General features: G+C 41.9%; 1 protein-coding gene and 1 pseudogene across 1 annotated transcript; both read left to right on the top strand.

Annotated features, from left to right (window-relative positions):
* The first annotated feature begins 19,135 nt into the window (after positions 1–19,135).
* Positions 19,136–21,171, top strand: LOC147459816 (UDP-glycosyltransferase 85A2-like). The gene is made up of 2 exons (XM_086511021.1): positions 19,136–19,698; positions 19,965–21,171. The coding sequence occupies exons 1-2, from the start codon at positions 19,173–19,175 to the stop codon at positions 20,900–20,902; spliced, it is 1,464 nt and encodes a 487-aa protein (XP_086367147.1). The 5' UTR covers positions 19,136–19,172; the 3' UTR covers positions 20,903–21,171.
* A 4,003-nt stretch (positions 21,172–25,174) lies between these two features.
* Positions 25,175–47,142, top strand: LOC147459815 (mogroside I-E synthase-like; annotated as a pseudogene).
* Positions 47,143–72,089: the final 24,947 nt, after the last annotated feature.

Below are 72,089 nucleotides of genomic sequence, written 5' to 3'. Positions count from 1 at the left end.
GTAGCCTTTTGATCCAATGTAAATGTCTTTTTCATGAGGTAGGCGATGCTCATTTAATATGACTTTCATCATCATTGAAATTTAAAAAAATCACAAAACTATCAATTGGTGTTGGACTTTGAATCTTTTGACACTGCCAATGCGTCTGAAACGTCCAAAAGCCTAAAAAATGCCTATCTATTTGCCTCAATCTGACACCCGGAGAGGGAGAAATCGCTAAAAAACCCCTAAAAAGGGGATTTTGGATCATATGGAGAATTCTAGATGACTCTTTGCACGCCGTGATCCAACTTTTTAATTTTTTGCCTCAGCACGTGGAGGGCCATTTGGAATTTTCCAGATGTCTCCCCCCCCCCCCCGTACGCCGTGAGGAAGAATCTCCTTTTTAGGGATATTTTGACAATTTCTCCCTCTCTGGGTGTCAAATTAGACGTTTTTTAAGTTTTTGGTCATTTTGGACGCATTGACAGTGTCAAAAACTTTAAATTCTGACACCATTTGATAATTTTGTGATTTTTTTAATTTCAATGATGACAAAAGCTATATTAAATAAGTGTCGTGTACTTCGAATGAAAAAGTGATCATTTTCAAAGATTTTTGAAAAGTTAGGTTCACTTTTGAGAGTGTCCAAATTTTTTTAGACGTATGCAACAAGTGCAAGTATATTTTAAAAACATTTTCTAGAGAGAGAAATAGAATTTCTTAAAAGGCCCTCCAAATGACCTCCGGAATCTCCTAATGTGGGCCATGCTTAAAAATCTATAAATTCCTTAAATTTTGGTAGATAAGGGTGTCAATCTAAAATCAACGAGAGAGAACACCCCAAATGAGTAGAAAGATTTCCCAGTTGATGGACCTTTTATCAATTCTTTGATATTTTGTTCTTTTTATTTTTAAGAGTTAACATGTGGGCCATGTTTAAAAATCTATAAATTCCTTTAATTTTGGCAGGCAAGGGTGCCAATCTAAAATGAGAGAGAGAGAGAGAGAGAGAGAGAGAGAGAGAGAGAGAAGGGAGGGAGGAGAGAGGACAATTTTTTAGTACCGTATTTAATGTGTTGAAATGAAAAGTTCAACAAATGACGCAAGAGGAGAGAGGAAGACATAACAAAATATTTGCGTGTAGGAACAATTTTTAATGCCATCGGAACAATCCCAAAAAACATATCTTACAACATGGGTAAGAATAAAGTTAATTTTGTTTCATCTTCTCTCTCTCTCTCTCTCTCTCTCTCTCTCTCTCTCTCTCTCTCTCTCTCACACAAACAGACACACACACACACACACACACGTCCTGATAAAAGGAGAATTTGAAATGTTATAGGAACATCCAATGAGATCTCAAAGATCTATTCGATGGTAGAGAGAGAGAGAGAGACAGAGAGAGAGAGAGAGAGAGAGAGAGAGAGAGAGAGAGACCAATTATAGCCATCTATACTTTTCTTTTAAAAAAAATAAGAAAAAGGAGTTCACTTTTCCTTTTAAATGTCCACCTGGGATCGTCACTTCAACTAAAGGGTTTTGGCAGGGGGGACGAGGGAGCATAGAAACTTTGAATGTCAAGATGTCTCAAGACCTATGTGACAAATCTTTCCTTCAGGCATATATATATATATATATACATATATATATGTATATATATATATATATACATACATATATATATACATATGTATATATATACATATATATATATATATATATATATGTATATATATACATATGTATATATATATATATGTGTATATATATATATATATATATATATATATATATATATATATGTATATATATATATATATATACATATATGTATATATATCTACACATATATATATGTATGTATATATATATATATGTGTGTGTGTGTGTGTGTGTGTGTGTGTGTGTGTGTGTGTGTGTGTGTATGTGCGCGCGCGTGCGTGCTATGTGTATATATAGACATAATTGGAACATATCAAGATGCCTCAAGACCTATGTGAAAAATCTTCGCTGCAAGCATATATATATGTATGTGTGTGTGTGTGTGTGTGTGTGTGTGTGTGTGTGTGTGTATTATGTGTACATATAGATATATATGTATACATACATCCATAGATATGTACAAGGATAGAAGCAAGTAAGAGAGTGGAGCAGAGACATTGAATCAATTGCGTTCCTATCATTGAAACCAATTCTAGAACCCACTCCATTTATAAAAAAAAGTTCTATTATTACATTGACTTCTCTTAGCTTTCATTTCTTCACACCACGCTAGCTTATCTAATCTCTATAATCAAGCTTGGTAGCATTGCTAGATCAAGGTAGAGCAAAAGGAGGAATCTCTCTCTCTCTCTCTCTCTCTCTCTCTCTCTCTCTCTCTCTCTCTTGCCTGATACACACACACACACACACCCGTTAATAGAATTAGAGCACTCCTAAGTTTGTTGAACAAGAGCTAGCACCTCATGAAAAATAATGTCTATGAGAAGATTCCAATTTTGGCAAAGAATGTTTTGCAACATCTATTAAGAGGTTGTGTCATACATCACTTTTATAAATGTGATGACTATACGTGTAGGAAGAGAGTATTGATAGTGTTCCACTTGAAAGAGAAGATAGCCCTATGAGAATAGAGGCAATGTTTCCTTGGCCGCAACAACTCGCGGGTCACATACTAGTTGACATAATAGAGGAGGATGTGCCTTTTTGTTTGTTGGTGGATTTTTTTCATCACCCAAAAGCAACGATGAGACTGAGTCCTCAATAGTCTTAAAAGATGGGATGGCTTTCTATTAAATTAACCAAGCCTAGTCCTACTTTTATTGTAGCTTCTTTACTTCTTTTAGGTCTCATGTTCCCCCCTCCTCGAGTCCTACTTTATTAACCTTTTTTTTTTAGCCTCTTTATTTTTTTATGTCTCACGTTCTCCCCTCCTCGAGTCGGCTCTACAAAAAATACACAAAGACCGCAAAAGAAATCTCTAGAAGGGAGACCCCTCAAAAAAAAAAAAGGCTAAAGTTAGTTGGAACTTTTGCATGCTGCCTAAAGAAAAAAGAAGACCTAGGTACTATAGATATCTCTATTGTTGCAGATAAGCTCATAGCTAAATGGATCATGAAGTCTTTCTTCACTTCTCATAGGGATGGGGTATAGCTCATCCATCGATAGCTCAACCACTTCTTTTGCAAGTAAGCTATGCCATGGAATCACCTCCCAACCTTAGCCATCTTTGCTTCACCCTTCCCTATTAAGTACAAAGACTGAGAGTTAGTCAGAGTCATGTGGCAAGCTTGGAACAAATACAAACCTTCACTCACTTTGGACAACATCCATCACAAAGCTCAATGGGACGAGATTAAATCCAACTGCCCATGGTGGTGAGCATTGAACATGCCCCCCCCCCGGGGCTCCCTCTTGATCCTCGAGATATTTGAAAAGCTCACAAGATGTTTAAAAAGGGCATCTCCAATTGGCAAGATATATGGGACAAAGAGAAAATACGATTTTGGTCAGCAGAGGAACTCACCAACTTTTTTGGCATATCTATTACTGAGGCCACCTTTCTCTGCTATCGCACCTCAATTAATGAGGCCACCTTTCTCTGCCACCGCACCTCACTATTTCCTAAGGGGAAAAACTAGAAAATAGGGTGTGGTAGCTCCCTAGACTTAAGGCACCTGCAATGGCCAAGATGGCAGCCCCTTGTGAAAATTCCCTGTCTCCACCAACCAATCTCGGTCCCATTACACGTCAAGTTAAATAACAGGTGGGCACTGGGTCCTCTAAAAAGATGTCAATCAGTGGAATTGGATTTTCTCGCAACTTTTGGTCATACCACTTACTCTAAAAAAATCAACACTGTTATGGCTTATTTTTCATAAAACTGTGTGGACAGGTGCTCAGGCCCATAAATTCGGACTAGGGGATGGGATTTTCCCAAGATGCAAAACCACGCTAGAAGATATTTTTCATCTGTTTATTAACTGCAAGGATAACAAAAGATTTGTTTGTTCTTAATCAAATTTGCGAAATGAGAGCTAAAGAAGCTTTGCTCTTTATTTTGGAATTAGAGGCACATATCAATCACATGTTAAAGTGTATTTCTTATCAATAGAATATTCAAAATGGATTGAAAATGAAAACTAGTATTCAATTCACATTTTCATACCACTCGTGCGGCCATTTACGTGGTCGCCCTTGTTTGTGGGACCTCCCTTAATATCCTTTTGTAAAACAGGTAAATATCTAAGCATGCTGCATCTTTTACATTAAACCTCTGTTGCTACATTCGGTGGGGCCAAGTTCCAACCTGATGGCTGAGAATGAAAGACTTATGTCAACTTTCAACACTCCAGAAGGATAAATGATTCACATAAATGGGAAAAATATCCATTGTCCTAGTGTATAGATTGAACTCCTTATGAACAAATTTAATGTGGACATCAAGGGAGGTACGCATGTCCTTGTGTTTTTTGGCCAAGAAGGCCATAGGGAAGTGGTAGAGAAAAACGTGCAATTCTTCACCATCAAATGGTCACCCTCATATTAACTTTTCTAAGTGACATTTCAAGTCATTTCATGCGTTACTATATTCATTTGAATAGTTTCATTATGAAAATGAGCATGTGTGTGTACACGTACATCTCTCTCTCTCTCTAATCTCTCTCCATTAAAGTGTTCAAGAAATATCATTTTTTTAGATATATAAAACTCTTTTTCTTGAATTTGCTAAGAGGAATTTTTTAAATTTTGATATATTTTTCAAGTTTTTATACTATTTTTCTCTATTTTGGGGCAAAAATTCTCTTTTTTCCCTTACTCTCAATGGACATTTCTGAAATTGAAAACGGCACAATATTAAGCTGAGACACATTTTTTATAAACACAAGGTCCATTAACATGTCAAATGTGTTCTAATAATCATTTATTAGAGGAAAAAATGATGCCTTCTTGAGGCCATCATGAAGTCTTCACCTTGTTTAAGTCTGCTCAAACGACGAAGGCCATCCTCAGGACTAAGTAACACCCATATTTAAGAGGGGGAGGCAATGGGATCAAAGCCAGAGAAGTTCACGCGCGAAAGCCGAAAAGATCGCAACTCCAAAAATCAAATCAAAAACTAAATCTGGACACACACTAAACTTGGACAGTCTGGGAAATGTATTTTATTTTATAATATAATGTTATAAGAACGGTTGTGAGTACACAATGCGTGCGCGGGTGCGGTGGTTAACCTATGTGACCCTAAACTCGGAATACCAAGTTTCGGGTTCAAATCGCCCCATCATGTCTCGTTTTTTTCACTGGCCATGTTTAATGTGCCTCGTTTTTTTGACGATGCGCCTTGTTTTTTTTGTTGGTCAGGTTTAGTGTGCCTCGAGATTCCACTCCGCAACCTTGACCGTCGATCTAGTTACTCCACCCCGCATTTAATATGGGTGTCACTTAGTTTCAAGGAAAGACCATAGAGTTGAGTTCCCTTTGATGCTGGCTCAAAATATTTTTGAAGACAAAAATTGAAAACTTGTGTGATTGGCTAATAGACAAAGTGGAGTCATCATTAAATGATAGACAAAGTGGAGTCATCATTAAAAGAAAGAGGGAATAAAAAGTAAGTTTTGAAAATTTCTGATTAACGTCATGAGGCAGTGGGCACTTATGAGGAGGTAAAGGTGTAATATTTTGGGTTTTCTTGATGCTAAGCCTGTTGCAAACACGACACTCTTTGTCACGATCTCTTCACTCAGACAGCTGAGAGCGTTCATATCATGGTAAGCCATGCACCTCTCTCATTATCAGCTCAAGCAAGCATTGACAGACAGCCTCCAAACATCTGCCAAATCTCTCTCTTCACGTAGTACCTCAAAAGCATTCTCTCTCTCTCTCTCTCTCTCTCTCTCTCTCTTTGTGTGTGTGTGTGTGTGTAGGGTGAAGGGTTGCAAAGTCTTATGGTCTCCATCTTGGTGGCAAAGGTAAACCTTTGAGCTTTCGATAGCATGATCCAATTCAACCATATCAACGGACTAGGTTCCATCTTTATCACCAAAACAGTAGTAGACCTTTTATCAATTTTTATGGGTGCATTTAATGTAGTAATGTTACTCCTCCTTACTGCGCTCATATTTCTTAATTGAATTGTGAGGGATTCTTCAAGTGGTCCATGGTTCTTGTTGATGCTTTTGTTGATGTGTGTGTGTGTGTGTGTGTGTGTGTGTGTGTGTGTGTAGGGTGAAGGGTTGCAAAGTCTTATGGTCTCCAACTTGGTGGCAAAGGTAAACCTTTGAGCTTTCGATAGCATGATCCAATTCAACCATATCAACGGACTAGGTTCCATCTTTATCGCCAAAACAGTAGTAGACCTTTTATCAATTTTTATGGGTGCATTTAATGTAGTAATGTTACTCCTCCTTATTGCGCTCATATTTCTTAATTGAATTGTGAGGGATTCTTGTTCAAGTGGTCCATGGTTCTTGTTGGTTCTTGTTGATGAAAGTACACACCTCTTCTTGAACTTCATGTGATATATTGTTGATGGGTGTCCCTAGTTTTTGGCCTAGAAATTTCAGAGGACTTGGCATTGCAAAACCCTTAGTGTTTTTGAGTTGGCATAGTATCGTCTCTCTTGATAAGCATGCAACTTCATCTGATGTTCATGTTGAGGTTACCTCCATCACTAGAGATCTTTGTCTCTAACTCCGACAAATAGATTGTGCGTAGAAGGAAAGGCATGAGAGGAGGATATCTTGCTGAAATAACCGCCTCCCAGGTAGCATTCTTTTCAAGCTGGGTCTCATGGCGAAACTCATTATCTGCAGCTCAATAGCACATTGTATAACACAATTCTTTTTGCACTAGGAAAGTGGAAGCATCCAATGTGGGTATATCTCTTTGCAATTCATTGAAGGGCACCATCCCATGGGAGAACTGATGGATGCATGCACTCTCCTCTTGCAAATAGTTGTCACCATTCCAATGCCAAATCGATCGAGACAAATTCTTTGAGTGGCACGGATGACACAATTGCCAATGGTACCTCTCACAAGGAACCATAAGGTGATTGGTGGATCACATTGGGAATGGTTTGATTGAGGATGTTGTGTGTTCTTATTGAGCCAACTAGTGGCAACACATGCATTGGGTTTGAATGAGCCGGCTCAAATGTAGGTGTAGGTGTAAGACTCTTGCACATGCCCAAGGTAAACTGAGTGACGGTGTTGGGTATCATGTAGAGGGCTAAGCTATAGGGACACACATAGATATTGATGATGTGCTCAACAATCTTCATGTTGACGGCTAATTAAGGGACAACTAGATATTGATGTGTGCTCAACAATCTTCATCTCGCATCATGCAATGGACACAAAGAAAACTACTAGTAAAAATCACGCACCATGTCATACTGCTATCCCCACACCATAGCAAAATGTTCTAGTCAAACTCTCTCTCTCTCTCTCTCTCTCTCTCTCTCTCTCTCTCTCACACACACACACACACACACACACACACACACAACCATGTTCTGCAATAGTTTCATGTACTTGACCTGTTTGTGATGAATTAGGTCTTCAATACATTCACGGTACTCTAAAGCAAAGGGGATCTACAAGATTGTAGATAATCTTTCTAGTTGGACACTCCCAAGTTGCAACTTGGAGAGTGTAAGATTACAACAAAATCTCCTACATGTAAAATACCATACCTCACTTACAATCACCTCGTTTGACAATTTGGCTCCAATCTTTCACACTCCACAAGAGCCAACATGATGGAGAATAAGAGGTTAATATGCTATATCAACATGACATGCTTTTATCTTTTGTGTGTCATCAAATGAGCGGAACCATGGATGATTAAACATCAATCTAGTTGCCCAATTGATTAAAATTGTAATGGAATTGGCCTATTTAACTTGAGAGTAACGGAAATTAATGAAAGTACTTTTGAGAAATGATTTTGTGAGCATAGCGGGTGAACAAAGTTGAAGATAGCAACATAATCATAGCAATTAGTTAACTTGGCATGAACAATACTTTTGCAAGAGAGAGAATTTAGAGAACATGACAACATTTGAGGACCGGATTTATGTGGAGCCGGTCCCCCCTCCAATAGGCATTTGTATTATGATTTCTCCCATTAAGAGAGACTTGTTACAATACAATCTTTGTGTTTCTTGTGACCTAGGTGATGCAATGAAGATGGAAAGCTTCATGCATCACATAACATAAACTTGAAGAAAGCTTTAACTATCCCAAGCCTCAGTCCCAAGACCTCAAACACCTTCGAAGGTGGAGAGAGCTAGCAGGGAATAAGGGTAGGGAAGAGGAAGAAGAAACATTTCGTAGGAGAAAGAATTAGTTCCTCACTTATCATAACTCTTGTTGCTAGCATACATAATAGCATAGTAATGAAGAAGAAGGAGATGGCAATCTTAAGCATTGAAGCATGGCTCTTGGTTGGATTTGCACTCCATATCCAAGAGTGTTGGTGTAGGCTCTCAACCTCTACTTGCTTGGAGAAGGAGAGGGAGCTCTTGCACTTTGCATAGCACACAATGAGAGTGTTTGTGAGTGTGTGTGGGTGAGTATACCCCCTAAGCAACCCCCTAGCTTTCTTGGGTCGACCCCCCCTTGTAGCTCATGCTTGAAGCTCATTGGACCCCTCCAGGCCTAGCCAATTACAAGCAGGAGGCATTACAAGCAGCAAGGGTAGCCTTGAGACAAGTGTCCCCCTTTCCCCTTTGAGAGAGAGGGCTACATAAATTCTAAATCAATTAATTAAATCTCCTAAATTATTATTGGACCCCTTGGGTGGCCAACCAATAGGCTTCAAGCACACCATGAGGGCAACATGAGGAAGAACTTGACAAGTGTCCCTTTTGCTTTCTTTGTACCATGCATGCCTTGTGTGAGTGTGTGGGTGTTCTCTATCATCCCCCCTCATGTAGGGCTCGCCCCCTCCTTGTAGGGATTGAATCTTTGACTTTTTGACACCTCAAGCCCCTCATGCATAGGTCTAGTTCCCACCACAAGCTTGGTCGTTAAGCACTTTAAGCTTGGGCTAGGTTCTCAGCTTAAGTGCAACCCTAGCATCTCAAGCATGTCAAGCACCTCAAGCATCTCAATAATTAAGCACCTCAAGCATCTCAAGCACCTCAATCATCAAGCACCCTAGTCATCAAGCATGACAAGCAGGACAAGCACCTCGAGCTGGGTTGGATTCCCGCGCCTCAAGCTAAGCCCTAGCTTACCTAAGGTCAAAGGCCTTTTACACACATTATTGGAGGTCTTCAATGAAGCTAACCCTAAGGTCTTATGCTCCATTTGTTAGCCTTTCTCTTTGATCGACCATCTCTCATTTGGGCCCCTTTACTATTGGCCCCGTGTTGAGATAGATCTATAAGCACATGTCTATATCTTAACACTTGTTCCCGTTTATTCTCCCACATTAAGTGATCAATTTAATATGAGAAAATAATTTGGGTTGGTTAGATATTAGATATTAGATTTTATGACATTACCTCTCTCTTGAAATCATAGTCGTCCTCGACTATGAGGTAGAAGAGATAAAGCCTTAGTCATTAGTCAATTTTACTTAGCCATAGTCGTCCTCAACTATGAGGTAGAAGAGATAAAGCCTTAGTCATTAGTCGATTTTACTTAGCGGGTAGAGGATCCCTTTTTACCCTATGACATCTTTCCAAGATGGATGACTAATCCATTTGGTGCTTGGGAGACATAGCTGCCGCAAGCATGTCTGCTCTTTAGTCCATTTCATTCTCCCAAAGTAGAGTGACAAATTCTACTTGGTGTTTGAGAGACGTCGTCATCACAAACATGATTCTAAGCATGCATACTTGTTAAATTTGTGCACAATTAAAAAGAGGACTATTCTTATAAGACAAAAACATGAGTCATTTAAAAGAAATTTGTACATTTTCTTACTCTAATGTAGCATTGTAAGCATTGACAAGGTTCATACTATCCTTAAGATGTATTCCTTGCATCCATCTAGCATCTTCAAAAGGATAATTTTTGAACTTAATAATAAACCGTCGGATAATCTTACCATGTCGCAGTACCTTGTCTTCATGCCGGAGGAGAGCTTTAGGTTGTAGCACCTCTTCTTGGTCTTCAACTTCGGGAGGGTCTTCAATAATTGGTTCAGTTGGTGGCTCTCCTTTGTACGGCTTAAGTAGGCTTACATGAAAGGAATTGTGTATGAGCCAATGGTTGGGCAACTTGAGTTGATAAGCCGTCTCATTGATGGGCTTCAAGATTTGGAAAGGACCATAGTATCTTTTTGCTAGTTTAGCATAATACTTTTGATGGCCCGTAGGATTTTCGCCCGTCGTTTGCCTTAATCGAGCCTTAGGAAACTTGAGTAAGACCCAATCATTTTCTTTGAACATTCAGGCTCTTTTGTGCTTATCAGCAGCAGCTTTTTGCCTTTGTTGAGAGATGGATATAGCCTCCCTAATCTTTTGAAAATATTCTTGTAGGTCACGGCTATACTCATCGGCGGCGAAGATCTTCCCATGTACTTTGAGTAGCAAGGGACTTTTAGGTCTTCCCTCAATGATCTCAAAAGGTGCTTTTCCCGTAGAAGTATGTACAGTATTATTGTAGGCATACTCTACAAGAGGTAAGTACTTTTCCCATTGTGAGCGTTGATCTACTTCGGTAACATAAGTCTTGAGTAGATCGAGTATCGTAAGATTGGCTATCTCACTTTGGCCATCCATTTGTGGGTGATAGGCCGAAGAGAAATTCAATCTTGTTCCTAGATTTTCAAAGAGACCTTTCCAGAAATTACTGGTCATTCTAGGATCTCTATCTGACACGATGGATGTGGGTAATCCATGGTGCTTGAAAATCTGAGATATGAAGAGAGTTGCCATTTGATGTGCCTTAATATTCTTTTTGACAGGAATAAAATGTGCTTGCTTGCTAAACCTTCAACTATTGTCCATATTCCTGTATTCCCATGGATAGACTTGGGTAATCCAAAGATGAAATCCATGGATATACTCTCCCATGGTGAATTTGGGATAGGCAATGGCTGGAGTAATCCAGGTTGCTTCCCTCTATCATACTTGGTCTTTTGGCATACTACACATTTTGAAACATACTCTTGTATGTCCACTTTCATGGTAGGCCAATAGAAGTATGTCTCTACTCCTCGGAGAGTAGGTTGAATACCTCTATGCCCCGCATATGGAGGAGCATGGGATTCATACATAACTTTCTGACGAAGGGAATGGATAACACATAGCCTATTGCCATGGAAAAGATAACCATCCTGCAAGGTGAATGGTTCCTCTTTCTTCCCCAAAGCAAGGGCTGACATTATGTCTCTACAGACAGGGTCAGTAGCATACTCATCCATCATAGAGGATAGATCATTGTGAGTAGCTATAGACACCACATTAACTTTGGGTCGTCGTGAAAGTGCATCGGCCACTTGATTGTGCTTACCAGCTATGTGAGCAATATGGAAATTAGATTGCGAAAGAAAATTTTCCCACCTCATTTGTTTGTTAGAAAGCTTGGTTTGCGTCATGAAATACTTGAGACTTTGGTGGTCGGTTCGTAGGATAAATGGAGTCCCCAATAGGTAGTGCTTCCATGTGTCCAGGGCATGTAGAACAACTAAAAGCTCTTTCTCATAAATGCCCAAGACTCGTGCATTAATATTGAGCCTTCGGCTCTCATATGCTATGGCATGCCCTTCTTGAAGCAAAACTGCTCCAAGGCAATCACCACAAGCATCACATTGGACCTCAAATGGCTTTGAGAGATCCGGAAGCATGAGGACTGGTTGGGAAGTAAGCTTCTCTTTGAGCTTTTCAAAAGCATTTTGCTCCTTAGCAGTCCATACAAACTTAACGTTCTTCTTAGTTAAGTCGTGTAGTGGTCCTTCTACTTGAGAGAATTTTGCTATGAAGCGTCTATAGTATGCGCACATACCAACAAAGCTTCTTAGCTCATGTAGATTTCTTGGGTTAGGCCATGCTTTTATTACCTCTAACTTTGATGGATCCATTCGGATACCATCTTTAGAGATAATATGACCTAGGTATTGAATCTCTTGAAGGAAGAATTCGCTTTTCTTTTGGTTGAGAAAAAGCTTGTTCTCCCTCAATGCTTGAAAAATCACTTGGAGATGTTGCTTATGTTCCTCCAAAGACTTGGAGTAGATGATGATATCATCAAAGAACACTCCAGTGAATTTGCGGTATGGTCTAAAATTTTCTCCATCAAGCGATTGAACGTAGCTGGTGCATTAGTCAAGCCAAAAGGCATGACTAGATATTCATAAAGACCAAACGTTGTGGGAAACGCAGTCTTTAAGATATCTTCATCCACTATCCTTATTTGATGTTAGCCACTCTTAAGGTCAATCCTACTGAAGTAGGTAGAGCCTTGTAGCTTATCAAACAGATCTTTTACCCGAGGTACGGAAAATGTTTTTGATAGTGATATGGTTTAGTGCTAGATATTCCACACACACATACAGTATGTACCATCTTTCTTTTGCACTAAAAGGATTGGAGAACAAAAGGGAGAGGAACTAGGCCTCACCATCCCTTTGTCTACCAGCTCTTGTACTTGCCTCATGATCTCCTCTTGTTGAGCTTGTGAGACTCGATAAGGAGGCTTGTTAGGTGGTGAGCTTCCAGGAAGGAGCTCAATGTGATGATCATCATCCCCTCGTTTTGGAGGTAAGTCCATAGGGATATCATCGATGAACACATCTTGGAATCCTTTTAGAAAATTAGACAAGTCTAACTCTTCTTGATTCCTACCATTTACATTTGATGAAACATTAGTATCTTTTACAGACTCTTTGACAAAAATCATGTACGCAGAAACTGAGCTCTTCATTGACTTATCAAAAGCAAGAGGATTTACAAGTAGGATAGTGCGACCATGCTCACTAGCATCTATATACATGTTCTTCCCCCTGTAGGTGAAGTAGATTCTCCTTTCAAGGAACTTCATGTTGGCAGCCATGCGATCAAACCATGGTGCCCCTAGGATAACATCCTCATGTTGGAGATGAGAGATGAAGAAATCTTCTTTGTCGACATAGATTTGGACATGAAGACTCAACTTCCCAATCAAGGGAGTAACGGAGGCTTGTTTTCCCTTGAAAGTTGCATCAGCCACTACTATATCTCCCATCTCAAAAGCTTGAATGCCCAACTTGGTGGCCAACTCCATTGATATGAAGTTAAGAGTAGACCCAGGGTCAAACAAGATGAAGGCATCATGCTCTCTTACCTTTCCCCAAGCATAGGAAAGTGATGATCCTTTGCAATGAGCATCCTCTTTTGGAGCTTCGATGGTGGAAGCCCTAGGAGTCTCATTGCGAGTATTCTTCTTGGGGCAAGAACGATAGCCATGTCCTTGCTCCCCACACTTGAAACACTTATGGTCCTTGCGAAAAGCTTCAAGCTCTTCAGGAGAGAGTTTGTTTTTACCTTTGTAAACTCCCTTCTCCTTGGACCGATTGTTGTTGTTGTTGGAATTGACTTGGGAAGTATTTTGAACATTGGTTTTCCCCTTTGCATCATTTTTGTCTTTGTTTTCCATGGGCTTGACATTACGTCTAGCCTCTTGATGAAAATTGATGCGTGAAGCAACCATCGTGTGATGGATTACTTCACTAATAGTACCAGGCCATTGAGATTTGATGTATTCGTCCATCTCTTCAGGTAATCCCACACCGAATTGTTGCCTTTGCTCGGCAAAGTCTATCTTTTGAAAGACAGTAGCCTTGAGATGTAAATCCCAAAACTTGTGTACATATTTGTGGATAGACTCATGGGAGAGGAGCTTCAAGTTGCGCTATTCGGTAAGCACTTTGTCCTTTGCATCGCTTGCAAGGAATTGCTTCATGATGGAAACCCATAGAGTTTTCCATGTCTTTGGGGCTTCACCATTTCCACGAAGGCTAGCCCACCATTGACAAGCTGATTTTTGGAAGTGCATAGCTACATGGCGTAGCTTAGAGGACTCTGTGAAGCCCTCATCTCCAAAGGCCGCATCGAATTGCTGGATGAAGGCCAACACTTTGTTGGTAGCACCGAAGGTGCCATCATAGGTGAGAAAAGAGATACTCTTTCCTCCCTCCTTGAACTTCTTTAGCTTTTGTGACCTTCGCCATGCAGGAAATGATTTGCGATGTCCTCCCCTCTTGTATTCTCTAGGAGAATAGCCATAACTTTCGTCGGAAGATGAGGAAGGTGAAGAAGAAGGAGAAGAGGGTGACCTCTTCCTAGCCCTTTTCTTCCTTTGTTTCCTCTCTTGCCTTTCAGAGTGATGAGGAGAAGGACTATGTGTTGATCTTTTCCTCTTGGGAGGAGTGGGCGATCGTCTAGACCGCTGTCTTCGTGGAGCCACATCTTCAGAGGAACTTAAACTTTCATTGCTTTCTTGCTCTTTGGATTCCTCCTCTTGAATGGGAGAGAGTCTTCTTTTGGGGGTCTCTTCAAGAGGCCTCCTAAGCTCTCTCTCCTCTTGGAGAGGAAGGGAAATTCCATAAGCACGAAGTTGTTGAGTAACTTCGGCTTGCAAAGCAGGGTTGCCCATAGCTTGTTGCAACCTAGTGACGAGATAATTCACAAACATGGGAGCATCATCATTAGCACCTTCATGTGCAAAATCAAAGCTATCAATGTTCATTCTACTCTCTTGATTATTGTCAGCCATGTTAACAAAATTTATGTATGTACTTAGTGTATTCTTTGGCAATTCAAAACCTTAGTTGCCACTCCTCTTAGCCTTTGAAAATCGGCACTTAAGTATCTACACCCACGGCTCGAAGTGGTTAATTATAGAGAGTATAGGATTAGGTCTAACATAGCAGAGTTGCCAAGGGCTAGCTCCTTTCAGACTTCTTATGGATCAATAATGGTAAAGCCGCAGGCAAGTCTAAAAAGACTCCATTATTAAGTCCAAAGCTCCCGAGGTGTGCACCATCCCCCACATAGTGGGCTCAACAAAACCGATAATAGATCCCAGTTCCACTTACCCTAATATAATTAACAACATCAACCATTTATAGGCTACTTAAGGACCTCTCTTGTTAAGCAAGAAAAGAGAAACCAAATGCTCTGATACCAATGTAATGGAATTAGCCTATTTAACTTGAGAGTAGCGGAAATCAATGAAAGTACTTTTGAGAAATGATTTTGTGAGCATAGCGGGTGAACATAGTTGAAGATAGCAACATAATCATAGCAGTTAGTTAACTTGGCATGAACAATACTTTTGAAAGAGAGAGAATTTAGAGAACATGACAACAGTTGATGACCGGATTTATGTGGAGCTGGTCTCCCCTCCAATAGGCATTTGTATTATGATTTCTCTCATTAAGAGAGACTTGTTACAATACAATCTTTGTGTTCCTTGTGACCTAGGTGATGCAATGAAGATGGAAAGCTTCATGCATCACATAACATAAACTTGAAGAAAGCTTTAACTATCCCAAGCCTCAGTCCCAAGACCTCAAACACCTTCGAAGGTGGAGAGAGCTAGCAGGGAATGAGGGTAGGGAAGAGGAAGAAGAAACATTTCGTAGGAGAAAGAATTAGTTCCTCACTTATCATAACTCTTGTTGCTAGCATACATAATAGCATAGTAATGAAGAAGAAGGAGATGGCAAGCTTAAGCATTGAAGCATGGCTCTTGGTTGGATTTGCACTCCATATCCAAGAGTGTTGGTGTCGGCTCTCAACCTCTACTTGCTTGGAGAAGGAGAGGGAGCTCTTGCACTTTTCATAGCACACAATGAGAGTGTTTGTAAGTGTGTGTGGGTGAGTATACCCCCTAAGCAACCCCCTAGCTTGCTTGGGTTGACCCCCCCTTGTAGATCATGCTTGAAGCTCATTCGACCCCTCTAGGCCTAGCCAATCACAAGCAGGAGGCATTACAAGCAGCAAGGGTAGCCTTGAGACAATTGTCCCCCTTTCCCCTTTGAGAGAGAGGGATAGATAAATGCTAAATCAATTAATTAAATCTCCTAAATTATTATTGGACCCCTTGGGTGGACAACCAATAGGCTTCAGGCACACCATGAGGACAACATGAGGAGGAACTTGATAAGTGTCCCTTTTGCTTTCTTTGTACCATGCATGCCTTGTGTGAGTGTGTGGGTGTTCTCTATCATCCCCCCTCATGTAGGGCTCGCCCCCTCCTTGTAGGGATTGAATCTTTGACTTTTTGACACCTCAAGCCCCTCATGCATAGGCCCAGTTCCCACCACAAGCTTGGCCGTTAAGCACTTTAAGCTTGGGCTAGGTTCTCAGCTTAAGTGCAACCCTAGCATCTCAAGCATGTCAAGCACCTCAAGCATCTCAATAATTAAGCACCTCAAGCATCTCAAGAACCTCAATCATCAAGCACTTCAAGCACCTTAGTCGTCAAGCATGACAAGCACCTCGAGCTAGGTCGGGTTCCCGCGCCTCAAGCTCAACCCTAGCTTACCTAAGGTCAAAGGCCTTTTACACACATTATTGGAGGTATTCAATGAAGCTAACCCTAAGGTCTTATGCTCCATTTGTTAGCCTTGCTCTTTGATAGACCATCTCTCATTTGGGCCCCTTTACTATTGGCCCCGTATTGAGATAGATCTATAAGCACATGTTTATATCTTAACACTTGTTCCCGTTTATTCTCCCACATTAAGTGATCAATTTAATATGAGAAAATAATTTGGGTTGGTTAGATATTAGATATTAGATTTTATGACAAAAATAGTTAGGAATGTTGAGTACTTGACTAGCTGAGGTCGCCAAGGACATGAAGCACTTGATTCAACGTCACTATAGTCTAAACTTTTGAATTGTTGGCCCAATACTTACCATACATGCCTTGGTAAGCTTGCCAGGATCTATGCATATAGTCGTCAACCTTGCTTGCCAGGATTTACGCATATAGTTGTCAACCTTGCTTGAGATTCTCTCACGGGTAGAGATAGTGTCTACCATAGTAATGGGATGTGAGAAACGCGCATGTGGCTTTTGTTAATCATCATTGTAGAGAAGTAAACGTAAAATAACTACCATCACAACACGTATGGAAATTTAGTATCTTAGTAGACCACTAATTTCATAAAGCGGTTTGCAAGAGTTATAAGATGGGTCTACAATTGTCATCAAGAAGTTGTTGCAATTCAATTATCAAGGAGATAGAGTTCACAGGAGAGATGGACACTCTGGGCAAGGTTTAGTTGTTCATTATGTGTGCGACCTTGGTATGGGTAGGCTTCATTATTTTCTCACTTGGCCTCACTCATCTCATTTGTCCTCTTATAGACACGCCTCGTGATTTTATCACTTGTTTTGTTCCAATCGCACAAATCATGTGTGAATCGCAGAAAACGTTTGTGAGTGCAACCAAGATTGCTTGGTTGCATTCGAACCCATCAACCATGTCATGGCGGTCGAGTGCTCAACTAGCCAAGCTGGCTCCTTTGGAGCATATGTAGTTGTGTTGATCTTGTGTGAATCAAATGATAACTAAATCTAAATTATGTCAATTTAGAGACGAGAAGCATGTAATAGCATGATAGTAAGATGTTGCTCTCAAAGTCGGCAAGACCTAGGCTCAAGCCTTCTCCAAAGGAGCTAGCTTGGTTGGTTGAGTCTTTGTTCTTCCATGACCAGGGTCATGGGTTCAGAGGCGGCCAAGCGACCTTTGCTCTCATAAGGAGGTTCGTATCGATTCGCACAAGATGTGTGCGATTTGCTACAAAAAAAAGACCTAGACTCAAGCCTCGTGGTTACTAATTGTTTTGATCTTTTGTTTCCCACTTGGAAACATTGAATGTGTACATGGTCCAATGAGAGTCATGGGTTGTTGACCCTTGCTAACATTCAGGGTATCACTTAGAGCCCCATCCTACCTCCTATCTCTTGCACGGGCTAGAGGAGAAGGAGTTAGTGGGAATTTATGGTCACACAAAGAATTGTTGCAGAGGTTGCAGGGGTTTGACAATGCCCTACAACCCCTCTAAGAATTTTGAAATTAGTAAAAGATTACAACGCTTATAAAGCTTCCCTTCCTCCGATTGTGTAGGGGTGCAGGGTTGCGGACCGATGCACATTATACTATTGTTTTTAGGGCGCTCCTCCCTTCACCGCCAACAACCCATGCAGGCATTTAGAAATTCTTTTGTTACAATACTTAGGTTGAAAGTGTTGTAACCCCTACAACCCCTTGGAGGGATGAGGCTCTTAGTCACATAAGACAACCACTCCGCTTTGTTTTTGGCTACCCCCTATTTTGATGTATGCAAGGTCTCTAATACATCGACAACATTACGATAGAAGTCATGTTGATAGCTACACTTGTGGATTTAGCTAACATGAGAACCCATGGTTGCCTTTTATAGCATGGGTAGTGTCCTGGAGGTGGTCAACCTGAATATGCAGAAATGTATGTGAGAGTTGCCATGTGTCGCATTTGGCACCGATGTAGTGGGCTTTTTGGCACTCTGCGTGGGTTCTATTAACATGTGAGCATTCATGTATGTACAGGGTACTTTAACATGAGCCTAGCCATAACCCAATGAGTGCATCATTGCATTTGATTATTAAGCCTAAGGCTATGGTCATACGAGGCTTAGTTATCAGTTAAAGATAACTACGCCAACTATGCTCAGACAGAGCATCAAATGAATAACTAAGCCTCTTGCATGGTCACACAAGCCTTGAACTTCACAACTATGCCAAAAGGCATAGTTACAAAGGGTAGGCATAGTTATTCATTTAATGCTCTCCCTTGTACGTGTGACCAAGAGTGAGGCTTAGTTATCAGTTCAAATAACCGATAACTAAGCCTCGCGTGACCATAGCCAAATCATGATGCTTTCATTTTAGTGGATTTTGAAATCGTTGGCAAAGTTCTCATTAGGCTACTCAGTCACTTTGGGAAAAGTTGAGAGTAGTAGCATGTGTGGTGAGTGTGAAACTGCTTCTATCCAAGTAGGCAAGGATGGAGTAGCACGTGTGACGTTTGTGGTTGTTATTGTGGCAGGGAGAGGCAAGGAACGCGAAAATTCATTCGACTTCAAATGCGCGTGAGGGGTGTGACGTCAGGCAGGGTGCGTAAGGGTTAAAAAGGACCAGACTGGGAGAGAGGGCGAAGAAGAAGGACGAAGAGAGAGAGAGAGAGAGAGAGAGAATGGGAGTAGAGGAGGAGGGGAATGGGGTGCTGCACATGCTGGTGGTGTCATTCCAGGCGGAAGGCCACCTGAATGCCATTTTGAGGCTGGCGCAGAATCTGGCAGCGAGGGAGGGAGTGATTGTCACATTCGCCTATCCAGCCCGCTTCCACCACCTAGCGCTTCAGCGCAACGGCCAACTGGCAGCCCTGCTCGCCTCGCCCGTCGTCCAACAGTCCAAGCTGCGCATCCGCGTCGTGGAGGATGGCCTCCCCCGCGAGGAAGCGCAGGGTCTCACGCCTCCCATCGTGCTGGCCTCCATCCCCATTTATCAGCACAATGTGAAGCTGCTATTGGACCAGCTGCTGGCTGAACGCCCTTATCCAGTTTGCCTCATTTCCGACACTTTCGTCCCCTGGACTCAAGACCTCGCCAACGCCGCTCACCTGCCACGCGTAGACTTCTGGACCTCCACCGCCGCCGTCTACTCCATGGGCTCCCAGCTCTCCCTCCTCGTCTCCAAAGGCATCCTTCCCCTGCATCACAGTGAGTATTTTCAAAGTCCACATGTCGACAAGCGATACGCGAGGTTTTTGAACGGCTGTCCGTCATTCAAGCTAACTTTCAGTTTTTATTAATAATTTGAGGAAATTCCCAAAATATTTTTAAGCCTTTTCAGTTTTTCTAATTTGAGGAAATTCCCAAAATTAATATTTAAAAGTATTTTGAGGAAATATCCCAAAATTAATATTTAAAAAACTTTTAAAAGTCATTTTCCCTTAAAAATATTAAAAAGGCTTTGGTTGGTGCAGGTTGTTGGGTGGATCCAGAAACCAAGTGGAGCGCGAACACACCCTTGATTGAAGGAGTGCCCGGGCTCCCTCCTTTTCCAGCGACGGATTTGCCTAAGGAGTTTTTAAGTGGAGAAGAGTTCGCTCTCCAATTCATGCTGGCCGCATTCGGTCGTGTGAGAGAGGCGCATACCATCTTGGTGCATTCTTTGTATGAGTTGGAGGCCTCTGTGTTCGATGCTCTTCGAGCCATGGACCTTCCAATTCACCCCGTTGGGCCCCTATCGGATGACTCCCCAACGCCCGCCCAACTGCCAGGTGTGGACGGGTCTCAACGACACGAGTGCCTCCATTGGCTAGACACACAACCAGTTGCCTCTGTCATCTACGTGGCCTTGGGCTCCATTGCCAAGCTCTCCCCTTCGGAGATGCATGCTTTGGCCTTGGCCCTTGAAGCCTGTAAGCGTCCATTCCTATGGGTCATCCGCATTGACTCCGTCTCCTCGCCCCTCGACGATGCCCTACCCCCCGGCTTCCTAAATCGCACCGTCGACCAAGGCTCCGGCCTCATCATCTCTTGGGCTCCCCAAACCCAGGTGCTCTCCCACCCCTCCGTTTGTGCTTTTTTCTCGCATTGTGGTTGGAACTCCACCCTTGAGTGCATGTGGGAGGGCATTCCCATGGTGGCTTGCCCTCGTGCCGCCGAGCAACGCTCGAATGCAAAGTGGATTGTGGGCACTTGGAAGATCGGAGTCCCGCTTGAGAGGGAACTGGATGGCAGCTTCACCCAAGAGGCAATAGAAAAAGCTCTACAAGAATTGCTCTCAAAAGACAAGTTTGACTATTACAAACGAAAGGCGCTTTGTGCAAAGGAGATGGCTCGACACGCTTTGCAAGAAAAGGGTTCTTCCAATGCCAATATACTTAACTTGCTTCAAAAGCTCCGCCATAACTCATGACCCAAGTTTTAGTTTATATGTATGCCAAATGTGGTGCTTGTACCTAAGATAAAAAAGGGTTTATGGATCTCTTTCCTGCGTGGAAGGGGACTCGGCAGAAGGCCTTGGTTCCTCCCTGTAGGGAATTCCTACATAGTGCATATTGGGTGCTACGTTGGTTGACGAAGATACTCAGGCAGGGTATAGTGGCATGTGTATGGCTGAATTGTGCTCTTGACTTATGAAAAATCCTTTAATTGAAATTGATGACCATTTGTAGGCTTAGAATATTTTTTTCCCTATTTCTCTATAATCTCTATTATCCTGAGTGATTAGCCCTCAATTGCCTACATTTACACTTTGTTCTCTCTATTTCTTCTCATCTCTCACATCTTTCATAGCCGATGCCTTCTTGGTCACCCTTGGAGAACATTGCACTCCCACAACTTTTTGGTAACCAAAACTAAGTGCTTATTGATAAGAAGTGTGACCATGATTGGGTGTTAATTAGAGATTTCATGTATGTAGATCTCAATAAGATTGGCACATGCTGGATGATATGCAGGTTCAAAGGGGATGAATGTTGCGTTGTTTTGTGGACATGGTAAGAAAATCAAGGTTCAAAAAACGTGTATGCAATTTTATATAGTGGATGCAGTTCAATGCTTGGTGTCTCCTTCCAGGATTTTCTACATGATGTAAATCAGGTGTTGTGATGGTTGATGAAGATATTAAAGTAATGAGGAGGAAGAGAGCTAAAAAGAAGGAAAGATTTTTGCTATTTTAATGAAGGAGATTGATTTTGGCCCCAAGAAAAAAAGTAAAATGAATAGGCTAGGTAGCTTTTGTGCATAAGAGAGAGGGATCTCCCAAGCAAAAAAGTATCGATTAGGAATTTTTTTGGTAGAAAGCGATTTTAGAAGAACAGTCAATTCTGAGAAAAACAGTCAATTAACTATGTCTACACTCTATTCTCTTTGTTTCTTCTTCTTTCTCACGTCTCTCACAGCTAGAGGCCCCATGCCTTCCCAATCTCCCATGGAGAACAATGCATTTTTATAATTAAGTACATTAATATTTGCGAGGTGCACCCCATGACTGCCTGTTACTCATGTCAAATTGTGCTAAATCAAACTACAAATTTGTCACTTACATTCAAATTTCAACTTAGAAATAAGAAAACCTACACGCTTCGGAGAACTTTAGTGTAATACCTCCAAATACTATTTTCGAGATGTGGATTTTTTTTGGCAAATGGCACACATCTGGTGTGAGGTGACAAATCATGAATGAGCACTAACGAAGCGTCTGGTCACATTCGAACCGATGACCCTGATCACCCAATATGAATGTGGATTCTTAAAGTGTCCTTGTAGTGGGTGTAAGACTCTTGCACATGCCCAAGCTAAACTGAGTGATAGTGTTGGGTATCATGTAGAGGGCTAAGCTCTAGCGACACGCATAGATATTGATGATGTGATCAACAATCTGTATGCTGAGGGCTAAGGGACAACTAGATATTGATGTGTGATCAACAATCTTCATCTCGCATCATGCAATGGAAACAAAGCAAACTACTAGTAAAAATCACGCATCATGTCATACTGCTATGCCCACACCATAGCAAAATGTGCTAGTTAAACTCTCTCTCTCTCTCTCTCTCTCTCTCTCTCTCTCACACACACACACACACACACACACACACACACACACAAACACACACAACCATGTTCTACAATAGTTTCATGTACTTGACCTATTTGTGATGAAGTAGGTCTTCAATACATTCAGGGTACTCTCCAAGTTGCAACTTGGAGAGTGTAAGATTACAACAAAATCTCCTACAAGTAAAATGCCATACCTCGCTTGCAATCACCTCGTTTGACAATTTGGCTCCAATCTTTCACACTCCACAAGAGCCAACATGATGGAGAATAAGAGGTTAATATGCTATATCAACATGACATGCTTTTCTCTTTTGTGTGTCATCAAATGCGCAGAGCCATGGATGGTTGAACATCAATCCAGTTACCCAATTGATTAAAATAGTTGGGAATGTTGAGTACTTGACTAGCTGAGGTCGCCAAGGACATGAAGCACTCGATTCAACGTCACTATAGTCTAATAATTGAAACTTTTGAATTGTTGGCCCAATACTTACCATACATGCCTTGGCAAGCTTGCCAGGATTTATGCATATAGTCATCAACCTTGCTTGCCAGGATTTATGCATATAGTTGTCAACCTTGCTTGAGATTCTCTCACGGGTAGAGATAGTGTCTATCATAGTAACGGAGTTGGAGAAACGCGCATGTGGCTTTTGTTAATCAGCATTTTAGAGAAGTAAATGTAAAATAACTACCATCACAACATGTATGGAAATTTAGTATCTTAGTAGACCACTAATTTCATGAAGCGATTTTAAGATGGGTCTACAATTGCCATCAAGAAATTGTTGCAATTCAACTATCAAGGAGATAGAGTTCAGAGAAGAGATGGACACTCTGGGCAAAGTTTAGTTGTTCATTATGTGTGGACCTTGGTATGGGTAGGCCTCATTATTTTCTCACTTGGCCTCACTCGTCTCATTTGTCCTCTCATAGACAGGCCTTGTGATTTTATCACTTGTTTTGTTCCAATCGCAGAAATCTTGTGCGAGTCGAAGAAAATGTTTGTGAGTGCAACCAAGATTGCTTGGTTGCACTCGAACCCATGAACCATGTCATGGTGGTCAAGTGCTCAACCAACCAAGCTGGCCCCTTCGGAGACATATGTAGTTGTGTTGATCATGTGTGAATCAAATGATAATTACATCTAAATTGTGTCAATTTAGAGAAGAGAAGCATGTAATAGCATGATAGTAAGATGTTGCTCTCAAAGTCGGCAAGACCTAGGCTCAAGCCTTGTCCACAGGAGCTAGCTTGGTTGGTTGAGTCTTTGTTCTTCCATGACCTGGGTCATGGGTTCAAAGGCGGCCAAGCGACCTTGTGTTCTTGTAAGGAGGTTCATATCGATTCGCACGAGATGTGTGCGATTTGCTACAAAAAAAGACCTAGATTCAAGCCTCATGGTTATTAATTGTTTTGATCTTTTGTTTCCCTCTCGGAAACATTCAATGCGCACATTGTCCAATGAGAGTCATAGATTGTTTACCCTTGCTAACATTCAGGGTATCACTTAGAGCCCCATCCTACCTCCTATCTCTTGCACGGGCTAAAGGAGAAGGAGTTCGTGAGAATTTTTTGTCACACAAAGAATTGTTGCAGAGGTTGCAGGGGTTTGACAACGCCCTACAGCCCCTCTAAGAATTTTGAAATTAGTAAAAGATTACAACGCTTATAGCGCTTCCATTCCTCTGATTGTGTAGGGGTGCAGGATTGCGGACTGATAAACGTTATACTCTTGTTTTTAGGGCGTGCTTCTCTTGTCTTCACCGCCAACAACCCATGCAGGCATTTAGAAATTCTTTTGTTACAACACTTAGGCTGAAAGTGTTGTAACCCCTACAACCTCTTGGAGGGACGAGGCTCTTAGTCACATATGACAGCCACTCCCGTTTGTTTTTGGCTACTCCTTAATTTGATGTATGCAAGGTCTAATACATTGACAACATTACGATAGGAGTCATGCTGATAGCTACACTTGTGGATTTAGTTGACATGAGAACCCATGGTGTCCTTTCATAGCATGGGTAGAGTCCTAGAGGTGGTCAACCTGAATATGCAGAAATGTATGTGAGAGCCATGTGTTGCTTTTTGGCAATCTGTGTGGGTTTCATTACCATGTGAGCATTCATGTATATACAGGGTACTTTCACATGAGCCTAGCCATAACCCAATGACTGCATTGTTGCATTTGACTATTACGCATAGTTACAGAGGGTAGGCATAGTTATTCATTTAATGCTCCCAAGAGTGAGGCTTAGTTATCACTTCAAATAGCTGATAACTAAGCCTCGCGTGACCATAGCCAAATCAGGGTGCTTTCATTTTTGTGGATTTTGAAAGCGTTGGCAAAGTTCTCATTAGGCTACTCAGTCACTTTGGGAAAAGTTGAGAGTAGGAGTAGCATTTGTGGGGCGTGTGAAACTGCTCCTATCCAAGTAGCCAAGGATGGAGCACGTGTGGTTGTTATAGATGTTCGATGAGGGACGATTCTTGTGGCAAGGAAAGCGAAAGTTCATTCGACTTCAAAGGCGTGCGAGCGGTGTACGTCAGGCAGGGTACGTAGGGTAAAAGGGCCAGAGTGGGAGAGAGCGCGAAGAAGGAAGATGAGAGAGAGAGAGAGAGAGAGAGAGAGAGAGAGAGAGAGAGAGAGAGAGAGAGAGAGACAATGGGAGTAGAGGAGGAGGGGAATGGGGTGCTGCACATGCTGGTGGTGCCATTCCAGGTGGAGGGCCACCCAAATGCCATTCTGAGGCTGGCGCAGAATCTAGCAGCGAGGGAGGGAGTGGTTGTCACATTCGCCTATCCAGCCCGCTTCCACCACCTACCGCTTCAGCTAGACTTATCACATGAGGCCGGAGGGCCGCCGTACGACGGCTCCTTTATTCCAAGAATATACTCCGGCCGGCCGACGATATTGAGCACATGATAGCCGGTCGGCGCCCAATTGGTGGCCGACCGTCAGGCCGCCGGAGGATTTGAGCACATGGATAGTGGCCAGACGGAGACAATAAGCCTCTGATCTCCCTAAAAATATTTATTAAGTTTCTTTTTTTTTTTGTAGTTGCGTAGACGCGTGCTACGGGGGGAATCCACTCCGTCAAAGTCACCTGGGTTTTGAACCCAGCCCCTCCACAGGCCATGCACACATTCTCCTCGAAGGTTGCCCAAGCCTTTCAAGAATATAATGCTTTTTTAAAAAAAAAAATGACATGCAAGCATACGTCAATCAAACAGCACACACAAACAAACAGTGAAAAACATAAAGCCATAAAACACGCAAAACAAGTATATGAAACAAGCACATGATACAATATGCACACACGTAGAAACATGCAACAATGCAAAAATAAAAAAGCGTACCGTCCGATCCAGCTATTCCTGCAGAACACACAGATTCATCCAATCAATGCACACATACAAATTCGCGCTCTCAATTTTGCGCGATTCGCCTATTGAAATCCGTATAGAGTGCTGTGCGCATTCTAAGGCCTGCTCCGCGCTGATGCGTCATCGCACGCCACCTCAAGGCCTCCTCCGCATTGGGGTGTGGGTCGATTTGCTCCAAAGGCTCTGGTTCACCCTTCAATTGCACAAAATTATGCAATATGTAGCAAGCGCTAATAACCAAGGGAGCGAAGGGAAGATTTACATTGAGGTAGCGGAGAATGCACCATTGGTTTTTTAATATACCAAATGCATTCTCAACCTTAATCGTATGTCTATCAAAAACATTCTTTTGTGGCATGTCTTGTCCACCTTTGGATTTATAAGCTTTGAGAAGAAAACTCGTTGGCTTATACGCTGAATCCCCCACAATATACGGCCTTACTCTCAAGCCGCTCACTTCTAGAAGAGGCGTATTCAAAACCTAGTTCCGCTTCATTTGAGCATATATTGCAGACCCCTTGAAGACTGTGGAGTCGTGTATGCCTCCTGGTGCACTACAAGACCACAAAGTGTCGACCACCTCGAAGTATTCCCATGTGGACCTTACCCCCCTAGTGGTTGTTGTTTTTAATTTTTCTTTTTATATTTTTTTCTAAGAGTGTCTATGCGGTTCCTGACTTGCTCTGGTGTAAAGGTGCCAGTGAACTCATTGTTTAATTGCAATGTAACTTCGTCCCAGTCTTTCGGTCTCAAATTGCCTTTATTCACATGAGACCATCGATCTCCGTAGTGTTTAAGCAAGGTCGATGTTGCGGTCTCGTCCCACACTAGTATCGCCACACGAGGGTGTTTAGCCCCCTTGGTCGACTCGCTAGATGAGGTCACATGAGGACGCAATGGAACAATAGATGGGGCACTGGACAGAAGAGAAGGCCTAACATTCAATGTAGGAATGGTCACAGAAGCCCCCATGCGAGGAGGCCTGAAGCCTTGGGGAATCAACGGGGAAACTGATGTAGGTTGGGGTCTTGGCCGTATGAAGGAAACACCCAGAACAACACTCGGCTGGAAAGGGATGGTCGGCTGGCTCAATCCTATGTTCTCAATTGACTGACTCTCATTCAATGAGCCCCCCCAACCATCCTCTTGAAGCAACTGCGTAAACCCTAGGTCTTCGTTCAATTGGGTTTCACACATTGTTTCGTTACCACCCAACCCAGTAGACTCTCTTGACGGAACACTCTCTTGGCTGTCTAACCCTCCCTCGTTAACCCTAGCCATTCGTTGACCACCCCTAAGTCGCTTCAAGATGTGTGCACTATAGTGACTCATTGGATTTTGGCCTGCAAATATCCCTAACAATCAATAACATTCATTCATAGACTCAAGAAGGAATACAAGCATTTCACTTATTGGGAGACCCTCCTCTAAAACCATAAGACAATTTACAGAAGCTATCTATTTAGTTTGTTTTTTTTTGAAATGCATAAAAGAGTACTCTTAAACTAAATTAAGCTTGAGGTGCAGCAATCCTTAGCAATAGTTTTTTTAACGGATATGCATAAAAGAATACTCAAAAGTTGAACATTAAGCTTGAGGTGCTCAGCTTGAGCAATAATCGTTAGCAGTACAAGTACACAAGTACACAGTGATTGTTTGTGTAAGAAATGCATAAAAGAAATTTCTTTTTCTGGAAAACCATCAATGAGTACTCAAAACGCCATTCTTATGTTAGTGAGTGAGTGTGTGTGTGAGAGATCAAAAGCCTGTCACCAGCAATAATATTTGTGTGTGTGTGTGTAATCTGAAGCATGGCGTGTGTTTGTTTTGGGGGGGGGGGGGGGGGGGGGGGGGGTGGTTGTCAAATCAAATACCTGTAAAGAAGGAGATTATGTTGAGCTCGTGAAGCAGCCGAAAGAAGTCCTGGGTGTATGGAGAAGCGAAACGCTGCATATGAGGCCTTTTGCCAGCAAGGGAATGAGGAGCCATTGCGCCCTCTTGCTTTTGATTGGCCAGCCAAATATGGCATGGCTTGCTGGAGTGGGAGAGGCCTATGTAATGAAAATGACCCATGAACTTAGAGAATAGCGGAATTAAGAGAATTAAAGTGAGCAACTTTGACAGCAAAGAGGGTGAACTTAGCTGGTAGTAGCAACTTAACTAGGCATGAGCAATACCTTTGCCACAGAGAGAGAGAGAGAGAGAGAGAGAGAGAGAGATTTTAGAGAATATGACAACAGTTGAGGAATGGATTTATGTGGAGCCGGTACCCCCTCCAAAAGGCATTTGTATTATAGATTTTCTCATTAAGAGAGACTTGATACAATACAATCTTTGTGTTCCTTGAGACCTCTTTGGCAGTATGGAGATGGAACCTTCATACACCAAGCTTTTGCATAATATCAACAATCAATCTTAGCTTGAAAACAATCAAAAACTCGTGAACATCATTAGTCTTTGTGTTCCCTAAATCATTTGAGTGCATGAGGATGTATACTTTTATCCATCAACTTGTGCCTAACGCAACAATTAATATACCTTGCAATACAATTAATCTACTTGCATTAAGTAACTAATCTACTTGAAATAAACCATTAGCCTTCTTGCAATAAGCATAACATGCACTTTGTGGAAAGCATTAACTATCCCAAGCCTCAGTCCCAAGACCTCAAACACCTTTGAAGGTGGAGAGAGCTAGCAGGGAATGAGGGTACGGAAGAGGAAAAAGAAGTATTCCATAGGAGAAAGAAATAATTCCTCACTTATCATCACGCTTCTTGCTTAGCATACATAATAGCATAGTAATGAAGATGGAGAAGATGGAAAGCTTAAGCATCGAAGCATAGCTCTTGGTTGGATTTGCATTCCATAGCCAAGAGTGTTGGTGTAGGCTCTCAACTTCTCAAGGAGCTTGGAGAAGGAGATGGAGCTCTTGCACCTTGCATAGCACACAATGAGAGTGTTTGTGAGTGTGTGTGGGTGAGTATACCCCCTAAGCAACCCCCTAGCTTGCTTGGGTCGACCCCCCCTTGTAGCTCATGCTTGAAGATCATTGGACCCCTCCAGGCCTAGCCAATCATAAGCAGGAGGCATTACAAGCAGCAAGGGTAGCCTTGAGACAAGTGTCCCCCTTTCCCCTTTGAGAGAGAGGACTTGATAAATGCAAAATCAATTTATTAAATCCCCTAAATTATCATTGGATCCCTTGGGTGGCCAACCAATAGGCTTCAGGCACACCATGAGGGCAACATGAGGAGGAACTTGACAAGTGTCCCTTTTGCTTTCTTTGTACCATGCATGCCTTGTGTGAGTGTGTGGGTGTTCTCTCTCATCGCCCTTCATGTAGGGCTCGCCCCCTCCTTGTAGGGATTGAATCTTTGACTTTTTGACACCTCAACCCCTCATGCATAGGCCCAGTTCCTACCACAAGCTTGGCCCTTAAGCACTTTAAGCTTGGGCTGGGTTCTCACCTCAAGTGCAACCCTAACATCTCAAGCATGTCAAGCACCTCAAGCATCTCAATCATTAAGAAATCATCAAGCACCTTAGTCATCAATCATGACAAGCACCTCGGGTTACCGCGCCTCAAGCTCAGCCCTAGCTTACCTCAGGTCAAAGGACTTTTACACACAATATTGGAGGTCTTCAATGAAGCTAACCCTAAGGTCTTATGCTCCATTGGTTAGCCTTGCTCTTTGATAGACCATCTCTCATTTGGGCTCCTTTACCATTGGCCCCGTGTTGAGATAGATCTATAAGCACATGTCTATATCTTAACCCTTGTTCCCGTTTATTCTCCCACATTAAGTGATCACTTTAATATGAGAAAATCATTTGGGTTGGTTAGATATTAGTTTTATGACATTACCTCTCTCTTGAAATCATTGTCGTCCTCGACTATGAGGTGGAGATGGTAAAGTCTCACCCAGTAGTCCATTGGTCTTAGCGGGTAGAGGATCCATTTTTACCCTACGACATCATTTTTACCCTACGACATCATTCCAGAGTGGATGACTAATCCACTTGGTGCTTGAGAGACATTATCTGCCGCAAGCATGTCTGCTCTTTTTAGTCCATATCATACTTCCAAAGTAGAGTGACAAGTTCTACTTGGTGTTTGGGAGACGTAGTCACCACAAACATGATCCTAAGTATGCATACTTCTTAAAATTTGTGCGCGAAACATAAAAAGAGAGTCTTATAAGACAAAAACATGGATCATTTAAAATGCATTTCTTTTACATTTTCTTACTCTTTTGTGTCATTGTAAGCATCATTAACAAGGTTCATATTATCCTTAAGCTATTTTCTTTGCATGCATTTAGCATCTTTGAAAGGATAATTCTTAACTTAAATAAAATACTGTTAGTAATCTTACCATTTCTTAATACCTTGTGTTCCTATCGAAGGATGAACTTGGGTTGGAGCTCGTTTGCTTCATCCTCGATCTCTAATGGGTCTACATTTATAGCCTCTATTGGTGGCTCTCCTTAATAAGGCTCGAATAGGCTCTCATGAAAAATGATATATATGAGCCAATAGTTGGGCAAGTTTAATTGTTTAGTAAGACCCAAAGAAAGATTTATTTTTCTTTAAAGGATAAGGCTCTTTTATGCCTAATGGCAGGAGCCTCTTTTGCCTAGCTAATAGATGGATATAGCCTGTTTAATCTTCTCAAAAGATTTGGCTATACTCCTTTTCAATGAAGATCTTCCCAGGTACCTTAAGCTACAAGGGACGTTTGGATCTTCCGTCTTTAGCCTCGAAAAGTACTTTCCCCTTAGAAGTATGTTCATGTTATTAGAGACATATTGTTGTTAGGGTAAGTACTTCTCCCATTTTGAGCATTGATCTACCTCGAATCACAGGCTTTTAGTAGATCAAGGATCATTAGTTTTGTGATTTTCCTTGGCCATCCGTTGGAATAGTAGGCCAACGTAAGAGGGTTACTCTAGTTCTGATAGAGACTCTATCAGAAATTAGTGGTCATGGTAGGATTTCTATCCGACACAATTAGATGTTGGCAAGCCATGGTCCTTCTATCATACTTCATCTTTTGGTATACCATACATTGTGAAACATACTCTTGTATGTTCTTGTTTCTTGGTAAGCCAATACAAGTATGTTTTTATTACTAAAAGAATAAATTCGAATTCCTCTTTGCCCCGCATATGGGAGGAGCATGGGAAGTGAGGAAGATATAGCCTATTGAGGTATGGAAGATAACCATCCTCTAACGTGAGTGGTTCTTTTTCTTCCACTTGTTAAGTCTATTATCATATCCCAAAACCTGGGTTAGAAGCATATTTAACTATCATAGAACATAGTTCATTGTAAGTTGCTATTGATACCCTATCTACCCTTGGCCATCGGGAAAGTGCATCGGCTACATGTTTGTGCTTGCCAGCAATGTGAGCAATGTAAAATTTAAATTGCAAAAAGAATTTTTCCCACCTCATTTGATTGTCGAAGAGCTTGGTTTGTATCATGGATGGAGTCCGCAAGAAGTACTTCCATGTGTCAACGGCATGTAAAACAGCTCGTAGTTCCTTTTGTATATGTCTAGTATTCGCTCACTGGATTTGAGTCTTTGAATCTTGTATGCTATGGTATTCCCTTCTTGAAGCAAATTTTTGCTCGAAGGCATGCATCCAGGCATTACATTGGACCTCAAATAGCTTTGAGAGATCCCGTAGTGTAAGCATAAGTTGAGAGATAAGTTTCTCTTTGAAATTTTCAAAAGTATTTTTCTCTCTTTGTAGTCCATGTACACTTAACGTTCTTTTTTGTTAAGTCATGTATTGGACCTGCTATAAGCATGAATTTTTCCTATGAAGCATCTCTAGTATGCACTCATACCTTTAGAGCTTCGCAACTCATGTAGACTCCTTGGATTAGGCCATCTTTTTATTACCTCTACCTTTTGTGGTTCCATACAAATACCACCTTTAGAGATAATGTGACCTAATTATTGAATCTCTTTAAAAAAATCCACTTTTCTTTTGGTTAGAGGAAAGCCTAATCCCTCTCAAAACTTACCAGTTCATGCTATTGCCTTTTGAACTCGTCTTGTGGAGCTTATAAAGCTCAATAAGGAGGCTTATTAGGCAGTGAGCTTCATAGTAAAAGCTCCATTGCATGGTCATTGTCCCCTCATTGCGGAGATAGCTCATGGGGGTTTCATCAATAAAAACATTTTGGAATCCATTCAGGGATGTAGAAAATTCTAATTCCTCTTGATTCCCGTCTTTTTTTTAAAAATTGTTATTGGTTGAAACATTGAATTCATTTACAGACTTTTCAACAAAAATCATGTATGTGAATATATAGATTTCATTAACTTACGAAAAGCATCCATATTTACATGGTATAGGATGCTACCCGACTCATAAACATGTATGTACATATCTCCTAGCTTAGGAAAAACAAAATCCTTTTGCTATGAACATCCTCTTTTGGAGTTTCCAGCATAGAAACTCAAGGCGGATTGTTGCGTGCATTTATTTGGGGACAAGAACGATAAACATGCCCTTGCTGTCCACACTTGTAGCATTTGTTATCCTTACGATAACACTCTAGCTCTGTTGGAGAGAGTCTATTCTTACCTTTGTAGACTCCTTTCTCCTTAGCGTTGTTATTGGTGTTGCTAGAGTTGCCTTTGGAGGAAGTTTGAGCATTATTCCTTCCTCTAGGCTCATTTTGATCCTTCACTTCCATGGTCTTAGAGTTTCTCTTAACCCCTTGCTGGAAATTGATTTGGGAGGCGACCATAGTTTGGTGTATGACCGCCGATATGGCATTAGGCCTTTGTGAGTTAATATACTCGGCCATCTCGTCAAAAAGACCCGCACAAAATTGTTGCTTTTGCTCCTCAAAGCCTATCTTCTTGTAGACACTTGCTTTGAGAAGTAAATCCCAAAACTTATCTACATACTTCTGGATAGACTCGTAGGGAGAGAGTTTCAAGCTTTTCCATTCTGTGAGGACATTGTCTTTAGTGTTGCTTGCCAAAAATTGTTTCATGATGGAGGATCTTAAAGCCTTCCATGTCCTTGGAGCTTTCCTTTGGGCTCGTAGGCTAGCCCACCATTGATGAGCGGAGCTCTGAAAATGCATAGATACCTGACGCAGTTTAGAGGAATCCATGAAGTCCTCATCACCAAAGGCCACATCAAACTATTGGATGAAGGCCAAGATCTTGTCCATAGCACCAAAGGTGCCATCATAGGTAAGAAAAGTGGTGTCCTTTCCTCCCTCCTTGAACTTCTTCAGCTTCTTGGACCTTCTCCATACCGGATAGGGCTTGCGATGGTCTTTCCTTTTGGGATCTTTGAGAAAAGAGCCGCTACCTTCATTGGAATATGAGGAAGGTGATGAAGATGGAGAAGAGGGTGACCTCTTTTTCTCCTTTTCCATTTTTTGGTACCTCTCTTCCTTTTTGTGATAACGAGGAGGAGGACTTTCCGGCAATATTTCTCTCTTGGGGGGAGTTGGAGATCATTGAGGCTGCCATCTTCTTGGAGCCACATCTTCAGAAGTATTGGGAGACTCACTTCTTTCTCCTTCTCTTGGGGAAGGCTCTATAGTAAAGACTTCACCTTTCTTCTTGGATGGAGGTTAGCCCACTAGTAATCATTTAAGCGCTTCATACGGGTTCTCCTCTTCTCTCACCGTAGAGAGCCCTGTCTTGGAAATCTCTTGAAGAGACTTCTCAGGTGCTCTGTCTTTTGGGGGAGTTTGGAGAATCCCATAACTATGAAGTTTTTGGAAAACTTCACCTTGTAGGGCTGGGTTTCCCATAGCTTGTTGCAGCTTAGAAACAAGACACTTGATAAACATGGGAGCATCATCGTTAGCACCTTCATGTGCAAAATCAAAGTTATCAATATTCGTTCTACTCTCTTGATTATTGTCAGCCATGTTAACAAAATTTATGTATGTACTTAGTGTATGATTTGGCAATTCAAAACCTTAGTTTCCACTCCTCTTAGCCTTTGAAAATCGGCTCTTAAGTATCTACACCCATGGCTCAAAGTGTTTAATTATAGAGAGTAGAGGATTAGGTCTAACATAGCAAAGTTACCGAGGGTTAGCTCCTTTCAGACTTCTTATGGCTCAATAATTGTAAAGCCGTAGGCAAGTCTAAAAAGACTCCATTATTAAGTCCAAAGCTCTCAAGGTGTGCACCATATCCCACATAGTGGGCTCAACAAAACCGATAATAGATCCCAGTTCCACTTACCCTAATATAATTAACAACATCAACCATTTATAGGCTACTTAAGGACCTCTCTTGTTAAGCAAGAAAAGAGAAACCAAATGCTCTGATACCAATGTAATGAAAATGGCCTATGAACTTAGAGAATAGCGGAATTAAGAGAATTCAAGTGAGCAACTTTGAGAGCAAAGAGGGTGAACTTAGTTGGTAGTAGCAACTTAATCGTAACACTTAATTAACTAGGCATAAGCAATACCTTTGCCAGAGAGAGAGAGAGAGAGAGAGAGAGAGAGAGAGAGAGAGAGAGACAGAGAGAGAGAGAGATTTTAGAGAATATGACAACAGTTGAGGACTGGATTTCTGTGGAGCCGGTCCCCCCTCCAAAAGGCATTTGTATTATAGATTCTCTCATTAAGAGAGACTTGATACAATACAATCTTTGTATCCTTGAGACCTCTTTGGCAGTATGGAAATGGAAGCTTCATACACCAAGCTTTTGCATAATATCAACAATCAATTATAGCTTGAAAACAATCAAGAACTCGTGAACATCATTAGTCTTTGTGTTCCCTAAATCATTTGAGTGCATGAGGATGTATACTTTTATCCATCAACTTGTGCCTAAAGCAACAATTAATATACCTTGCAATACAATTAATCTACTTGCATTAAGTAACTAATCTACTTGAAATAAACCATTAGCCTTCTTGCAATAAGCATAACATGCACTTTGTTGAAAGCATTAACTATCCCAAGCCTCAGTCCCAAGACCTCAAACACCTTCGAAGGTGGAGAGAGCTAGCAAGGAATGAGGGTAGGGAAGAGGAAGAAGAAGTATTCCATAGGAGAAAGAAATAATTCCTCACTTATCATCACTCTTCTTGCTTAGCATACATAATAGCATAGTAATGAAGATGGAGAAGATGGAAAGCTTAAGCATTGAAGCATAGCTCTTGGTTGGATTTGCATTCCATAGCCAAGAGTGTTGGTGTAGGCTCTCAACTTCTCAAGGAGCTTGGAGAAGGAGATGGAGCTCTTGCACCTTGCATAGAATGCAATGAGAGTGTTTGTGAGTGTATGTGGGTGAGTATACCCCCTAAGCAACCCCCTAGCTTTCTTGGGTCGACCCCCCCTTGTAGCTCATGCTTGAAGCTCATTGGACCCCTCCAGGCCTAGCCAATCATCAGAAGGAGGCATTACAAGCAGCAAGGGTAGCCTTGAGACAAGTGTCCCCCTTTCCCCTTTGAGAGAGAGGACTTGATAAATGCAAAATCAATTTATTAAATCCCCTAAATTATCATTGGACCCCTTGGGTGGCAAACCAATAGGCTTTAGGCACAAGTGTCCCTTTTGCTTTCTTTGCACCATGCATGCCTTGTGTGAGTGTGTGGGTGTTCTCTCTCATCCCCCCTCATGTAGGGCTTGCCCCCTCCTTGTAGGGATTGAATCTTTGTCTTTTTGACACCTCAACCCCTCATGCATAGGCCCACTTCCCACCACAAGCTTGGCCCTTAAGCACTTTAAGCTTGGGATGGGTTCTCACCTCAAGTGCAACCCTAACATCTCAAGCATGTCAAGCACCTCAAGCATCTCAATCATTAAGAAATCATCAAGCACCTCAAGCACCTTAGTCATCAATCATGACAAGCACCTCGGGTTCCCGCGCCTCAAGCTCAGCCCTAGCTTACCTCAGGTCAAAGGAAGTTTACACACATTATTGGAGGTCTGCAATGAATCTAACCCTAAGGTCTTATGCTCCATTGGTTAGCCTTGCTCTTTGATAAACCATCTCTCATTTGGGCTCCTTTACCATTGGCCCCGTGTTGAGATAGATCTATAAGCACATGTCTATATCTTAACCCTTGTTCCCGTTTATTCTACCACATTAAGTGATCACTTTGATATGAGAAAATCATTTGGGTTGGTTACATATCAGTTTTTATGACAGGCCTAACTCTTTTCGGCGAGCGGCCAGCTAGAAACAGCCTTCCACGTCAGCTTTATTGCAGCCGGCCGGACGCTTTTCACTCTTGTGCTTACTACAAGCGCAACGGCCAGCTGGCAGCCCTCCTCGCCTCGCCCGTCGTCCAACAGTCCAAGCTGCGCATCCACGTCGTGGAGGATGGCCTCCCCCGCAAGGAAGCGCAAGGTCTCACGCCTCCCATTGTGCTGGCCTGTATCCCCATTTATCAGAACAATGTGAACCTGCTATTGGAACAGCTTTCTGACTGAACGCCCTTATCCAGTTTGCCTCATTCTCGACACTTTCGCCCCCTGGTCTCAAGACCTTGCCAACGCCCCTCACCTGCCACGCGTAGATTTCTGGACCTCCACTACTGCCATCTACTCCATGGGATCCTAGCTCTCCCTCCTTGTCTCCAAAGGCATCGTTCCCCTGCATCACAGTGAGTATTTTCAAAGTCCATTTTCATAGTCCATATGTCGACAAGTGCATTAGGAGAAATATGAACCTTGCATGGGCCTTGTAAGGAATCCTAATTTTTAGGGATTAAGGCTAATGTTGTGTGGGGTTTAGGGGGCAAGGGCATTGAAGAAGGTAGTTTTGAGTAGGCTTTTCTAGCCTTTTTTTAGACAAATGTAGGATGTGGACCTAAAGGGTTGCTTTCTCTCTCTAGCTTTTTTTAAAGTGAAGGAAGCATAGGGGTGTGTCCACATCAGCAATTCCGTGGGTCAAAAAGAGTCAAAATTTGTCTTTTTTTAAAAATTTTCATTTTTATTTGTTTTTTACTTAAAACTCCCTCCCAACATATATACATATCCAAAAATCATTTTTTGACCCATTTTTTAACCCACAAGCTTAGAAAGTCCATTTTTTCAAAAATCTTTTCCCCCAAAAAGTAATAAACATTTTGTTCTCTCATCCTCCTCCCTCCTCCCTCCTCCCTCCTCCCTCCTCTCTCCCTCTCCCTCTCCTCTCCCTCTCTGCCCCTACCTTCCTCTTCCTCCCCAATCTCTCCCTCCCCTCCCTCCCTCCTTCTCTCCTCCCATCCTGCTCGGCCTCTCTACACTTCCCCCTCTATCTTTTTATCATTTGCTTCCTCATGCAACAGCTTCCATGGTGCTCACGGACATCACAAATGGTTTGCTTCCACCACCACGTACTCCGCACACCAAAAGCATACATAGTCGCTTACCCACGGCATTTGCACCGAAGACCACTAGTGAAGGTGATCAAAGGTCATCACAGGAACGTCGCACCGCTTGTGAGACCAATGTTGACATTTGTGTGGATGGCCATTTGTACCCTTACGATCCTATAAACCGCTTTCATCCACCGTTTAATAGCCTTTCCACATTTCTTCAATTTCTTGGGAGGGGAGAAGCAGGCTTGTTAGGCTATTGCAAGCGGCTGTGTATGGGTGCAAGTGCTTCTTTGCATATGTGGATGCACGAATGTCAAGCTCTTCACCTCAAGACGACGGTATTACAAGAGAGTGTTGCCTCTTCGGAGAGGGTAGTTAAAAGTCTTGAGCAACAAATGCAAGAAAAGGAGTCCCACATCGAGAAGCTTACCAACACCATCACATACTTGAAAGAAACACCCCTTGGTGCAAGGGAACGCAAACGCCCATATTCATCCATTGAAACTCTTGCACATTTCGGAGGAGCACGCAAACGACGAGTTACAGCCACAAGGTGAATTGGTCTTTACTTGCATGCTGCATTCTTACTTCACACTATTTTCTAACATTTATGTTTATTTGTTGCTAGAAACTTCATCCAGGAGGCATGCGGTGGAACAAGCCAAGATAATCTAGTCAACCTTCTCACTAGTTGTCTCAATATCGAGGACGTTATTTCTATCTTACAATCACCTGGAGGTAAGCACATTAAGGATGCAGTCACAAAGGACCTTATGCGTAAATTAAGAAATGTGGTTAATGATGATGACGTTCAACAAGATTGTGATGAGGCTGGAATCAGCACCAAAGCCTATCAGGCTATTTTTCAACTCCTAAAGGATGCCCTCAAAGAACATGGCATTGTGGAAAACCTATTTCCTGTTCCTCACAAGGTCAAGCTCGCAAAGAAGGCCACAAACGAAGATGTGTTCTCCCGCATTGGGACATACCTACACATTGAGGACACAATGCCAACTTCCCTTTATGCTTCGTGCGCAACAAAAACAAGGGGAAAAGGTAAGAAACAATCCATAAGACCTTCGAATAAGGGCTTTTCTTACACAATGTGGAACAATATTTTCGTGGATCTTAGAAGGCTTCAAGAAGCCATGCTTAGATTTTACGAGTTACCTGAAGAAGGTGACACACTTTACTTTTTTCTTTGGTATTATTCTTTTCATAGAAGCTGAAGTTTAAGGTCTTAGCACTATTTATTTTGTAGTGCTTGGCACAAAAGTCGCTTTTGTGCTGAAACTCGATGAGTCTCAAATAGTGAAAGGCCGAAGGTTAGAAAGGCTAAGTGTCACTCTAATGAACGAGGCCCTTCTGTAAACCAAGCGAAGGGATTCAGTCGAGCCATATCCCACCCTATCTTTTAGCATGCAATTAGAGAAAGACATTTGGTGGTTGGGTGCTATTGAGGTGCCCAAAGAGACCAATGGAGTACTTTCGTGGATTTTTGAGAGAACTCCATGGATCACAAAAGTAATACACTCCCAAATTGCAGGTCAGAAGTTGGAGATTGAGGGCTTTGGTAGTTATGATGTGGAGTGGCACTTAGGTAGGGATTTGAAGACCATAAAGTGTTTGCTTGGCTGCAAACAAGGGGCTTCTTCTCTCATGCCTTGTCCATTTTGCACTCGAGGGTACAAACCTAATGGACAAAAATCACATAAGAGCACTGCAAAGGCCAGTTACATGCTTCCATGGCAAGGGCATGGAGAACAAGGGTTAGATTGTCATGATGTCGGAGATGAAGGTAGAGAATGGGAAGCGTCTATTCTGAGATGTCCCATGCTCAATGCCCCAGACCGTGATCAAAAGGACCACACTTGGAATCCAATCTTTCGATTTCCTCTATCGAATGTACATTTTTGTACATTACACGCATTCATGCGTATTTTTGATAGGCTATTGAAGCTCCACATTGACTATGCTTTCACAATGAAACCGTTGGAAAAGTCCCAGGAAGCGATCGAAAGAGTGGAGGTACTCTTGAATTCCATTGGCTGTCATGGTGGAAATGTGTCTATAGTTGCTGCAAAGAACACAGGGGAGGCCCATGAAATTGCTCAACAAGTGTCAATGAGTGGACAAAAAGCTAGACACTTTTTGAAGAAAGTTTCCCAAGGAAAGCCAAGTCGATATGATGCTCAAAGCAGCTCCAATCAGCAGGCAGGTAACCTTTGGGAGCTTTGGAAGGAGTTATGCAAAGCTACTACTGACAATGATTCAAATGGCGAGCTTGCAAACAAGCGCAAGCAAGTTTGGGCCCATTTTGATAAAATGGTCAAGCTTATGAGCCTTAACAGCACAACAGAAGAACAACGGCAATCATTTCAAGAAGCTTTGGCGGATTTTACCAAGGTCTTCACCCTTTCTTGGGGTGAAAATAACATCACACATTACATGGTAAGTCATTCATGGTGTATTCATTACAAGGGATTGTTTTTATTTACTAATGTGGATCGTTTGCTCATGTGAACAGCATATCTTGTTTGCGCATGGTGCATTTTTTATGCACAAGTATGGATCGCTTGAAATTTTTAGCACTCAAGGCATGGAGAAGTCCCATTATCGAGCAAGGGGAGTGTACTTCAAAAATACTCGACATGGTGGTGGAATGGTGCAATCCAACTATTTGGAGGAGATGTTCAACTGGTTTTTTCGCACAACATTTGCTCGTAAGCTCACAATGGAGCGTGCGCGAAAATCCAAGACATGCTACATGGCGGCGATGTAGAGTGCGACAAGGATCAAAGTGGATACTGCGTGAGTCACTAAACGTGAACGCAGGGTCCAACTCTTAGCGACATGTTTATTTAAAAAATAATACTTCTTTTAAAAAAATTAGTGTGAACAAGGGCCCTTTTTAAATGGGCCCTTATAAATATTGCATGCTCTCATAAATCACTCATTTCTTAAGAACAGGTGAGCTCTTACCAACGAAATGGCGCGCACCAAACAAACCGCGAAAGAGCATCCGCCTGCCAACAAAAACACCCTCCAAGGATGTGAGAAGCCGTCATGGCTTAAAGGCACAAGAAAACGGCCACGAACACCTGGCCGTTCCAGGAACTCTTCTGGTAGTGGGCATGGTGGTAGGGCACGAGAGTCATCAAGGACTGTTGAATCTCCACCTCCTCAAGATATAACACCTAGAAAGAGAATGAAGCAACGTGCCCAGCGCTGGAGAGAAGCAGAGGGCCAACAAACATCAGAGTCCGATAGGGAGCAGCCGTCGCACCCCCAATCACAAGCAGGACCATCCAGGACTCGGGTGGTCAATACAGACACCGAATCAGAGAGTGAGACACCATGGCTGCGAGAAAACATACCGCGCACACACCGGGTGGCCGTTGGGGGGAAGACATTGCCTCAAGGCAAGGGAGCTCTCCCCACACGACAAGATCGGCAACCAAGGAAAGAGGAAGAATCAGAACAGGCTGCAGAACCAGCCCCTAAGCATGTAAACAGACGCAAGTCTAAGTTTTTCAAGAAGCCTTTACGCCGCCCGCCAGCAAATGTGCAAGTGCCCCCAAGACAACCGCAGCGCCGCCGAAAAATAGCAAGGGCATTTGCAGAAATCCGCCACGACCAGAAGACGACGGAGCTCTTGATTCGACGCGCCCCCTTTGCTCGCACTGTGAAGGAAGTGCTTCAAAGCTATGGAAATCAGTATAGAATGCAAGCAATAGTGCTAGAGGCTATTCAAGAAGCTGCAGAGGCCCACATCATTTCAGTGTTGGAAGATACCAACCTATGTGCCATTCATGCAAAGCGAGTGACAATACAGCCAAAAGATATGCAGCTTGCACGACGATTGCGACGAGACTTCGAGCATTAGCCGAAGTTACCCCTCTTTTTGTATTGCACACCCTTATCTTTGTAATGATTTGACTTTCCAATGACAATATGATCAACAGTTGTGTCTACTCTGTCTATTATCTTTGTAATTTCAAGTTCTGTATGTAATTGTAGTCAATTTCAGTAAATTTGTGCATTTTAAGTAACCTTAGGGGTACATAAGCCTACAAGGGGCAGAAAAAGGCCTGGCCACAAGGGCGCGCAAATGGCCCATTCAAAACTGATGGATAGGCCATTTGCGCGCCCTTGTGGCCAGGCCTTTTTCTGCCCCTTGTAGGCTTATCTACCCCTAAGGTTACTTAAAATGCACAAATTTACTAAAACCTATTGGTTTTGCATCAATATTTTATATGGATCCTTATGGACACCTTTTTTTGGTCATTTCAAGCTTTGAATTCCTTATCGAATATTAAAACAAATAACATATTGTGAAACCAAGTGTCCAATGTAATTTGACTTTTTGGTGCAAGGGTGTAGTAGGTACAGCTAAAGCAAGTGATAGTTTGCTGGAAACTTCATTTCATAATTGATTTGAGCTTTTCTAGTGTCCTTGAGTGTGAACATATACTGGAATTGCCATAAAAAGGTTGCATTTAAATGAATGATGCAAAACCAATCCATTGCAATAAATTTGTGCTTTTTAAGTACCCTAGGGGGTAGATTGGCCTATAAGGGGCAAAAAAATGCCTGGCCACAAGGGCGCGCAAATGGCCCATCCAAAACTGATGGATGGGCCATTTGCGCGCCCTTGTGGCCAGGCATTTTTTGCCCCTTATAGGCTAATCTAACCCCCTAGGGTACTTAAAAATCACAATTATACTCAAATTGACTGCAATTACATACCTTGAAATAACAAAGTCAAAAAACAATTCATATCACCAATTGAAACAATTTTCAAAATTGACAAATCAGATTGAAAAGAATTTGCAATATAGAGAGACAATTTCAAATATTTTTTATTCCTTCTAGCACGGTGATTTTACATCATGTATCTGAGGAGTTCAGAATTTTTTTGACCATTTCCTTGCGCCTATTTTGCGCGTAAGGCAACTCCCCAGTCAAGAGGGACTGCGCTATGGCATTTGGGTCAGTTGAGCCAATGGAAGCATGTATCCCTATCTGGGCAAGCACTTTACCACGAAAGCCAGTGCCAAACGCTGTGCATACAAGGGATCTACGCACTAGGAACACTTGATGCGCAGTTTGAGCAATGGTACTCAAACACAAAAACTTGCTCAAAGCTTTTAACGACCAAGTCATAAAATGGGCTTGGGGAGTAAATTCATTATGGATAATGGCCACATCGCCAGGGGGGAGTTGTCCGAGGTAATGCGCAAGGGAAGCTTGAGGTCCAAAGCCCGTCCGCTTGCCACCTGTCCTTGCAGAAAAATCATCAACCTCCACAACATCCTGTCATAAACCGATGAAGGTTGAGAAAAAAGACAACGAAGGATAAAATAGTAACATGAAAATTAGGATACAGTTTACCTCCTGCTCCTTGTCATCCTCCTCCCTGTTGCCCTTTGCATCCAAGTCAATGGTCCCATGCACCACAGATACAAGCTTTGGATCATCAGATGGGAGGTTGCATAATGGCATAGGCATCCTAGCAGCCTCAACCTTGGCTTGCATGGCTTGGAAATCTTCATCAGCCACGTGCAACTGCTCTGCTGCCAGGACCTCCGCACATACAACTGCAATAGTGTCAGCAACAGAGTCCCCATCTGGCAAGAGATTGCTTTCTAGGGCATCTGGCGTATTGTCTAAGGGACATTTGCTGCTGTTGCATAGCACGCTCAAGCATTCATCCATGTGCAGGCCAAATGCTTTTTCCAAATCATGCAGGAACACAAACTCCTCCCCATCCACTAACACCGAGGAGAAGCGGCTAATTTCTACCTCTGGGATAGCCACATCCGTCAGTGGTAGTGGCACTGGAGTGTCACTAGGGCTAGCCGCAACTATGGATTTCTCAACCACTTCCTCAAGACCCCTAGGGTACTCGAGCTGGTGTGCTTTTCCTTCCGCTGCAGGGTTCATGGGGATAACCTGTTGCTCCTTGGTGTCCTTGATAAAGGACCCAACTTGAAGGTGTGGTAAGCGAAGCTCCTCCAAATCAGGTTCCTCGCTCACCAAGAAGATAAATGTTGCGAGCCGAGAAAGGTACTCCACCCCCAACTTGCGCTTCTTGAGCGCTGACACCCCAGGGGCTTGCTCGTCCAAGTAATGGCCTCAATTGGTTGCAATTTCTTGGAATCGTTGCAACCGCTTGGCGAATGGGCGATCACCTTTGTGTATATAGCGCAAAAGATCTCAAGGCACCCAGATCCCTGCATGTGGGGGGATAGATACAGAATATTTTATGATGTGCTCCTCCATGAACGCAGAAATCTCCTCAAATGCATCCATGTGAAGGGCAACTGTGGCGTCAAGGTCAGGGAGACGAGTAAAAAAGGTGTGGAGGTCCAACTTCCCTTTGTATTTGGTGTCCTCGAGGAAGAGGATGAAGCGTGACAAAGGGGTGGATGTGGGTACAGATGCAGAGGCTGTGGCAGCATCCATGTTTAGCCTGGGGTGTGGATAGAGAGTGGAGGAGCTCAGGAGTTGCAAAAGTGAAAATAGTGAATGATTTAGGTGGCCCCTCTTTTATAATGTACCCTTTTTTTAAGACATTAAAAAAAAAATGGCACTTTCACCAAAAAATGATTTCTCGTCCCAATGCAAAAAATTATATTCAAAGGCATGATTTGCCGAAGCAAATCATGTTGATTACAGCGGGGATCAATATGAAAATTGCAAGAGTTACAAAGTTATAAGATCGATAGCATAGTTCCATCTATCCCCCAGTCCTCCTCGACCTTCAATTTGTCTTCCATTCTCTTCCCAATCTGCGGACATTCATTACAATAAGCATCTAATGATTGACAAACCATGATGTGTTGAAAATGTGGTGGAAGGATTCTCACCTTGTGACCTTGTAAACGAAATTGTGCTTGTTGAAGGGCCTCAAAACCCATCATAACCAAATGTTCTCGAACATTACTGAGAGTCCAATGCTTGTTCACTTGGACTGCCTCCAAAGCATCGTTGGGCATCTTCACTGCAATGTCAAAGCTTGCTATAGCGCCGTCTACACTCTGTAAGGGAGTCCACACTCCAAGCTTGCACATCCAACGATCATAGTGAAATCGTATGTACAAGGAGGTGCGGGATTTCAAATAGCGCATTCCAATACCTGAAGCTCCAACCTTACAACGGTACCGGTCCCCATTGTGCATGCCCTCCACAAAACCCCAGTCCTCTTCTAAAAGCCTTCCTAATTCCTCGTAATGTGCATCTTTACATACAAGCATTGTGGTAGTCTCCACAAATCCAAACTCTTTAAAAATGTTCTCAAAACAATGAATAGGCAAACACCAGCTCAAGCCCACAGACCTAGAAGCTTTAGAGTATTTCAAAGAGTTTTGGACATATATTATCATCTTTTGCTTGAAAGATGCTACCGACCACAAATTTGGGACCGGCCACTCCATACTTAATAAGGAAGTTACTTTGATGGGTTCAAGTGTTCCAAATGCTTGTGTAGAAGTAGGGACAATATAGGAGTGAAAATAGAAGAAAATCCTTCTTTGAACCAGTTTGGTTGGGCAAAGATGCGAGAACATTATTGCTCCAATATCCGCATGTATAGCATTGAATGTGCCGGAGAGACTATGTAGTGGCTGCTCCTCGACCAACGTGGATGGAAATATGACTATAAATGCATGACAAATGTTAAGTATGAATCCATAATAACATTACACTGTGATTTCACACCTAGCTTTGTATTCTCAAAACATGTACTTACAATGTGTTGGAAATCGAGGTGGTTGTTGCCAGTGCATGGTTGACATTGAGAAAACATGTTGCACAATGGCTATGGTCCCCTTGTCTTTGCGGTTCTTGAAGCCAAGGAGCTTTCCTTTCCAATGAAGATCCAAGTTTGCACGATTCCGCACACGATGAGGGCCAACAACAGATGGTTGCATCTAACCCAAGCACCTTTGGTGAACTCTTGTGGCACCCACTCATCATCTACCCTCTAGTGTTGTGGCATGCAAGTGCTGTGACCTCATCCTTTGGTCGCCTTTGCGAAGTAGAGTTGGCCATGGTTGAGCAAAGCAAACTAGGAGGAGGAGAAGAACCTTGCTTGTTGCTATAATGTAGGTGTGATAAAGTGATATGAGAAAATGGTCAACCCTTGTGGCAATGGGAGGAGAAGGTGGACAACCCTTGCTTGGTGTGGCACTGGGAGGATAAGGTGGATAAGCCTTGCTTGGTGTGGCAATGGAAGGTGGTAGGGGAGGAGAGAGGAGCTTCCTTGCTGCAGCAATGGAGATGGTGTAAAGAGAGAGAGTGTTGGAGTAGAGGATGAGTGTGATGGTTGCAACCAAGGAGGGGTTGGAAAAGGGGTTCTAAAGAGAGAAAATCCCTTTTTGCCTAATAACTAATTTTGGGGGAGCTCTGGATAGCAAAAAAAGATTTTTTAAAAGTTTTTTAAAAATTTTGAATTTTAGGGTTTTTGGATGTACGTTTTGACTTTTTGAGATCAAAAAATGCTTTTTTGACCATAAAATAGTTTTAGGGGGGTTTTCAGAAGATGAAATTTGAGTTTTGAAATTTTTGAAAAATTTCAAATTTTCGGGATTTTTTCAAAACCGGATCAAAAAGGAGGGAAGTTGGAGGTTCCATATGGCCCACCCCCCCTCCCCCCCCGCACCCCACCTTCTCACTAGGTAAGAGCCCATTTAAAAAGTGTAAAACTACTTTGTCCCCCTACATTTTTGAGGGCATAGAGTGTGTCCACCACCCTCTTCTCATTGGTTGGCCTCTAATTAACCTTAATCCCAAAGGGCCCCTAGAGGGTTCATATTTTTCCTAATGGATACTCGAGGATTTTTGAACGGCTGTCCGTCATTCTAGGTAACTTTCAGCTTTAATTAATTATTAATGATTAAAAATATTAAAAAGGCTTTGGTTGGTGCAGGTTGTTGGGTGGATCCAAAAACCAAGTGGGGCGCAAACACACCCTTGATTGAAGGAGTGACCGGGCTCCCTCCTTTTCCAGCAACGGATTTGCCGAAGGAGTTTTCGAGTGGAGAAGTGTTCGCTCTGCAATTCATGCTAGCCGCATTCGGTCCTGTGAGAGAGGGGTATACCATCTTGGTGCATTCTTTGTATGAGTTGGAGGCCTCTGTGTTCGATGCTCTTTGAGCCATGGACCTTCCCATTCACCCTGTTGGGCCCCTGTGAGACGACTCCCCAACGCCCGCCCAACTCCCAGGTGTGAACGGGTCTCAAAGACACGAGGGCCTCCATTGGCTAGACACACAACCAGTTGCCTCTGTCATCTACGTGGCCTTGGGCTCCATTGCCAAGCTCTCCCCTTCGGAGATGCATGCTTTGACCTTGGCCCTCGAAGCCTCTAAGCGTCCATTCCTATGGGTCATCCGCATTGACTCCGTCTCCTCGCCCCTCCACGATGCCCTACCCCCCGGCTTCCTCAATCGCACCGTCGACCAAGGCTCCGGCCTCATCATCTCTTGGGCTCCCCAAACCCAGGTGCTCTCCCACCCCTCCGTTTGTGCTTTTTTCTCGCATTGTGGTTGGAACTCCACCCTTGAGTGCATGTGGGAGGGCATTCCCATGGTGGCTTTCCCTTGTGCCGCCGAGCAACGCTCGAATGCAAAGTGGATTGTGGGCACCTGGAAGATCAGAGTCTCGCTTGAGAGGGAACTGGATGGCAGCTTCACCCAAGAGGCAATAGAAAAATCTCTACAAGAATTACTCTCAAAAGACAAGTTTGGCTATTACAAACAAAAGGCGCTTTGTGGAAAGGAGATGGCTCGACACGCTTTGCAAGAAAAGGGTTCTTCCAATGCCAATATACTTAACTTGCTTCAAAAGCTCCGGGTACACAATGACTCTCTCATGAGATAAAACTTGTTATCTTTGTAGATACTAGTATGTGACCCACGCGTTGCTGCGGCCATAAAATTTTAAAAAAAGAGTCGTAAAACTGTGCGTTCTGCAAGGGCTTTGTGGTTCTAAAAGCAAAGGCAAGGCCCCATGGGCTAGTTGTCCCTAACATCCTGGATTAGGAACAACTATAGAAATCCAACTTTAGGGCATGGTCGCACGAGGCTCAATTATAAGTAATTTGGGTGGAGAACTCAGCCTCCTGAGTGAAGGATCTTAGTTCTACTATGCCAAGGCTCTCGTAAAATATACTAAAATTGGCATAGTTGTAAAGGTCTATCGCCTGTACCTTTTTTTAAAACTTTTTTTTAAGAGTGCGCGTTGACGATGTTGTTTTCACCTCTGTAAGAGAGAGAGAGAGAGAGAGAGAGAGAGAGAGAGAGAGAGAGAGAGAGAGAGAGAGAGAGAGAGAGTTACATGGCCATGGCAGTTGTAGCACATGCAGAGCCGACGTTTTGTCATGAGGGGTATCCAAGGCCAACTATCAGCTCGTGGTTGGAGCTCAACTGCCAGGTGGCAACAACGCGGGTTCAATTTTGGTTGAGTCTTTTTGTGCGACCATAGAGTAGGCTCAATAATCATTGAATTTCTTTTAAAAAAAGCATAATAGGCACAATAATCAATTACTGATAACTATGCCTCACATGACCACCACCTTAAAGCTGTGACTTGCTCTGTTTAATGTTGCTTTCTTCTTCTTCTTCTTCTTCTTCTTGTCCTCTCTCTCTCTCTCTCTCTCTCTCTCTCTCTCTCTCTCTCTTACAGTTGTTCAAGTTGGTTTGAAGTGCTAAACTGTTTCCGAATGTGTAGATTGCGGTCATCTCTGTTCTCTCTCTCTCTCTCTCTCTCTCTCTCTCACACACACACACACACACACACACACACACACACACACACACACACACACACACACACACACACACACACACACTCACACACACACACACGTGAGATCTGTGGCCACTGAGTTGGGACCAGGAGTCCTAGACTTGTGACGGTCTAGTTCTAACTTCTCTCGCAAGACAATTTGCCAACCTCATACTCCCTAACCAGTAGTGGCATGGTAATAATAGAGATAGCCGTTTCGATTGTCAATAATGCTTGTGAGATTCTACATTCTGGAAAAAAGTGGCGATTCACCCATGTCCACGCGTGTGCGAGAGAGAGAGAGAGAGAGAGAGAGAGAGAGAGAGAGAGAGAGAGAGAGAGAGCACTTTTTGATGCATGGAAGGCTTCCGTGCTTGAGGATTTCTCAAGCTCAATAAAGAAGTAGTATAGATATCAAAGTATTAAATTTGAGGGCTGGAGTTTCTTTATGGCCTTCAAAAGGAAAAGTAGACTAACCCTTGAAGTGACACATGGATGCCTCTAGGGCTCATCTCTCTCTCTCTCTCTCTCTCTCTCTCTCTCTCTCTCTCACACACACACACACACACACACACACTCACACACACACACACTCTCTCTCTCTCTCTCTCTCTCTCTCTCTCTCTCTCTCACACACACATACACACACACACACACACACACACACACACACACATACACCAGTGCCCCATGGAGGGTGTAGCAGATGTTCAATAGTTGTGCTCAGGGTGGTGAGAGAGTGATCGTGGATGTACTAGGTATTCAACTTTTCTATATCTATCATACTCTTCTATTTTGGGGCTATATAAGACTCCGAATGTTTGCAATAAGCCAAGTTTAATGTAATTTTGCCACTAAAATTATAGAATTTTGGCTAGATTTCGAGCTTGCCAATGAAGAAAATTGACAAAATTTTACAATTTTTAATTTTAAGATTTCTTCGATTAGAAAACATAGTTTTGGGAGGTCCTGTGTGTGTGTGTGTCCCACATAAGGTGTAGGTAGCACCAATTGACTCCAAGATCATTTGATTGTGACTCTTTGTGGAAAGCTACAACATGCAATGTGCACATTCTTAAGGCTAGAAGGAAAATTATACATGAAGGTATCAAGTGCGAGATTTTAGCTCAACATTATACAATGCGTGAAATATTTGAAAGTTCTACATTTTTTGAAGCTCAGGTATAAATTTTAAGGCTAGAAAAGAAAAGGGAGCTCTCTATGCTCCGCACAATCTAGCCCGGGCACATCCCAATGGGATCGACATTGGGGGTCATTCGGATCGTTGAATTTGTATTGTCGAGTAAATTCACGACAAAAAAGTAAATTCGGGTCAACAAGTAAATTTGATCTAGTCAAGATTGTCTCGCACCTTGCATGTCAAAGCCACGACGTGCCCTATTCAAGGCATGGGCTCTAACCACCACGCTTACATGCTTTCAGTGAAGATCACGGTACTCATATGCATTACATTGTAAGTGCAAACTGATTTGTAAATTTGGGTGCCGATCGCATGGTCTACGATGCATGTGTGTCATGATCTGTCACCTCCACCCTTGATCACATTTAACCATGCCCATGCCATATAGTGCTCGGTGTTTTTTACGGCCTTCAAAATGTGAAGTAGAGCCACCCTTTACAAAAACAAAATTAATCACCCTTCAAAATTAAAGGCAAGAGTGAGGCCTTGCTAAAGAGTTTAAATAATATAAATATAGACATAGTACTAAGGATTGTGACTTTTTGACATAACCGAGAAGTCAAAACTAAGTCTTTTCATTTTCTACCATCAAAGTAGTTGCTACCTATCCTTCACTTTTACATTTTAAACTAAATGACTTGCTACTTACCTTTTCACTTTTACATTTCAAACCAAACTAGTATGTGACCCGCGTGTTGATGCGACCAAAGAAACATGGCCACTATTCTCATAGGGCTATCTTTTCCTCCTAGTGGAACACCATCAATACTCTATTCTACATGCATAGTCTATTGTATTTTTAAAAGTGATGCATGACACAATCTCTTGACAAATTCTAACAAATATGAATATGTAGCTGCAAATCATTTTTTAATACCAAGCTTGGGAGCTAGGCTCAAAGAAATTATCTTTTGTGAGTTGTTAGCCCTTGTTCAATAAACTTCTATTAGGTTGGAGAGAGAGAGAGAGAGAGAGAGAGAGAGAGAGAGAGTTCTCCTTTTTGTGTGTCTGGGTCTAGCAATGCTACGAAGCTTGATTATATAGTTTAGATAAGTTAGCATGGTGTGAAATATTTGAAAGCTAAGAGAATTCAATGTGATCATAAAACTTTGTTTGAAAATGGATTGGATTCTATAGAATTGGTTTCAACAATGGAGTGGGTTCAATAGAATTGGTTTCAACAATGGGAACACAATTGGATTCAATGTTTTGACTCCACTCTCTTACTTGCTTCTTTCTTGTGAGAGCAAGGCATGCCAATAGTGCACATCATAACCTACTATATAGTAGGAAGGACATTTTCTCCTTGGTCTACCTAGGGTTGATAGAAGTGCTACCAAATGCAAAAGTACAAACTGAGTAAGTAAGCAAGTTTTTAAATATGAGTTCCCATAACTGGTATAATGTGTAATCATATAACTTTTCATGTCTAAGAGTGGAGTTGTGAAAAAATTATTAGGGCTCATAGTTTCCAATGTAGCAAGAGAGCTTCAAGTTTCAAAGAGATGAGTTGACTTTCTTTTAATATCAAGAATGTGATTGGCCCTTCCGTCTATGTTTCTCTACAGATGCCACACTTGCTTGCATCTCTATCTATGTTTTGTGCACAAGTATGGTAATAGTGTTCATCATATCATAACGATGCATAAGTAGGTTAGTACGTGTACACTATTTGTTCATGAACACTTATGTACCATCGGCACCTTCAAATGTTATAGAAATGAAAACAAAATAAGGTCACCTAATAGTTTATGTGGATGCTCTGGGCCTTCCTCAAAAATTTTAAGCTCCACTCTATATAGTATAGAAGTTGTATGTGAATGCTCAAAGAAAATCTAGATTTAGTGTAATCCTACGTACAAATTTTGAGATTCACTTCTAAATGCTAATTGAAGGTGAGAAGAAACCCTAATTTTACCAGAATTCCACATATAAATTTTGAGATTCACATCTAAATCTGCCCTCCCACGTCGGTTCCTCGTGCTGCTTTGGATTTGGTCATGCCGCCTTGGGTTCACTCACCTTTTGCCTCGGTTTCTTGTGTTCAGTTAAACCTTGGATTTGTTTTCAAATACAAAGCTTCCAATGCTCATATAGTAGAAGGAGATTGCGTCTAAAAATTTTCATATGCATGTTTACCAAGTGTCTCAGCAGAAGCATTGTGTATATGAGTGGCTATCAGATTTCTTGAAAGAAAAACACAAGTTTTGTGTATTCTCACATATGAAAATTTGAAATCCACCTCTAAATTCTCGTTTTGAAGATGAGAAAACCTACAAATTCTAGGGAAAAATCATTGATGAAACATAGCAAAATTGCCTTTAATTTTTCAATAGGTCGGTTTTTAAACTTTTTTGAAAAAACATTTTATTGTGTACAAATGCTCAAAGTAAACCTATAAATTTTGAGATTTAGCCATAAATTCTCTTTTTTTTTGCTATACTCACAATCGTGAGTGAGAATTTATATTAACGTGACGGGATTGTATTCTTTTGAAGCTAATATAGATTTAGCAACAAAATTCTAACTTGAAGGCAAGAAAAAACACCAAGTTTAACACAAAGCCTAAAGAAATTTAGTGTAAATTTTCTCTGCCTCTTGCCTTTGCCACCTCGGTTTTGCTCGTGCCACTTCAGATTCGTGCATGTTGCCTTGGGTTCGCTCCCCCTTTTTGCCATCTCAAACTTTCTCATCACATCGGATTCGTGCATGCCGCCTTGGGTTCCCTAGCAAAAACACTTGTCTTTCACATTGATTTTGCTCGTCTGATTTGCTGCAAATTTTTCTATATGTCGGTTTTTAAACTTTTGTGAAAAAAGCATTGTATTGTATGCGAATGCTTAAACTAAACTTAGGTTTAGTGTAATCCTACCAATCTGTTACCATATACATGTGGTAGTGATGTGTGTGAACACACTAGGACCGCCGGGGCATTTTTTCCCTCTTTAGGAGGTTTTTTCCCCCGTGCATTGTATATACGCCCATCACTCTAGGGCTATCTATCTTTCCATTGCACACTAAGGAATACACTCTCTATTGTGTGCCTTGAGCTTCCTTCGTCTTCTCCAAGCTGTGTGTGTTTCTCTTCAACCCTAATTCCAACACAATCAATTTTGAAACTTAGCCATAAATTATACCAGCATTCAAAGTAAACTTAGGTTTAGTGTAATCCTACCAATCAATTTTGAAACTTAGCCATAAATTATACCTGGAAGGCGAGAAAAAAACCCAAGCTTAGCACAAATCCTAGAGAAATTCAGGGTAAAAACCTTCAAATATCATCAAGATTTTTCTCCTCGTTCCGCCTTTGCTACCTCGGATTTCCTTGTTCCACTTTGGATTTGTGCACACACCGACGTGGGTTTGCTTGTCTTTTTCCCACCTATTCCCTCGCTTTGAATTCTTCGGATTGGCACACCCCACCTTGGGTTTGCTTGTCTTCCGCTTTGATTTTTCTCGCCTTCAACGCTTTCCTCCACCCCTCGTCTTGGAATCAACCTCTTATTCTCTCTCTCTCTCTCTCTCTCTCTCTCTCTCTCTCTCTCTCTCTCTCTCTCTCTCTCTCTCTCTCGTAAACACCACTACTGGCTCGAAGGATGAAAATACACCCACACACGATCCTTCTCGCATCAATTTCTCTCTCTCTCTCTCTCTCTCTCTCTCTCTCTCTCTCTCTCTCTCTCTCTCACACACACACACACACACACACACACACACAATAACTCAGAACTTTAGAAGTTGGCACCGGGTAGTGAGTCTCTCTCTCTCTCTCTCTCTTATATCTATATATATATATATATATATATATATATATATATATATATATATATATATACTTAGGCTCGTCATAATTGAGAGAATCTATGAATTTTAAAGGGTGGCACATAGTTTAACTCCTAAAAATAGAAGGGGATAAAATATATTAGAACAGGTAAAAGTCATGTCAGTTGGGAAATCTCTCTTCTCATTTGGGATGCTAGTGTCACGGCTGATTTTTTACGTACATTTTACCCATTTTAAGGTATATTTTTGCTTTCTATGGGAGAAAATGTTAGCCACTCTCTCAAAAATACACTATAATTCCAAGAAAATAATAATTTCTTGCAAATTGGCAAGGGTCCCCTTGGTGAGTAGGAGTCCCCATGAACTCTCTCTCTCTCTCTCTCTCTCTCTCTCTCTCTCTCTCTCTCTCTCATGACCAATGACATGTGTAACAACCCCATCATTTGCATGCATGTCCCCAAAGCGATACAGAATGAAGTCGACTCACAAAAAGACCAACCTTCTCCTTTTTTTCTAGGGATAGATGTTTGACATTAGTTAGTGTATATATACATATGTGTGTGTGTGAAAATTTATAGATTTTTTAGGGTGACACATGGTTTAACTCTAAAAAATAAACAGGATCAAATAACTCTCAACTGATAAGAGGCTCGTCAATTGGGAATCTCTCTCCCCATTTGAGATGCCAATGTTAGAGTTGGTTTTTTGTTAGGCATTTGACCCATTTTAAGGAATTTTTCTCATTTTGTGTGGGAAAAAATGTTAGCTACTCTTTCAAAAGTACATGATAATATTAAGAGAATAATAATTTCTTGAAAATTTGAAAGGCAAGGGTGTCTTTGGTGAGTAGGAGTCCCCATGAGCTCAATCGTAATATCTCTCTCTCTCTCTCTCTCTCTCTCTCTCTCTCTCTCTCTCTCTCTCTCTCTCATGACCAATGACATGAAAAACAACCTAGCATTTGCATGCATGTCCCAAAGCGATACAAAATGAAGTCGACTCACAAACAGTCAAACCTTCTCCTTTTTTTCTAGGAGTTAGTGTGTGTATATATGCGTGTGTGTGTGTGTGTGTCCATCATAATATAGAAATTTTATAGATTTTTTAGGGTGGCACATGGTTTAACTCAAATAAAAAGGATTTAATAACTCTGACTTGATAAAGACCCACCAATTGGGAAATATCTCTCCCCATTTGAGATGCCAATGTTAGGGTTGTTTTTTTTAAAACATTTTAGGGTGAAAGCATGGTTTGGTGGTACAAAAAAAGGACCTATTTTGCTTCTACCTGGTTGGTACTTCTACATATGTCCACACTTTGGAGGGAACCTTTTTTTTCATCTATGTTAAAGAATGGTAGGAGGGAAATTTGTATGATTTAAACTTTCTGTGAAAGAAAACGTGGGTGGGGCAATAAGTAATGGGAGTAGTGTTTTGAAACCGTGCCAAAAGTCCCATCACAGACTGCGTTTGTGAGTGGCGCAGTTTCTCAACACATTTTCCAACTTCCGCCTTGCTCTCTTACTACATCGCCTTCTGCAAACCACTACAATTGCAGGTAACAAGCTCCCCGGCTACTCACAATCAGGAAGATGAGGACGCCAACGAGGAAATCAGCAGCCAAAGCGTCACCGGACAATGGGAAATAGAAGAAGAGGACAATGGATGCAAAATCCCCTCGGAACATCGACACCCCAAATACGAGGGCTTGCAAGGGGGCCTCCTTTGTGGAGAGGGAGAAACTTGCTGTGTCCATGGAGACTTCATTTAAGCCTGGGCCTCTTTTTGCCGATGATGAGACTCCACGGTCATCTACAACATCTAAAGGTAGGTGCTATGAGAGCTGTGCGTTTTCTGGTGATTTACCATTTTCTTTTCCATGCATGCAAGCTTCTGCATGTCTTTTATCTGATGAGGTCTGCATTTGCTTTTTTTGCATGCAGCAAGTACATGTGCATGTTTGGGATCTTCTTAGGAATTTAGGGTTTAGGAAAGTTACAAAGTTACATGTATAAGCTGATCTTTTGATTGCTAACTTGCATGCATGCAAGTGAAAAAATCAGTATATGTTGTGCATGAGCATAGCACAAAGTTGAAGCTCAGTAGGGATGTCAGCATAACCAAATTTGGTACTAACCAGTACCAAATTTGATACTAACCACAACCAAAATTGGCTTTGTACACAACTGAATTTTGCAACTGTCACCTGAATGACATACATTCATTTCATTCCATGTGTTTTGTTTTCCACAACTGAAATGAGGCATATAATGAGGGCATGTCTTTACTTGCGTGTTGTTTTCACATCGCAGGAAAAAACAAGATGGAGGAGTACCCTATCTTGACAAAGTTCTGCTATATAGCACAAGAGCTTCATGATGAGTATGGTTTGAGCATGGAGGGGGTGCTGCCAAAGGATCTTACAGAAGATGACATCCCCGATGACCAGTGGCTCACTGTATTCAGGCATTCCAGCCAGAAGAAGACAAAGATTTACTTAAATCACGTGCAGCCACGGCTTCAGGATGAATGTAGGTTCCTGTTCCATAAGGTGTACCAAGCCCCACCATCATGTGGGGAGATCACTACAAAATTTGCCCGTTGTTTTGCATATGAGAAGTGTCATGCAACCACAAAGGACCCTGCGGGCCATAGGGTTGCATGGGCCAGGTTTGGTGAGAGTGTACTCAACATGCGTTCCTCCCGACCAGGAGGCTTGGAAAAGAAGGTTGAGAATTGGCGAAAGGCAAACGGTGCGTCCCAAGGAGGCCACCCGTCAAATACCAAGAAGCCCCGACTTACGCCAGTCGGTAGTATGCCCCCTACACAGAAAGTCCCCCCACAGCGTCATGAGGAGAAGACACCTGATTATATTGCGGACCTTGAAGCTATGGTTGGGAGAGTCCCTCGGACATGTGTCGGGGTAGCCGATAGGCTGAAAGAGCTGACAATGTCTCTAAAGCAGAAGAAGGAAACACTCTTGAGGACAGAGGGTTCCAATAAACTTGTCAAGCAGATTATGGACGACATCAAGGAATACGAGACCCAACTGGAAACACTGAGAGAGGCCAACACTGGCGATGACGCAGAAATCAATGTGCTAGAAGCTGATTTGGCTGCCAGTCGAAGGATGCTACGTAGATACGGAATCAGTGAAGATACGTCATTGCTCGACAAGGAGATTCTAGAGCAACAGGTGCTGGTAGTTTTGGGAGTTTTTGGTAGAACTGTTTATGCTTGGTTTGGCTGGATTGGTAGTGTTAGGTACCTTTGGTAGAACTGTTAATGCTTGGTTTAGTGGGATTGGTAGTGTTAGGTACCTTTGATAGAACTGTTTATGCTTGGTTTGGTGGGATTGGTAGTATTAGGTACTCATGGTAGAACTGTTTTTATTCTAGGTAGTTTATGGTTTCCTTCAGTCTTATGGTTTGGTATTTCTATTACTATGAAGAAGTTTTGGTACTTTAAGGTACTTTCTGAAAGTGCTGTAAAAGGTGTTATGGTAGTTTTATTCTGATAGCTTTGGTAGTTTTGCTAGTTTTGGTACTTTTAGGTACTATTTGAAAGTGCTGCAAAAAGTGGCTTCTGTAGTTTGATTTGGTAGTTTTGGTACTTTTAGGTACTATTTGAAAGTGCTGCAAAAAGTGGGTTTGGTAGTTCAATTTTGGTAGTTTTGGTACTTTTAGGTACTATTTGAAAGTGCTGCAAAAAGCTTGTTTGGTAGTTTGATTTTGGTAGTTTTGGGTACTTTTAGGTACTATTTGAAAGTGCTGCAAAAAGCTTCTTTGGTAGTTTGATTTTGGTAGTTTTTGGTACTATTTGAGAGTGATGCAAAAAGCTTGTTTGGTAGTTTTGGTACTTTTAGGTACTATTTGAAAGTGCTTCAAAAAGTGTCTTTTGGTAGTTTGATTTTGGTAGTTTTGGTACTTTTAGGTACTATTTGAAAGTGCTGCAAAAAGTGGCTTTTGGTAGTTTTGATAAGGTTTGGGTAGTTTAGTTCTGCATTGAGGATATTTATATGTTTTTGGTACTATATGATTCCCGAGTTTGGTAGTTTTTGGTAGTTTTGGTGGTTTTGGTGGTTTTGGTAGTTTGGGTTTTGTTTCGTAGTACAGTACTTAGAAGTACCAATCTCGGTATGACTTCGCTGGTTGTCAACAGGCTGAGTATGACACTCTGGAGAAAAAATGGAAGGAAGGTCAAGAGCATACCCTATTTGTGAAGGAGACGTTGTCTGATATCAGGCTTGGGAAGAGGTTCCTACTATATCCTAGGCCCTAGGTTAATGATTCGGTAAATGTGATCCCGGTGTTTGGTATGTGTGTTGCATGCGGTGAGCCCTTGGAGTGCGCACATGTAGTCGGAACCTTCATGCTAGAGTGCCGACACCAGTATCATCCCTTGTGCTTCAGTGCTCTGTTACAAAGTAGGGATCAGTGTGTCAAGCCGGGTTGTAATACGGTAATCTCTGATTTGGCAAAGTCCTGGGCCAGTGGGCTTCAAGTTGTCAAGAGTAAGTATGTGTGCATTTTTGAATACATATGCACACTTGCAACTCAGTGAGGTTTTCATACAAGTTAGTATGTGCTGTCTTTCTTTGTGTTTGCAGAGGAGCAGGATGCTGCAGTTGCTGACCAGCACGCCACAAAGTCGGATGCAAGTCAAATATGGGACGTGGATGAGGTGACAAGGGAGATATCAGATGTTCTCCACGATCTGAAGCAAGGTAATTCTGTAGGGAAAGACAATGTGACGGGACAAAGATGTGAGGCAATAGGTGACAGCGAAAGTAAAAGTGAGGAGGAGGCCAGAGATGATAAAAAGATAGGTGACAGCGAAAGGAAAATTGAGGAGGAGGCCAGAGATGGTAAAAAGACCAAGGACAAGGAGGAAGGTAAAGTCCCTGTTGTTGTGGAGATGGATGCGGAGGAAAGCCAGGATGCTGCCAACACAAATCTCGATGAAGCAACGGCCAAGAAGGGAGAGGAAGAACCCACAAAGGGGGGTGTTGGGGAGGGGGTGGAAACCACAAAGGGGAGTGAAGGGGAGGTCAAAGAGGGGTCGGAAGGCAACAAAGATCGGAGGGAGGCCAAGGATGAGCAGGAAGAAGTACTTGCGAACGATACTGTTGTGGACAGCACCGACGGGGGCGTTGACTCTACTGTTGTCGATGCCGATTCCCCTGATTCCGTGACCCTCCAGGAACTTTTCTATTTGCAGAGAAAGAAGCGCAATCGCGCCCGTGATCAATTATCCCATGCATGCAAAATGTAGCCAGTGAGAATCTATTGTATTCCGCACTTTGTGCGTTTTAGTGACTGAGTCAACTTGATTTTTTGGCCCTGAGCTTTATCTTTTCTCTCTATCTAGTTCTGTGTTGGTATGTTACCTTTCGTTACATTACTGTTTCAGTTGTCCTCACTATATGTGCATTACAGTACCAAATTTGGTACTTTTTGGTACTGTTGAACTTGGGTGCACGTCTGTCCACTATTACAATACCAATTTGGTACTTCTTGAACTTGCGATTTCGGATAGTCCTTATCACTCGTGCAATATAGTACCAAATTTGGTAGTTTTTGGACCAGTTTTTTGTTTTAGATATGATGTTTGCACTGTGTATTTGTCCCCACTCATTATGTTTGTTGGTGCTATAGTAAGTTGGTGGCTAGACGAGACACCGGCAAGCACATTGTTGTAGCCTGATGTGGCTGCTAGACGCAGGCGGATGATTGTGCTTGATCTTAATGGCGTGCTACCCACCAGCTGCAGCGAAATCCCTGAGGAACTTGAGTGCCTGCCAAAGGAGCACACGCCACGGGTAGTCCATCTCGGAGGGAATGTAATTTGTCTTGTAAGGCCGGATGCGGAGCAGTTCATCCTACGGCTTAAATAGAAAGCCAGCCTAGTGTTGTGGTCCTGCTGTAGAAGGGAAAAACTGTTACACATGGTGAACGCGTGCTTCCCAAACCATAGAAGGCAAAAATATTTTGCAGGTAAAGCATGCCCGCTTTGAATGTTGCAGGACATAAGTTACGCATACCTCTTAACCTCGTTTTTTGGCATTAGCAGATATTCTCTCCCAAGAGGACTGTGAAATATGGCGAGCCCGTATGTCGGAGGTGCCGTTTGTGCCCAAACACATGGGCGATAAGCCCATTTTCCTGAAGAAGCTATGGACGATGTGGGCAAGGCACCCAAAGTACGATGCCAGCAACACTATTCTTGTAGATGATTGTAGATACAAGTCTCTTAAAAATGACTATGAAAACTGTATGGCAATCCTATCATACGATCCCATGGTAGTAGGAACCGATTACCTGTTTTACTTGCTGGATTTTGTTTTGCCTTGGTTGCTCGGGTGGATAAGGGATCGGTACCCAACAACGTACACTCGCAAAAACCCATTCTTTGACACTGAAGACGATATTTCTGGGTACATTACTGATTACTTTATACAGATGGAGGGGTACTCCTATAAATTTGATCCCCCAAGGTAGCAGATTGCCATAATCATGTAAATAGTGGAATTTTGTAACCCGATACTATACATAATGGAAAACCACTTCTCTTGTTCAGACTGTCTTGGTATCTTGATCTCTACTGTTTAAACTCCTAACTAATTCTGTTGAAACCTCTTGGAGCTAACCAGGTTGACCAACATTTTAATTTTTGAGGCAGATAGCATCTATGTTTGGCATACCTTTCATGTTATCAACGTAGTTCTAGACATTGCTCAAGGTGGTCGTATCAAATACGAATAGACAAACTGAAAAATACCAAGAAATAAAGTAAACCATAAGTGATACAACAAGTTCAAGGAGTACCAAATTGTCCCAAATTTGGTACTATAATAGTGGACAGGAGTGCACCCAAGTTCAACACAGTACCAAAAAGTACCAAATTTGGTACTATAATAGTAGACCGACGTGCACCCAAGTTCAACAGTACCAAAAAGTAGAGATATAGTGAGGACAACTGAAACAGTAATGTAATGAAAGGTAACATACCAACACAGAACCAGATAGAGCAATAAAGTAAACCATAAGTGATACAGAAAGTTCAAGCAGTTCCAATTTGGTACTGTAATAGTGGACAGACATGCACCCAAGTTCAACAGTACCAAACAATACCAAATTTGGTACTGTAATAGTGGACAGAGAAGCACTTAAGTTCAACAGTACCAAAATGTACCAAATGCACATATAGTGAGGACAACTGAAACAGTAATGTAATGAAAGGTAACATACCAACACCGAACTAGATAGAGAGAATAGATAAAGCTCAGGGCCAAAAAATCAAGTTGACTCAGTCACTAAAAAGCACATAGTGCGGAATACACTTGGTACTGTTTGACTATCAGATTTGGTATTATTGACTACCGGATTCAGTTGTTCAATCAGGGCTTCTTATTGCCCTCAAGTAACATGGACGCACCTTCGTCACTCTCATCATCATGATATGACATGCTATTGTATATCCTCTCATATACTTCAGTAGACAACTTTTATTGTAAAATTTGACCTAGGGATCCTGCAATAGGCTCCATCGAGAAACGTATGGCCCTAACAAGATGTGAGTAGATCATTACCAGAGATGTGTGATCCAATAGCCGGTATGTATCAGCTTTTCCTTCAACTTGGCCATAAAAAAAGCCTTCAACAACCTTCCCTCCTCTAACAATTTTGTTATGCCACTTATCCTTTTGTGCTTTCACCGTTTGGTACAACACTTCTGTGCATTTGATAATGTAGAAGTCTTCGTTTGCCTCGGCTGCATTTACTGCAAAATTATCCCCTATGGACAGCATGCCACTTAACATTTCAGGGCATCCTTCATATAGTGGCAGGTTGGACACTTGGCTCATCGGAATCGATGTTGAATCTCCACCCTCCTCCTTGTCATCTGATTCGTCATCCCTAATTGTATCCCCGGACTCTGGCAAGGGTTTGATGCAAACATATTTCCATTCTTCAATGTGCATTATGTTCCTGCATCTTCTCCACAACCCACGCATACACGGATCACAAAAGCATGAAAGTGATCGAAAGCGTATGGCGGTGCGGTTGTCCTGTGAATAGCCATCAGCACAATGAAATGAGCGGGAGCCAACGATGCTCTCACAGTCCCATTGTAGATTGCGCTGCACTTCATTCGCGCCAATAAGCCAAAAGACTCTTTGCGTATTACACCTCTGAGACTGTTCTCTTGGCTGAAAAGTTTCTTTCAAAAAGTTGACAACATCGGCTGCACACTTCATACGCCAGCCATCTGGTTTCAACTCCTCATGCGTCAAAGTTCTCTTGATGACTGCCCCTGCCCCATCATGTTCACCTTTTCCATGGCCGGATGCAGAGAAGTTATGCATCATGTGCAAGCCTGTCATTTGATAGTACCTGGCCACAAAATAGTAAGGTCTACGGGCCTTGAATTGTGAAGTAGCACCATCTGACCAAACCCAATGTTGTTGCAGAGAATGTCCTCGTTCTTTCAGCCACTTGTCATGCAGCAAGAAACAATGTTGTACAAAAAATGTGTCATGCTGCTTGTCATCCGATATGTAGAAGTGTAGCGTCTTCTATGTACCACCTGCTGCATTTCTTAAATAAGTGATGTGCACAAGTATTGTGACTTGGGTAGACCACCAATGCATTGACTGAATTTCATTCTGAACTTTAAAGGAATAATTCTCCGCAAAGTCAATAACAGATACTACAACGTTGCTAGGAAAATTCTGCAAACATTCCTTGAATTGTTGGGCTTGCCAGCGGAAGACAAAGTTGTGTCTGATAAAGCCTATCAGATGGGCTGAAAATAGGCTAAGAAAAGTCCCACTTTTCATCCGTTGCACAATCAAGTCCTTTCTCTTCTTCTCACTCCCACCTTCGTGAACCTATCCTGTTCCAACCTCCATGAAAACCTTCACAGACACCTCCTTCCTATCCTCTGCTATCTCATCGGGACAAAATGTCAACCTCCGTACTCCACATTGTGAGCAGTCCCCCATCAAGCATTTCTTTGCATGGTATTCACAATTTGGAGGCTTTGGGCACATGATGGATTCCCACATAACGGTGATGTGCTGACACACTGCTTGGTTTGCAAAACACATTCCTCTCTCATCACCTCTGCAACAAACGGATCAAGTGCAAAGGTGACCTTTCCCGTGGTGCCCGAACTTGTTCTGCCGCATTTGATTAGGGGCCTCTTTGAAATAGAGCATCTGCACATGAAGCACACAGCAGCAAGTATTTCTGTCCTTCAACTTCCATACAAAGCATACAAAGTATGGCTTCAATGCCTCGAAGCATCTAAGAGACACTACCACTGTTGGGTGAGCCTTCTTGAATCTTTGGTACAGCTCAACCTATGGCACAAAAACAAAACGATTCAGAAAAAAACCAACATCATGGTACTGGTAAAATTTCACTACTGCAGTAGTGCCAAAACTGGCTTTTGACAGTTCCAAATATGGTACTATAATAGTGGACAGACGTGCACCCAAGTTCAACAGTACCAAAAAGTTCCAAATATGGTATCGTAGATTTGGTACTGTCGGTAGGCTTTGGTACTCTATAGATATTATTTGGTACTCTACATATAGGCTTTGGTACTATCAGAAATGTGGGGTACCCTGTAAATATACTTTGGTACTATAGTGGTAGGCTTTGGTACTCTACAGATAGGATCTGGTACTCTTCAGAGAGGATTTGGTACTCTACAGATAGTCTTTGGTGGTATCCGATGAGTTAGGTACTCTACATATAGGCTTTGGTACTATCAGAAGTGTGGGGTACCCTGTAAATAGACTTTGGTCCTATAGTGGTAGGCTTTGGTACTCTACAGATAGGATCTGGTACTCTTCAGAGCGGATTTGGTACTCTACAAATAGTCTTTGGTGGTATCCGATGAGTTTGGTACTCTGTAAATAGACTTTGGTTCTCTATACATAGGCATTCGTACTGGATAAATAGGTTTTGGTACTCTGTCGAGAGGATTTGAAACTCTATGGATAGGATTTGGCACTCGATCGCTAGGATTTGGTACTCGATATACCGGATTTGGTACTCTACAGATCTGAGTTGGTACTCGATATACCGGATTTGGTACCCTACATATGTGCTTTGGTACTTTATAGATAGCCTTTGGTACTCGATAGACAGTATTTGGTACTCTACATATAGGCTTTGGTACTATCAGAAGTGTGGGGTACCCTGTAAATAGACTTTGGTCCTATAGTGATAGGCTTTGGTACTCTACAGATAGAATTTGGTACTCTACAGAGAATATTTGGTACTCTACAAATAGTCTTTGGTGGTATCCGATGAGTTTGGTACTCTGTAAATAGTTTTTGGTTCTCTATACATAGGCATTGGTATTGGATAAATAGGTATTGGTACTCTTTCGAGAGGGTTTGAAACTCTATGGATAGGCTTTGGCACTCGATAGCTAGGATTTTGTACTCGATATACCGGATTTGGTATATCGAGTACTCTTCAGATCTGCTTTGGTACTCCATACATATGCTTTGGTACTAGATACACCGGATTTGGTACTCTACAGATGTGCTTTGGTACTCCATACATATGCTTTGGTACTAGATACACCGGATTTGGTACTCTACAGATGTGCTTTGTTACTCCATAGATAGCCTTTGGTACTCGATAGACATGATTTAGTGCTCTACATATAGGCTTTCGTACTATCAGAAGTGTGGGGTACCCTGTAAATAGATCCTGGTCCTATAGTGATAGGATTTGGTACTCTACAAAGAGGCTTTGGTGGTATCCGTTGAGTTTGGTACTCTGTAAATAGACTTTTGGTTCTCTATACATAGGCATTGGTACTGGATAATTAGGTTTTGGTACTCTATAGAGAGGGTTTTAAACTCTATGGATAGGCTTTGGCAGTCGATAGCTAGGATTTGGTACTTTATGGATATTCTTTGGTACTGTAAACACCCTCTGCAGTACAGCAGACTACCAAATTTGGTACTGTCTGGACCAAATAAGCCTTAAGTAGCACCAAACAAGATGTACAATTACTAAAAGTTGTTGGTACCTGAGATTCGTCGAGTAGATGTATAGGATGTTTGACGACACTTTTCATTCCAATTCTCATCTTGCATATGTCTTTCTTGTTGGGTGAAACTCTGCTCTCTGATGTCCAAAAGGCATATACCAAATCTCTTGTTTCATTAGTAATAACGGTTCCTCGTGGAAATTGTCTCTCACAAGCACTCAATGGCAACACTTCATCTTCATCTTTATTCTCTAGCCGTGAGCTTGCTGCAGCTATATTCCTTCGATGGATCCCCAAGATACTAGCCATTCTGGATTGGTTTACTGATTGTGAGTTTGTACTATTGTTCAGAATCATTGCCAAAGAGCTTCTCTTTACAAAAATTTCACTTGCTGAATGAGGGACCTTGATTTGAGTCAAAGTGTTGCGCACACCCGATACAATAGTGTCTTCGAATTTGCTGAAATTTGATGGTTGCAGCAAGGAAAATGTTTGGTGGTCCAAGAGTTGCCGGAATATTTCCTTCTGCTCATTCTTTGCAATCCCTACTGTTTGCTTGCGCCAACATCGAGCCACCGCTGCACAAATGTTCTTTCTTGACCTGGCTTCCCGTAATCCAAGAGCAGACGTAGGATGTCTTTCCTTGCTTCTCTGTGTGCGTTTCTTTGCAGCCCAATAATCACGAAGAAAAGCCTAATTACCGCCTGGAATACTAGTGCTAATGGAATTGATGTGCATCTGCTGAACATTGCTTGGGCCACCTTGTACCTCGTCAAAAGAGAGGAACTGTGCGTCACCTTCCATCTCGTCGATAGAGAGGAGTTGTGCATCACCTTCTACCTCGTTGAAAGAGAGGTCTTGAGCATCACCTTCTATGTCATTGAAAGAAAGGTTTTGAGCATCACCAAGACAGTAATCTCATGCACTACTATCCATTTGCAGAGAGAGAGAGAGAGAGAGAGAGAGAGAGAGAGAGAGAGAGAGAGAGAGAGAGAACACAACAGTTCGGTGGCTATGGAGGCGGCAAGGAAGGAGAGAGGGTTCAAAACTGAGAGAGAGAGAGAGAGAGAGAGAGAGAGAGAGAGAGAGAGAGAGAGAGAGGTGCTGGAGTGAAAGCTCCCAACCGTAACCCCACCCCCCGGCCCCGCCGTCACCCCCACCTCTTCTTAGGATTGCATGCTTCTAAAGTTGAAAAAACGTCCACTTAAAAAAGAAGTTTATTTGCCCTCCCCAATTCCAAAAAAAATGCCCATGGTTTTTACACACAAGAATCACCAAGTATATGTTGTGTCAAGGACACTACTTTTTGTACCACCAAACCGTGCTTTGACCCTTTACCCATTTCAAGACATTTTTCTCGTTTTAAATGGAAAATATATTAGCTACTCTTTTGAAAATACATGATAATATTAAGAAAATAACAATGTCTTAAGAGCATGGTGTCCCTAGTGAGTAGGAGTCCCCATGAACTCAATCGTAAAATCTCTCTCTCTCTCTCTCTCTCTCTCTCTCTCTCTCTAATGTAGATAACAACCTCTACCTTTGAATGCATGCCCTCAAAGCAAGACCGATCTTAATTGATGCGCGGACATGCGAACCTTCTCCTTTTTCTCAACCGCTTTTAAAAATAAAAACTTACATAAATTTATAAAAGGTATCAGTATTAGTCTTGAAAAAAGCCTCTTGATAAAACAAAGCCAAATATATCATTAAAAATCAAATTTTTATTAAATAACAAAATCTCCACCAAAATTATGTTTACTTGCTTAGGTGGAGTGAAACTAAATTTATACATTATTCTATGTATAGTTGAAAGTCTTTGGTCTTTACATTGTACATTTTGAAAGGCTTTTCATTTCTCTATGCATGTCAAATCTGACCTTCACTTTTGCATTTTACATTAGATGTTTGGTCTAAACTTTTGTGAAGTGAACCAATGCATGACACGCGGATGTCTTCTTCTTGCTTGAAATTTTTAAGCTGCATAAGTATAGTATAGATGTGTGTGTGTGTGTGAAAATTTATAGATTTTTTAGCGTGGCACATGGTTTAACTCTCAAAAATAAACACGATCAAATAACTCTCAACTGATAAAAGGCCCGTCAATTGGAAATCTCTCTCCATTTGAGATGCCAATGTTAGAGTTGGTTTTTTGTTAGACATTTGACCCATTTTAAGGCATTTTTCTTGTTCTGCGTGGGAAAAAATGTTAGCTACTCTTTCAAAAGTACATGATAATATTAAGAGAATACCAATTTCTTGAAAATTTGAAAGGCAAGGGTGTCTTTGGTGAGTAGGAGTCCCCATGAGCTCAAGCGTAATATATATATATATATATATATCTCGCTCTCTCTCTCTCTCTCTCTCTCTCTCTCTCTCTCTCGACCAATGACATGAAAAATAACCTAGCATTTGCATGCATATCCCCAAAGCGATACAAAATGAAGTCGACTCACAAACAGTCAAACCTTCTCCTTTTTTTCTAGGAGTTAGTGTGTGTATATATGTGTGTGTGTGTGTGTGTCCATCATAATATAGAAATTTTATAGATTTTTTAGGGTGGCACATGGTTTAACTCAAATAAAAAGGATTTAATAACTCTGACTTGATAAAGACCCGCAAATTGGGAAATATCTCTCTCCATTTGAGATGCCAATGTTAGGGTTGTTTTTTTTCAAACATTTTACCCATTTCAAGACATTTTTCTTGTTTTATATGGAAAATATATTAGCTACTCTTTTGAAAATACATGATAATATTAAGAAAATAACAATGTCTTAAGGGCAAGGTGTCCCTAGTGAGTAGAAGTCCCCATGAGCTCAATCGTAAAATCTCTCTCTCTCTCTCTCTCTCTCTCTCTCTCTCTCAATAATGTAGATAACAACCCCTACCTTTGAATGCATGCCCTCAAAGCGAGACCGACCTAAATTGATGCGCGGACATGAGAACCTTCTCCTTTTTCTTAACCGCTTTTAAAAATAAAAACTTACACAAATTTATAAAAGGTATCAGTATTGGTCTTGAAAAAGGCGTCTTGATAAAACAAAGCCAAATATATCATTAAAAATCAAATTTTTATTAAATAACAAAATCTCCACCAAAATTATGTTTACTTGCTTAGGTGGAGTGAAACTAAATTTATACATTATTCTATGTATAGTTGAAAGTCTTTGGTCTTTACATTGTACATTTGAAAAGCTTTTCATTTCTCTATGCATGTCAAATCTGACCCTTCACTTTTGCATTTTACATTAGATGTTTGGTCTAAACTTTTGTGTAGTGAACCAATGCATGACAAGTGGATGTCTTCTTCTTGCTTAAAATTTTTAAGGTGCATAAGTATAGTATAGATGTTTCTTAAGGTTCTTGAAATGGAGGAGAGAGTGACACATGGATGTCCTCTTCTTCCTTTAAAATTTTAAGCTCAATTTTAAACTCTTACAGTTGTTCAAGTTGGTTTGAAGTGCTAAACTGTTGCCGAATGTGTAGATTGCGGTAATCTTTGTTCTCTCTCTCTCTCTCACACACACACACACACATACACACACACACACACGTGAGATCTGTGGCCACTGAGTTGGGACAAGGAGTCCTAGACTTGTGGCGGTCTAGTTCTAACTTCTCTCGCAAGCCAATTTGCCAACCTCATACTCCCTAACCAGTAGTGGCATGGGAATAGTAGAGATAGCCGTTTCGATTGTCGATAATGCTTGTGAGATTCTACATTCTGAAAAAAAGTGGTGATTCACCCATACGCACACGTGCGCGCGCGCGCGAGAGAGAGAGAGAGAGAGAGAGAGAGAGAGAGAGAGAGAGAGAGAGCACTTTTTGATGCATGGAAGGCTTCAGTGCTCAAGGATTTCTCATTCTCAATAAAGAAGTAGTATAGATATCAAAGTATTAAATTTGAGGGCTGGAGTTTCTTTATGGCCTTCAAAAGAAAAAGTAGACTAACCCTTGAAGCGACACATGGATGCCTCTAGGGCTCATCTCTCTCTCTCTCTCTCTCTCTCACACACACACACACACACACACACACCAGTGTCCCATGGAGGGTGTAGCAGATGTTCAATAGTTGTGCTCGGGGTGGTGAGAGAGTGATCGTGGATGTACTGGGTATTCAACTTTTCTATGTCTATCATGCTCTTCTATTTTGGGGCTATATGAAACTCCCAATGTTTGCAATAAGCCAAGTTTAATGTAATTTTGCCACTAAAATTGTAGAATTTTGGCTAGATTTCAAGCTTGCCAATGAAGAAAACTGACAAAATTTTACAATTTTCTATTTAAAGATTTCTTCAATTAGAAAAAATATTTTTGGCAGGCCCTCTGTGTGTGTGTGTGTGTGTGTGTGTGTGTGTGTGTGTCCCACAAAGGTGTAGGTAGCACCAATCGACTCCAAGATCATTTGATTGTGACTCTTTGTGGAAAGCTACAACATGCAATGTGCACATTCTTAAGGCTAGAAGGAAAATTATACATGACTAGTATGTGACCCGCGCGTTGCTGCGGCCAAGAAAAGCATAGTTATTGGATCTCTCTCTCTCTCTCTCTCTCTCTCTCTCTCTCTCTCTCTCTCTCTCTCTCCACCTCACACACACACACACACACACACACACACGAAGTCATATATAGGTAGGTGTGTATGTGTGTATATAAGTATCCCCACGTGTGACGAGAATGACATTGTAGTTCTTAGAATCACTTTAGGAAGATAACAATCTCTCTCTCTCTCTCTCTCTCACACACACACACACACACACACACACACACACACACACACACACACACACACAAATGTCCCTTTTTGGATTGTTCCTACGTTGTTGAAAATTATGTTCTCTCTCTCTCTCTCTCTCTCTCTCTCTCTCTCTCACACACACACACACACACACACACACACATACATGCTTTGGGATAGATGCAAAACATCTACAGCTTCTCCAAATATGTGAAGCTAATGTAGTCGGTGGCAATGACTCCTAGAAGCTAAAACAACATTGCTAGCCGTAGAAGAAGCCCAAATGCATCCAATGGTAAGATGCTCTACACTCTTGTATCCCCAATTAAGGTCTTTTGTTATTCACCATTTCAAGGAGAGGATCCATTTTAACTTTTTTCTTCAATTACTACATCACCATCATAGCTTGCAGATAAATATCTCTCAATATGTCAGCCCCCAGAGTGCTCTAATATACAGGGAAGTGTCATCGCTGCTAAGGACAATGGAATGGGCTCCTACATCTCTCTCTCTCTCTCTCTCTCTCTCTCTCTCTCTCTCTCACACACACACACACACACACACACACAGTCTGTCCAAGTTCTGGCTACAACTGCTCCCACCTAATCCATTAGCTCTTTACTCTCTCGCTACCAGACCAAAATTTTAGTGGCTCAAGCAAACCCATGCACAGATATTGCCTTGAGAACCCATATTCTACTACTGAGCACTCCCCACCAATGGACAATGCTTGTCCCATGTTCGCCTCAACATGATCATTAGTAGCTATCGTGATAATGGTCTTAGTCTTGGTCCCAAATGACCTACCTAATTCTTATCTTTTTCTGTCTACTTGCTAGTGGAAGAGAACTTTCTCTCTCTCTCTCTCTCTCTCTCTCTCTCTCTCTCTCTCTCTCTCACACACACACACACACACACACACACACACACACACACACACACACACAAAATTTTGACTACTACAATCTGCACATTGTCAAAAGAAAGTGATTTGCATAGTCTATGTGGTCTCTCTCTTCTCTCTCTCTCTCTCTCTCTCATACACACACACACCCACATGCACAGACACACACACACAGGTTGACAACTGGTTGTCAGACGTACAATTTTGACTATTGCAGGTCATTGAAAAAGGATGGAATCGCATAAAATCTGAACCACTTCACTCAATTGTCAAAGGCTCTTTAATGCGTCTACGGTAAGAAGGACGACCCGATAGGGACTCAACAACTCAATTTTGGCGTTGATCCAACATGCCATGCAAATCAAGCAAAAAAAACACGTGGAGGCCCTTTTCTTCCTTTGATTTTTCAAACTCCATTATAAAAAGTATAGATAATGGACTATTGCATAATAGCAAAAATCTATTGTGTACCCAAGTGCTCAAGAAAAACATAGGTTTAGTATAATCCCACCTACAAATTTTCTCAACTATATCTAATGCACCTTGAAGGCCCTTGCCACGTGACACAAGGAAAGGGCTTGGCGGGGGGGGGGGGGGAGAGGGGACCAAGGCAAATAAAGAAAGAGAGTGGATTGGGTGCCAAGAAAAGGGTCTCTCTCTCTCTCTCTCTCTCTCTCTCTCTCTCACTCAAGGGCCATACATCCGTAAGATTTAATTTTAATGTTAGGACACCCACAACGATTGGGTGCCAAGAAAGAGAGTGGATTGGGTGCCAAGAAAAGGGTCTCTCTCTCTCTCTCTCTCTCTCTCTCTCAAGGGCCATAAATCCGTAAGATTTAATTTGAATGTTAGGACACCCAAAACGATTAGAGGAAAAAAATTAGGTTTAGTATAATCCCATCTAAAAAATTTGAGATTTATCTCTAATTGTGGATGGCTTTTATCAAGCAAGAGGAAGCAGCTTGCCGAGAAGAAGAACTTGATAGAAATATAGTGTACTTGCAAAAATGTTCGGGTACGTTTTGGGTCACAATGTGTATATGTTGTATTGGTTGGAGACCCCTGTGCAAAGGATATGCCAAGGTTACTTCAAATCAAGCTCTTAAGAGAATTTTAAAAAGAAAAAACAAAGGTTAGAGAACATAAATTAAGGTTTAGAGGATCTACAAAGTGCAGAGAAGTTTAGTGCAAAAACCTTCAAATATTGTAAATTTGCCTCTAAAATATTTGAAAAAAGGTATAGTATAGCCAAATGCTTGAAAAATCTTCCATTTAGTGTAATCCCACTTGTAGATTTTGAAATTCATCTCTAAATTATAGATTTGAAGGTGAGGAAACCTACAAAGTATAGAAGAATTGAGTGTAAAAGCCTTCAGATATAATCAAGTTGCCCCTAAAATTTCTCGTATGCAAGTTTTCTAAGTTTTAGGAGAAAGCACCATGCCTCAACTCGATTTAGTGTAAGTCCCCTTACAAAATTTTTAGATTTTCCTTTCAACGCTCTAGAAAACCTAGATTTAATGCAATCCCACTTATAATTTTTTAAACTCACCTTGAACTCCCAATCAACCGAAAGGCGAGAGCACTCAATAAGCTCAAAGAAATCTAGTGTTAAAATCTGGCATCATCCACCTTTTCCGTTTGTTGAAGTCTGCTCCTACCTTGGGCTTGCACAACTTTTGCCTTAGATTTGTTGAATTGAACTTTCCAAATTGAGTCAACTCTCAATTTTGTCAATTCTCAATTTCATAGATGCCGAGGTCAATTTTTTATTTTTAATTCTCGATTGTGGATTTCATCGATTGTTGCTTTGTCGATTGTTGATTGTAAAACCAATGTTTATTCTCCCTCCCCTCTCTCTCTAGTGCCGGTGTGAGAGCCCTCTCACCCTCTCTCTCTCTCATAGACACACACACTCACTCACACAGGATGTAGTGAATGGTGCTCTCTCTCTCTCTCTCTCTCTCTCTCTCTCTCTCTCTCTCTCTCTCTCTCTCACACACACACACACACACACACACACACACACACATAATGCGTGCACGGCATTCATAACAATTTGTTGGACTCCTATCGATAAATTGTCAAGCTCAATGTACTTTATTAACGCAATGCAGATGGGGAAAGCCTTCGTGTAATGCGCCAACGCCTTGGGAAATGGCACGGCGACTTTGTCTCTTATATTCACACACATCGAGAGAATGGGTCTCTCTCTCTCTCTCTCTCTCTCTCTCTCTCTCTCTCTCTCACACACACACACACACACACACACACACACACACACACTCACCCACACACACACACACGTACGCACGCTTACATGAATACATGCATCTAGCTTTTGAACTTTGAGCATCGAGATCAAAGATCATTTACGACATAGAAGGTCCA

This window comes from Adiantum capillus-veneris, chromosome 4, assembly GCF_014529385.1.
Source record: "Adiantum capillus-veneris isolate H3 chromosome 4, ASM1452938v2, whole genome shotgun sequence".
Lineage (NCBI taxonomy): Eukaryota > Viridiplantae > Streptophyta > Polypodiopsida > Polypodiales > Pteridaceae > Adiantum > Adiantum capillus-veneris.
This window is presented reverse-complemented; position numbering and strand designations above follow the sequence as displayed.

What these genes read in the sequence shown, in the direction of transcription:
- LOC147459816 (XM_086511021.1), top strand. Translation starts at nt 19,173, where the DNA reads ATGGGAGTAGAGGAGGAGGGGAATGGGGTGCTGCACATGCTGGTGGTG. An exon ending in CATCCTTCCCCTGCATCACA is followed by an intron (nt 19,699 to 19,964) that starts GTGAGTATTTTC and finishes TGGTTGGTGCAG; the next exon opens with GTTGTTGGGTGGATCCAGAA.